The 72,089-nt window shown below is 35.7% G+C and overlaps 3 protein-coding genes across 3 annotated transcripts; all 3 read right to left on the bottom strand.

The window, feature by feature from the left end:
* Positions 1–35,916: 35,916 nt before the first annotated feature.
* Positions 35,917–36,840, bottom strand: LOC308337297 (olfactory receptor 5AC1-like; the record flags this gene model as incomplete). The annotated part of the gene is made up of 1 exon (XM_080795454.1): positions 35,917–36,840. One exon carries the CDS (start codon positions 36,838–36,840, stop codon positions 35,917–35,919), a length of 924 nt encoding a protein of 307 aa, XP_080651580.1.
* A 9,664-nt stretch (positions 36,841–46,504) lies between these two features.
* LOC308353170 (olfactory receptor 5AC1-like) lies at positions 46,505–47,428 on the bottom strand (the record flags this gene model as incomplete). Its single annotated transcript, XM_080819930.1, has 1 exon — positions 46,505–47,428. The coding sequence occupies one exon, from the start codon at positions 47,426–47,428 to the stop codon at positions 46,505–46,507; it is 924 nt and encodes a 307-aa protein (XP_080676056.1).
* A 17,452-nt stretch (positions 47,429–64,880) lies between these two features.
* OR5AC2 (olfactory receptor family 5 subfamily AC member 2) lies at positions 64,881–65,804 on the bottom strand (the record flags this gene model as incomplete). Its single annotated transcript, XM_080819915.1, has 1 exon — positions 64,881–65,804. One exon carries the CDS (start codon positions 65,802–65,804, stop codon positions 64,881–64,883), a length of 924 nt encoding a protein of 307 aa, XP_080676041.1.
* Positions 65,805–72,089: the final 6,285 nt, after the last annotated feature.

Here is a 72,089-nt window from a genome sequence, read left to right as displayed (position 1 = left end):
AATATGTTCTTATAGTTTGTATTTCTTTGGTGGTGGTTATGATCTCTCCTTTTTTGTACATGATTTTATTTATTTGGTCCTTTCTCTTTCTTTTTGATAAGTCTGGCCAGGGGTTTATCAATCTTATTAATTCTTTCAAAGAACCAGTTCCTCATTTTATTGATTTGTTCTATTGTTCTTTTGGTTTCTATTTCATTGATTTCTGCTCTGATCTTTATTATTTCTCTTCTACTGCTGGATTTAGGCTTTCTTTGCTGTTCTTTTTCCAACTCCTTTAGGTGAAGGGTTAGGTTGTATACTTGAGACCTTTCTTGTTTCTTGAGAAAGTCTTGTATTGCTATATATTTTCCTCTCAGGACTGTCTTTGCTGTGTCCCACACATTTTAAACAGTTATGTTTCCATTATCATTTGTTTCCATGATTTTTTTTCAATTCCTCTTTAATTTCCTGGTTGACCTATTCATTCTTTAGTAAGATGCTCTTTAGCTTCCATGTATTTGGGTTCTTCCTAAATTTCCTCTTATGATTGAGTTCTAGCTTCAGAGCATTGTGGACTGAAAATATGCAGAGAATGATCCCAATCTTTTGGTAACAGTTGAGACCTGATTTATGACCCAGGATGTGATCTATTCTGGAGAATGTTCCATGTGCACTGGAGAAGAATGTGTAATCTGTTGCTTTGGGATGGAATGTTCTGAATAGATCTGTGATGTCCACCTGGTCCAGTATGTCATTTAAGGCCTTTATTTCCTTGTTGATCTTTTGCCTGGATGATCTATCCATTCCAGTGAGGGGGGGTATTAAAGTCCCATACTATTATTGTATTGTTGTCAATGGGTTTCGTTGATTTTGTTATTAATTGGTTTATATAGTTAGCTGCTCTCATGTTAGGGGCTGAAATATTTAAAATTGTTAGACCTTCTTTTGGACAGTCCCTTTGAGTATGATACAGTGTCCTTCCTCATCTCTTATTATAGTCTTTGGCCTAAAATCTAATTTATCTGATATAAGGATTGCCACCACAGCTTTCTTTTGATGTCCGTTAGCATGATAAATTGTTTTCCACCCCCTTACTTTAAATCTGGAGGTGTCTTTGGGTCTAAAATGAGTTTCTTGTAGACAGCATATTGATAAGGTTTTTTTGTTTGTTTGTTTTTATCCATTCTGATACCCTGTATCTTTTGATTGGGGCATTTAGCCCATTTACATTCAGGATAACTATTGAGAGATATGAATTTAGTGCCATTGTATTGCCTGTAAGGTGACTGTTACTGTATATTGTCTGTATATTGTCCAATATTGTATACTGTTCCTTTCTGGTCTATTACTTTTGGGCTCTCTCTTTGCTTAGAGGACCCCTTCCATTATTTCCTGTAGGGCTGGTTTGCTGTTTACAAATCTTTTCATTTTTGTTTGTCTTGGAAGATTTTTATCTCTCCTATTTTTTTTTAAGATTTTATTTATTTATTTGACAGAGAGAGAGATCACAAGTAGACAGAGAGGCAGGCGGAGAGAAGGGGAAGCAAGCTCCCTGCTGAGCAGAGAGCCCAATTTGGGACTTGATCCCAGGACCTGAGATCATGACATGAGCTGAACACAGAGGCTTTAACCCACTGAGTCACCCAGGGATCCTCTCCTTCTATTTTCAATGATAGCTTAACTGAATACAGTATTCTTGGCTGCATGTTTTTCTCATTTAGTGCTCTGAATATATCATGCCAGTTCTTTCTAGCCTGCCAGTTCTCTGTGGATAAGTCTCCTGCCAATCTAATATTTTTACCATTGTATGTTACAGACTTCTTGTCCTGGGCTGCTTTCAGGACATTTCTCTTTGTCACTGAGGTTTGTAAGTTTTACTATTAGGTGACAGGGTGTGGACCTATTTTTATTGATTTTGAGGGGGGTTCTCTGTGCCTCCAGGATTTTGATGTTTGTTCCCTTTGCCATATTAGAGAAATTCTCTACAATAATTTGCTCCAATATACCTTCTGCCCCCTCTCTCTTTCTTCTTCTTCTTCTAGGATCCCAATTATTCTAATATTGTTTCATCTTATGGTATCACTTATCTCTTGAATTCTCCCCTCGTGGTCCAGTAGTTGTTTGTCTCTCTTTTGCTCAGTTTCTTTATTCTCCATCATTTGTCTTCTATGTCACTAATTCTTTCTTCTGCCTCATTTATCCTAGCAGTAAGAGCCTCCATTTTTTATTGCACCTCATTAATACCCTTTTTTATTTCAGCTTGGTTAGATTTGAGTTCCTTTATTTCACCAGAAAGGGCTTTTATTTCTCCTAACAGAGTTTCTCTAATATCTTCCATGCCTTTTTTGAGCCCAGCTAACACCTTGAGAATCGTCATTCCAAACTCTAGGTCTAACATATTACCAAAGTCCATATTGATTAGGTCCCTAACCTTCAGTACTGCCTCTTGTGTGTTTGTGGGTTTTGTTTTTTTGTTGTTGTTTGTTTGTTTGTTTGTTTGTTTTGGTGAGTTTTTCCACCTTGTCATTTTATCCAGGTAAGAGTATATGAATGTAAGGAGAAAATACTATAAGGGTGGCAAAGACCCCAGAAAAGTGTACACTAACCAATTCAGAAGACACCCCAAATCAGGGGGAGAAGAAAAGGGGTAAAAAGAAGTTAAATTTTTTTAAATTAAAAAAAATATGATTGGTGAATAAAACAGAGCCACCCACTTGATTTTCGGTGTATTTTGGTCTCTTAGAAGAAACCACCTCCCAAAATTTTAAAGAAAGAAAAACTTCTATATCTACAAAAATAAGGGTGAACGTATTCCAATATGACTGTAAAGACAAAAATTTAAAAAAGAATTCTAAAAAAGGAATTGATAAGATAAGTTGTTGGAAAAAAGAAAGAAAGAAAAAGAAAGTGGAGAGAATTGGAGGTGGAGGTTGGAGACTAGAACAAAACCCTTTGCTAGATTTAGAGTATATTTTGATCTATTAGAAGAAATTGTATCCCAAAAAATTTTTAGAAGAAAAAACCCTATATGTCTACAAAAAATAAAGTTAGATACAATGAAGGATAAAATATGACTATAATAATGAAGGTTTAAAAAGATTTTTTTTAGAAAGTTACTAAGATAAACTAGTTAAAAAACATTAAAAGCAGAAAGAGGAAAAGTTAAAAAAATTAGAAGAAAAAATTAAAATTAAAAAATTTAAGTAACATTGTAAGACTAAAGAATCATGGGGAGAAAGCCATGAATCCCATGCTTTGCTTTTCCCTCCTCTGGAATTCCACTGTTCTCCTTGATCGGTGAGCTTGGTCTTGGCTGGATGCTCTTGCAGATCTTCTTGGGGAGGGGCCTGTTGCAGTGAGTCTCAAATGTCTTTGCCCAAGGCGGAACTGCACCACCTTTGCCAGGGGCTGGGCTAAGTAATTTGCTCGGGTTTGCTCCTGGGAGCTTTTGTTCCTTGAATGCTTTCCATAGAGCTCTGGAAGATGGGAATGAAAATGGAGGCCTCCCCATCTCTGGCTCAGAGGAGCCAAGAGCTTGGGGCCCCAGTCCTCAGTGTGCCATCAGAGAAAAGCGCTAAATCACTCCTGTCTCCCTGGTCTCTTGGCTGCACTCAGGCTCACTCGGCCTGTGACCAAGCATTTCAGTCTCTGGCACACAGCCCCATTTGGAGTCTCCAAAACTAGCAGATTTCTGCCGTGCTGCTCTTCCAGTGGATGAAGGTGGGTCTCCCCGGATCTGCCACCTGTGGGGTCCCTGCTCAAAGAGCAGTGGCCTCACTGTGCCGCAGGTCAGAGTTTAAGGTGACCCTGTGGTGAGAGCTCACTCTTCAGCTCTGTCTCTGTAGCCAGTTTCCCCACTCTGATACCTGCAAGCTCTGCTACACTCAAACACCCCTGATCCTTCTGTGACCCTGTGGGACCTGAGACCACACTGTCCCCCTAAGGGCTCCACCCCCTCTTAGCCTCTGGAGCAATGTCCTTCAGTGGAGCAGACTTTTAAATGTTCAAATTTTGTGCTCCGTTGCTCCACCACTTGCCAGGAGCCAGCCCCTCCCCTCATGATCTATCTTCCTGTCACTTCGGATTCACTTCTCTGCATGTCCTACCTTTCAGAAAGTGGTCGATTTTCTGTTTCTAGAATTGCTGCTCTTCTTCTCTTCGATCTCCTTTTGCGTTTGTAGGTGATCAGGATGGTTTTATAACTATCTAGCTGAACTCCTGTGACCTGATGTCATCTCAGTCTGCTACTCCTCTGCCATCTTGACTCCTCTTTGATCACCAATCTTAATTATGGATACATAGTCTAGAAATAATATACTCATATACAAAACTAAAGCACAACCATTGTACTTAATGTTTAATAAAGCATAGTTCATAAGGGCAAGGACTGGAAACAAGGAAAACTCACAACTATAATATAGTTGAATAAACTATGGTACAATCTTACTTTGGAGAATTGTTCAGTCTTAAATGAAATGTATTTGAACTACACTAGTTAACAATGGGATGTTTTCTCAATGTATTAAGTGAGGGAATCAAAATATAAAGAACTTTAAATTTGATGGTCCCATTTATATAATTTTTTTTATTTATTTATTTGACAGACAGAGATCACAAGTAGGCAGAGAGGCAGGCAGAGAGAGAGAAGGAAGCAGGCTCCCTGCTGAGCAGAGAGCCTGATGCAGGGCTCGATCCCAGAACCCTGGGATCATGACCTGAGCTGAAAGCAGAGGCTTTAACCCACTAAGCCACCCAGGCGCCCCCATTTATATATTTTTTAAAAATTTTATTCATATAGGTAAGTATGATGGTATGAATGTGAATAAAGATGCAGAATAATATACCAACTTGCTAACAGGTTTTCTTGTGCAAGAGTAGATGTAGCTGTAGGAATAGAGAAAGCAGAGGAGAGAGAGAGACTTTATCCACCTCCCCACACAAAGTTCATGATAAAAATATATATACATCATAAGTGCTTCTCTATATAATTTTATGTGTATGTGTTTGCATCTGTGTGTCTGTGTACATGTGTGTACCTAGAAAAATATATAAAAGGATGGTCACAATTACGTTATTAAAAGAAGAAAAAGAAAATCCTATTGATATATTTAAAAAGGAGTACTTGACACTGAAAACTCTAATGTAAAATTAGGAATAAATAGTCTGTAAATTTTTCTATGAAATATTTCTTAATTATCTTTAATTCTAATGATAATTTCCATGTAAATATTTGGTAATAGACTACTAAGAGCAGGAATGATTTTTTGAAATAGTCAAAGGTATTTGGAAATTGTTAATGATGGTGTCCAAGCATGGTAGTCATTTTTATAGTTTTCTTCATATGTTTCAGTACTTTTCTTATCTAATTTATTCCTAAAGGGTTCATATAGGTTTTACTGCTATTATGAAGATATTTTCATGAAGTAACAAGATTTTTTTTCTATGACTTTTAAATGACATCTGAAAGAAATCAAGAATAGAACTTTCCAATATCTCAGAGTGAATGTATAGCCTTCCTTGAAAGAGAAACAAAGACTATATTTACTGTAATATAACACTTGGAATAATAATAATTTACTCATTAAAAATCTGTTTTGTAATTTTATAGCCATACATTTTTAAAATGATTTTTATTAACATATAATGTATTATTTGCCCCAGAGGTACAGGTCTGTGAATCATCAGGATTACACATTCACAGCACTCACCATAGCACATACCCTCCCTATTGTCCATAACCCAACCACCCTATCCCTAGCGCCCCCCCACCCAGCAACCCTCAATTTGTTTTGTGAGATTAAGAGTCCTTTATGGTTTGTCTCCCTCCCAATCCCAACTTGTTTCTTTTTTTCCTTCCCTACCCCCCACACCTCCCGCCCTACCTCTCAAATTCCTCATATCAGGAAGATCATATGATAATTATCTTTCTCTGATTGACTTATTTTGCTCCACATAATACTCTCTAGTTCCATCCACATCATTGCAAATGGCAAGATTTCATTCTTTTGATATATAGCCATACCTCTTAACATTAATCACACAGAGAGATGTTAAATGATAATGCATTTTAAAAACTGGGCTTGTTTAACCAGTGGGGAGGGTGATGAGTTGTTATCTTCCATCTTCATTAAGCTAAAAAGATTAATAAGTTTAAATTACTAAACACTCATCCATGGGGATCCCTATTATAATATATACCCCTAAAAAGATTTACTACAGTGTATTTCCTAAAAATAGACTATGCGAATGTTAATGAAACATTATTTTCTTTCCAAAGTGGAAATTTGGTCCTAAATAAAGTGGCCTTGCTTTATTTATAACCCAAATCACCAAATAATAGATATTTCCTTTTTTTTAAATCATATATATTTTTAATGTCACTACATTAAGTCAGTATAATTAAGCCACGAGGTAGCAAGCTTTTGGGAAAAAAAATTTTTAGGAGTAATGTGAAAGATAGCTCTATTTTTACCTTCTTGAGGAACCCCCCTACTGTTTTCCAGAGCGGCTGCACCAGCTTGCATTCCCACCAACAGTGTAAGATGGTTCCCCTTTCTCTACATCCTGGCAACATCTGTTGTTTCCTGACTTACTAATTTTAGCCATTCTGACTATTGTGAGGTGGTATCTCATTGTAGTTTTGATTTGTATTTCCTTGATACCAAGTGAAGTTGAGCATTTTTTCATGTTTCTGTTGGCCATTTGTATGTCTTCTTTGGAGAAATGGCTGTTCATGTCTCCTGCCCATTTATTGACAGGATTATTTGTTTTTTTGGGTATTGAGTTTGATAAATTCTTTATAGGTCTTGGATACTAGCCCTTTATCTGATATGTCATTTGTAAATATCTTCTCCCATTCCATAGGTTGCCTTTTAGTTTTTTTAACTGGAGGGTATTATGCTGAGTGAAATAAGTCAATTAGAGGAAGACAATTGTCATATTGTTTCACTCAAGTGGAATTTAAGAAATAAAAGAGACGATCATAGGGGAAGGGAGAAAAATAAAATAAGATGAAATCAAAGAGGAAGAAAAACCATAAGAGGCTCTCAACAATAAGAAACAAACTGAGGATTGCTAGAGGGAAAGTGGGTGGGCAAATGGGATAACTATGTGTTGGGCATTAAGGAGGGCACTTGATGTACCTGAGCACTGGGTGTTATATGTAACAGATGAATAACTGAAATCTACATCTGAAACTAATGATACACTATATGTTAATTGAATTTAAATAAAATAAGTTAATAAATTAAAAAAAGAAAAAAAGTAATGTGAAAGAAACATCTCCATGTTGGAATAAAGGAGACAGTGTTAGCTATATATATTATATATTATGTCATATAAGGGCTATATCACAGCCCTTATTCCCTCACAATTCCATGAAATTTTAAGAGCTATGTGTTATAGACAGCCATCAAACTCAAAGTTTAGGATTATCTTCATTCTGCAAAGTTGCAAATAAGGTAAATACAAACTACATGGCTCTCTGAATTCTAAAGTCTCTGAATTATAAAGTAAAATTTAAAGCTATTGAATCATTCTTATGATTAGTTTTTCCTATTTACTTCATTTTTCTATGAATTACTTATGAAATTTTGTAATAAAGGTATCTTCTCTACAATATATCATCCTTTCCAATCCATCACATTTTGATCACTGATTGAGAAAAATCTCAATGCCTCACTGGAATTTCTTACATAGATATCTTACATAGATACTTTGTTATCTAAAGAAAAATGGCAAAACACTAAGTAATAGAAAATGTAGAAATCACTGCACTCTCATCCAGTTCCCAGAAAACACTGGGAAATTAGAAAGTAATGGTTTTCCAGAAGCAATGTCGAAAATGCAGAAATGAGGCAGTGATTGCTGACACACTGATTTTTGTCAGTATCTTTACATGAATGAAGATGATATATATTACTTCTATTTTCAAACTTGTTCTTTAAAAAACAAAAGATAAGGAAGAAAAGATAATCCCTCTATGATTCCAAAGATATCCCTGTAGGATGAAATCATATTCATTCTACAGGGCTTTGTGAGTTAATCATCATTTCACCCCTACAACTAGCTGTAAGAATTAAAAATTGCATTTCTAATCCACAGGGATTACTGTGAGACATCTACAGAATATCAATGAATAGGCTCCACGAAGTAATTGTTTTCCTTTTTCTTGGTTCTCTTAATGATGCCATCATCCAAATACCTACTTTACCTGTTCCTTTGAAAGTCTCAAAGGTACCTTACAGCTACCATGTCTAAGTTTGAAATCAAGATTTTGTGTTATTCCACCTGAGGTCATAGTTGAATTATATCTATTATACCTCTTACCTGTTAATAGTCAAGCCCCAGTTCTCCCTCCTTCAGTCATAACCAACCACTGATCTACTCTCTATCTTTATATATTTATAGATTTTGGACATTTCATATAAATAGTAATATACAGTGTGTGGTTTTACTGACTTCTTTCACTTAGCATAACGTTTTATAAAGGTTTTTATATTGTAGCAAATAACAGCACTTTATCCTTCTACGTTGCTGAATAATTCTCCATCATACAATTTTTTTTTTTACCCATTCATTAGTTGATGGACATGGGTTTTCACTTTCTGGCTTTAATGAATAATGTTACTGTAAACATTCATGTACAAGATTTTTTGTTTGGACATATGTTCTAATTTCTTTTGATGCTATTATAAATAGGATTATTTTTCTTAATTTTATTTTTTGATCGTTAATTGCTAGTACATAGAAATACAATTGATTTGTATATCAATATTGTATCCTGCAACAATGCTGAATTCATTTATAAGTTCTATTTGTTCTTTAGCATATTCCTTAGGATTTTCTATACAAAAGATTGTGTCATCTACAAATATATTGTTTTCTTTCTTTCTTTCTTTTCTAACTAGGTGACTTTGATTTGCCTGATTCTAAGATCATAGGGTGTATTTTTTAGTTTTATTTTCTTGTGATGTCTTCGCATTTGTTATCAGGATAGTGCTAGTTGTCATAGTTCAGGCTTCTATAACAGAATGTCATAGACTGGGTGGATTACAAACAACAGAAATTTATTTCTTACATTTCAGAGAAGTCCAAGATTAGAGTTGAGTCCAAACATGGTTGAGTTCTGGTGAGAACCCTTTCTGGTGAGAGTCAGTGCAGACCACTGACTTCTAGTTGTATCTTCACAAAAGAGCAGGGAGAGGAAGCAAACTGTCTTGTGACTCTTTGAAGGGTACTAATCCCATTTGTGAGGGCCTCACCTTATGGTCTCATCAAATTCTATTTACCTCCAGATAGCCCCATCTCCAAATACCTTCACCTTGAGGATTCAATTTTAATACATGAATGGTGTGGGGAGGGGAACAAACATTTTATCTGTAGCACTGGCCCTAGTGAATGAGTTGGGAAATATTCCCTCCTCTACATTTGGAAGAATTTGTAGAAAATCACTATTAATTTTTCTTCAACTGTACGGTAGAATTCACCAATTAAGCCATCTGAGATTTTCTTTGTGGAAAGTTTTAAAGTTACTGATTCATTCTCTTACTAAGGTTTATTCAGATTTTCTATTTTTTCTGGAGTTAGTTTTGGTAATTTGTTACTTCCTACAAATTTATCCATTTCCTCTAAATTATCTAATTACTGGTATGGGGTTGTTCATACTATTCTTCAATAATTCTTTTCATTTCTATATGGTTAATAGTGATATCCCCTTCTTGATAACTGACCTTAATTGTTTGGTTGTTGTTGCTGTTGTTTTGGTAGAGGGAAGATTTTATTATTTTCATATTTTCATATAAAAAATGATATTACAAAGCCATTGTTATAGGAGAAGAATAACTCGTTTTCTATTGCTGCTGCAAAATTACCACAAACTTGGTAGCTTATACAATACAAAGTATATTATCTTATAGTTCTGGATGTCAGAAGTCCAAAGTCAGTATCACTGGGTTAAAATCAATGTGTTACTGCTAGTGCCTTCTGGAAGTGCTAGGTGAGAATCTGTTTTTTTGGCTTTTTCAGCTTCTGGAGTCTGCTTTCATTCTTTGGCTCATAGCCCCTTCCTCCACCTTCAAAACCAGCAATGTAGCCTATGACCACTTTTCCATTTTCACATCTCTTTCACTGACTAGACCGGAAATTTCCTCTCATTTGAAAGATTTATGTGATTAGATTGGGCTCCCTGAATAATTCTGGATAATCTCCCCATTTCAGAGTCTGTACCATTAATCACATCTGAAAGACCTTTTTGCCATATAGGGAAACATATTCATATGTTACTGAGATTGGGATGTCAGTATCTTTGGGGACCACTATTCTGTCTCCCACAAAGAGATAATATCAATATTTGTAATTCGTATTTTTTCTCACAATACATATTCTCCTTGGTGTATAATTATATATTTGCAATATGTATTTTTTTTCTTTTGTTTAAATTTGAGTATAGGTGACACACAATGTTAAATTAGTTTCAGGTGTGCAACTTAGTGATTTGACAAATTTATACATTATGCTATGTTTACCACAAGTGTAGCTACCATCTGTCTCATTACATTTCTATTACAATATCATTGACTGTATTCTGATCTTAGTTTTTTAAATCATCTCTATTTTATTCTTGGTCAGTCTAACTAAAGAAACGTCCTTTTTTAAAATCTTTTCAAAGAATCAGCTTTTGGTTTTGCTAGTTTTCTCTACTATTTTTCTGTTCTCTTTTTCATTAATACTTGGTCTTCTCTCTATTATTTGTCTTCTATGCTTGTTTTGGATTTATCTTGTTTTTCTTTTTCTAGTTTCTTGAGGTAGACGTTTAGGCTGTTCTTTTCTATTTCTTTCCACTTTTACAGCTATAAATCTCCCTTTAAGTCCTACCTTTAGCTATATCCCATAGTTTTGTTTCCATTCATCCCAAAATATTTTCTAATTTACCTTTTGTCTTGAAGTCTCTTTTGTCTGATATTAGTACAACCACTCCAGCTTTCTTATCGTTGCTATTTGCATCATATATCATTTTATATTTAGAAGAATGGAAGCCATTTGTGGTTTTGAGTCTAAAGTACATTTCCTGTAAACAGCACATGGTTGTATCTTGTTTTTATGGTGATGATAATGATGATGATGTCCAACAATCCTTGCCTTTGGGGGATTGTTTAATCTATTCATATTGAATGTTATATTGATATAGTTGGATTTATTTCTGCCACTTGCTTTTTGTTTTCCATACATCTTGTGTCATTTTTTCCCTCTATTCCTCCTTTGTTATCTTTTTCATATTAAGTAGATATTTCCTAGTGTTTCAATACTTTTAATGATTTTTAATATATTTTGAGTGATTTTCTTAGTGATTGGTCTAGAGCTTATAATATGCATCTTCTCTCATCATAATCTACTTCAGACTTATACTAATTTAAGACCATAGAGATAAGAAAGACATATGCTGATATATCTATATGTTACAGACCCATTGTTACAATGATCGCTTAATATAATGTTTTGACTCTTAAATTAGCTATGACATAAAAAGGAAAGAAAATATATACTTATAAAATTTGTTTTATTAACCTTCTTAATTACCATTTCCGGTTATCTTCAGTTACCATAGAGTATAATTTCCTTATTCTAGTATATGTTTTTTCCCACATGTTACCTTTGGTTCTGGTTGTCAAATATATTACATTTCCATGTCATATATATATATATATATATATATATATATATACACACACACACATACATACACACATATATATAGTAATTCATATATAAACATAATAATTCAATTTCATACATATCATTTAATGCATTGCTTTTTAAATCAGCTCACAGAAGACAGGAAAAGAAAAATGTACTATGCTTTTTTAATTACAACATAGTTACCTTACTGCTACTCTGTTATTTTGTGTGGATATAAGTTACTGTCTGGTATTACTTATTTTTAGCCTAAAGAATTTCCTTAATTAAGGCAGGTATACTACTACTAGGTATGAATTCTCTCATTTTTTGTTTATTCTTGAATATTTCTGTCTTTATTTTTACAAGATAGTTCTGCTGAATAGAAGATACTTGGTTGAGAGTTTTTTTTTCCTCTAAGTGCCTTGAAAATATCATCTGACTTCATTCTAGTCTTTATTGTTTCTGAGGAGAATTGGCTGTTAATCTTTGTGGTTCTCTTATACATTGTGAGGTATTTTTCTCTTTCTACTTTCAATATTTTTTCTTAATTTATGGCTTTCAACATTTTAAATATGTGTCTAGAAATAAATCTCTGCATTTATCCTACTTTGAGTTTGTTGAGCTTCCTCATTGTGCATATTGATCATACACATTTTGACCATGTTTTTCATGATATTTGGAAAGTTGTGCCAGTCTTTGAGGGTTTATCCTATCTCCTATAGGCAGAATCTCTGTCTTAGGGAACTAGAGTAGTGTAGGATAGAAAAGTCACTTTTCACCAACTTCCACCCATATTCTCTCTACAGAGGAGAACCTATAAAGGTTAGGGGTATAATGGCAAAGACTATGCTACCACTTTGCCAACACCACTGCCCTATATAAAATTCTGGAGCATAGACCTGGGGGAGAGGAAATCTTTCAATATTCTCTGAGTACCAGATCCACTCAAAATACCTCTTCAACTCTAATATCTGGAGGAAATACCACTTAGCTGCTAAGTTTGCTGGAATAGCTCTTTGACAACATAGACTTGGATGAGTGCAGTATCCAACTCAAGTTTCCTGGACTTCCATACTTCTTACCAAGTTTTCATATATTTTGTTAAGTAAGTGCTTCTCAATTTATTGTAAGCACTTTGTTCATCTCCAGAGACTTTGAAAGATTGCCCTGCTAATTGAGCCACATTCTTCACATCATTCTGGCAGTCTCCCTCCAAGAAAGATGTTTTGTTTTGTTTTGTTTTGTCATTTACATTTATCATATTTGTCATTCACATCACATCACTGAAGAAATTAAGCATTTGGCCACTTGGATTGACATCAAATACTGTTTTTATTACTTATATCTATGTGTGTAAAAATATAGCTAAGACTAGTGTGATCAACAAAGTCTGTGGAATTTTATTCCTATCATCAAGGCTCAGGAAAAATGACATATTTTATAATTTAAATATTTTGTTCTATCTACTACAATATGCTGCCATATCTAAAAATAGAAATTTCTGGAATAAGCAAGTAAAACTTTCACTATGTGCAGATGACATGATACTATATATAGAAAACCCTAAATACTCCACCAAAAAACCACTAGGCTGATAAATGAATTCAGTAAGTTTGCAGAATACAAAACCAATATACAGAAATCTGTTGCATTTCTATACACTAATAATGAAGCAGCAGAGAGAGAAATTAAGAAAACAATCCCACTTACAATTGCACCAAAAAATAATAAAATACCTGGGAATAAACTTAACCAAGAAGGTTAAAAACCTGTACCCTGAAAACTTTAATGGAAAGCATTGACAAAAGAAATTGAAGATGACACAAACAGAAAGATATTCCATGCTCATTAATTGGAAGAACAAATACTTGTAAAATGTCCATAGTACACAAAGCAATCTACAGATTTATTGTAATCCCTTCAAAATGCCAGCAGAACTAGAACAAATAATCTTAAAGTTTCTATAAAACCACAAATACCCCAAATAGTCAAAGCAGTCTTGAAAAAGAACAAAACTGGAAGTTTTACAATCCCAGATGTCAAGATATACTACAAAGCTGTAATATGGTACACATAAAATAGATACATAGGTTAAAAGAATAGAATAGAGAGCCTAGTAATAAGCCCATGATATACGGTCAGTTAATCTTCAACAAAGGAGGCAAGAATATGCATTGGGAAAATAACAATCTCTTCAACAAATGGTATTGAAAAAACTGGACAGCTACATGCAAAAGAATGAAACTGTATGACTTTCTTATACCATACACAAAAATAAACTCAAAACGGGTTAAGTACTTAAATGTGAGATCTGAAACCACAAAAATCCTAGAAGAGAGCACAAGAAGTAATACCTCTGACATTGGCCATAGCAAAATTTTTCTGGCTGTGTCTCTTGAGGCAAGGAAAAATAAAGCAAAAATAAACTATTGGAACTTCATCAAAATAAAAGGCTTCTGCACAGCAAAAGAATAGTCAACAAAAGTAAAAGACAGCCTACTGAATGAGAGATGATATTTGCAAATGACATATCTAATAAAGGGTTAGTATCCAAAATATATAAAGAACTTCTATAACTCAACACCCAAAAACTAAATAATCCAATTTAAAAATGGGCAAAAGACAAGAACAGCCATTTCTCCAAAGAAGACATACAGATGGCCAACAGACACATGAAAAGATGCTCAACATTACTCATTATCAGGGAAATGCAAATAAAAACCACAATGAGATATCACGTCACACCTGTCAGAATGGCTAAAATAAAAATCACAAGAAACAAGTATTGGCAAGGATGTGGAGGAAAACGAACACTCACTCACTGTTGGTGGGAATGCAAACTGGTGCAACCACTGTGGAAAACAGTGTGGAAATTTCTCAAAAAACTAAAACTAGAACTACCTTATGTGCTACAACATGGATGGAGTTAGAGAGTATAATGCTAAACCAAAAAAGGCAGTGAGAGAAAGATAAATTCCATATAATTTCACTCATTTATGGAATTTAAGAAACAAAACAAATTTAAAAAGAAAAAGAGATAAACAAAAAAAAATAGACCCTTAATTACAGAGAAAAAAAAAAAAGGTTACCAGAGGGGAGGGGGTTAAGGGAATGTAGGAAATAGGTGAAAGGTTTTAAGAGTATACTTAACATAAAGAACACTGAGTAATACATAGAATTGTTTAATCACTATATTGTACAACAGAAACTAATATAACAGTATGTTAACTATACTGGCATTTTTTAAAAGTACAGAGACATATATAATGAGAGAAGTAGATAATGTGAAGAATCTATTTGTGCATTTATCAAGTAATAAAGACACATTTTGAGATTAGAAGATTAGAGAGAAAGAGGAAATGTGCAAAAAAGTCTCATTGGCCAACTGACTACAAATTTAAAGAAAAAGACTTATATCCCAAATTCACAACATTCTTAAAGTCACAATTATTTTTTGAAGAACCATGATTTTCATGTGAAGAATGAATTTTTAAATATGGAATGTCTGAGGAAAGACAAATTCTGAGAACCCAATGGAAACTGCAGGTGCTGGTATGAGATGCCAGATTCTTTTTTTTTTTTTAAAGATTTTGTTTATTTGACAGACAGAGATCACAAGGAGGCAGAGAGGCAGGCAGAGAGAGAGGGGGAAGTAGGGTCCTGCTGAGCAGAGAGCCCGGCAGGGAGCTTAATCCCAGGACCCTGAGATCATGACCTGAGCAGAAGGCAGAGGTTTAACCCACTGAACCACCCAGGCACCCCAAGATGTTGGTTTCTAAACACTGTTCCTCACATGAAGAAATGATGTTCCATAGAACAATCACTACTTTTATGCTTGAGGAACATTAGTATCTAGTGAGTATGGAAAATCTTGTTCATAAAAAAGAGAAAAGTATTTTTCCAAAAATCATTAGACTTTTCAAGAAAATGCAGAGGCCAGCATGAAAGAAATCCTACTGTGAAAATTTGAAACAACTTGAAGAGCCAAGAAGTTTATGGTGCTATAACACGTAAAATGAAAAATATTATTGAATCCTTTTTGATAATTAAAAAAAAGTGTAGGGGGGAGGTAAACTTCTACCTTACTGAGGGATATTAATTACTACAAAGAATGATAGAATCATAGAGTACAATTTAGCAGCTACAGTGTGAGAAACGATTCAATATTGTTTTAACTTTGAAAGAGACATTGTCAGTATTTCTAGTGTACTTGTTTCTGTAAAAGTCTTTTTTTTTTGCCTTACAACATTTGACACATTTAACTTGTAGCAATAAAGTCTGACAGTGAAATAAATAAATAAAATAAAATAAAAATGCAATGAATGCAAGCTGCCTTCCCTTATTTTGAAGACTGATTAATGGAGGAGTTTAAATGCTATTTACTATTATCTAAATATGATTTAAGGATGAAAAACTTATAATTACAGTTATCCTCAGGATTGCTTAAATAATTTGCAGTAGATTATTTCTTAAAGCATAATCCAAAATCCATAAGAATCATAATTACCTAGATGTTTATTACAATGCAGAAACCCTAACTCTATCAAAGATCTGGTGAATCAATTAAGTCTAAATATGTGCATACTAAAATATGAGAATATACTCAAATGAATAAACCCTACCATTTGCAATTTTTCCCTTAAGCTGAAGGTTGCTAATGTTATATAAAAATAATTGCAAATGTTACATAGGTGTATATAAACAGAGTAGAAAATAGACACATTTTAAGAGCTCAACTGATAGTGAATTAATTTATTTCACTGTAATATAAACAAAAATGGAGTACTATTTAACAAAAATGAAACACCTTCTACAATAAGGAACTCTGAAAAGGCATAAGAAATAATCATTCCAGAAAGAACTACACTCACTTTATCTGAATAGTCTATGACTATTTGATGATTGTTGAACAGAAATTAGTGTTAGCCATTTTTATACATATTTCTTTTCAGAAAACTAAATTTTGTGTAAATTTTTACTATTTACAGTCATTTGAAGATTTTTCTCCTCCCCTCAGTAAAAGAATATACTTTTCCTTTTTTAGAAAAAAAAAAAACTCTATGCTTCATTAATCATAAAAACCCAGAACAATGAAGAGAGGTACCATAGAAACTTAGCTAAATCCCCCATGAAATTTCCGTTTTGATGTAAGTGTCACAATAGTCATTAAACAGGAAAAGTTCTGACTTAATTATAATCACCTAATCTTCAGCAACTTGTTTCTCAAGCTTTAAGAAGTAACTATTGTCAAGAACTTGTGTTAGTCTGCTGTATTCATGCTGCCGGAAGGTATGAGCCAACCAGGTTAGAGGCAAAGGATTTTATTACTCACAGCATTACTCAGCTTTTGTGCCAGTTCCTTGAAACTTTAAGACCCACAGAAAACTTTATTCCAACAATCATTATAGATAATTCTCAACCCTGGATGGACATTAGAGCCATCCAGGGAACTTTGAAAAAATACTGAGCCTAACCCTTAACAATTTTGATTGTATTTAACCTGTTGGGTCCTGATGTTACTATTTTTTACAGTTGCTCCAGGTAATTCTTTTTGCAATCAAAAATGAGAACCACCAACTTATATTTTTTAGAGGAAGGTATGGTAAAAGAAAGCAAACAAGACAAAATCCAATACTTTTCATTAATTACATTATTGCTTATCTCCAGGGTCTGATGAGTAAGAGGATTATCTAGCTTTAAAATATTCTGTGAACTGGTAGTACCTGAAATGCTCCTACTCACATTTTCCAGTTTCCACCACAAACTCCAGTTTCCTCATTTGTAAAATGAGAACAAAATAGTTCTACTTTATAAGGTTCTCTGATGATTAAATGAGGTAATACTTATACTTGGAACACTGCTTTAAATGGATGTCATATAAATGTTTGCTAAATAAATAGATCTTTATATGGTATATCCCATATGGTAAAAATGTTTTCAAAATGTGTAAATTTTATGTTTGTACTTTAAAATTACATAAAAACGTATGTATATTCTTAAAAAAAAAAGAACATATGTATTCTTCACCAAATATCTATGTATGAGTCTCCTATATTCTGAGACTTATGGTAAGCTGTGCCACTTGAGAATATTCAACTCAGTCCATTAGTGACTACTGAAAGAAGAAATAGCTCAGTAAATTCTTATAAAGTAGTTCCCTAGAAATTCACTTTAGCACCATATTCCTTCCAAGAAAACATTTTATTCAATCTACGAAAGGAGAGAAAGGAATAGAAAAAGAACATATAAATAGTTTTCCAGACTTCACTGAATAGTTTTATGTCCTTTTATTCACTCTGCTAAAAATCTAGCCAGTACAATCCAAATAACTATGATTAGAGTAACAAAGTACATATGTAACTGGGAAATGTACCTTGTGCCATAAGTAATTTAGAATGAATCTTTTAGTCTACTTCTTCTCAGTGTGCTGGGATATACACCCTCTGGGAAAGGGAGAGGGCTTAAAATGCTGGGTATCAGTAGAACCTAAAAAAATGTTACTTAGGATTTCTGCACTCATGAATGATACAGGAAGCTATTGTCATCATGTAATGTTCTTTAAAGGAATTTAAAATTAATGTGAAGCACAAAGAAAAATAACTTGAATACAATGATGCTCATTTGAGTGGAGAAAAAAATTGTAAAATGCCCAAGATTAAAATTTTCTACAACAAAAAAAGAACATTATGGAAAGCAAAAAATATAGATTGAAGAATTAAAGGATGAAGACAGCAAAATTTATATGGAATTGCAGGAAGTTACTAAGAAGATAAAAAGGGAAGTTTCATGGCAGAATAAATTAACCAAACATCTTTAGATGTAGGAGGGTGGATGCAGGATATTTTGTAAAGGAAGCTAAATAACTACTTACCTAAGCAGAGTTGAGAAAGTTCTGGACAAGATTTTTTGCTTTTCTCTTCGGTATACCTGGAAGAATATATGTGAACTAAAAATGTTACAGAGCAAACAATATATAGGGCAAATAAGGTCAGATAAAGGAACATCATAGGGATCTTTTTTAATGTTCAGCAGTCTAGAATAAGTGTGATGTAATTATTCCATTAATTTTTCTTCTCTCTGTTCTCTGTTGAAAGTTGCAGAAATAAAGAAAAACACATTACAATAGTTCCTCCCTGAATCTGACAAATCAAATTATAGCTATATTCACTTTAAATATTGTTTTGCTTTCTTGCTTCTCAGAAGTATCTTCTGAAGAGGTTCATTTTTGACTGGTGGATCAAAAGGATTGAGAAAGTTTCTGAAGTCAATAATACAAATTTGATAATATGTGCATATTAAAGATTGAGAACTGCTCATTTCCAAATATATTGTAGAAGCCAGTTGACCATAGCTATCAATTTATTCCATAATTGAGTTGTAAAGGGCCAGGAATGCTGACATTGATGGAGCTCAGGAAAGAAGAAGCAAGTGAGAATCCGTAGTTGACAAGGACGTGATTTGAATCAAGATTAATAAGGGTTGATATTAATAACGATTGAATTAATCAATACCCTATGTAATTTGAATCCCAATTTAAAGTCTCTCATTATTAGCCCAGCACTCATTTAGAAGAGATGTTTGGGGATTGGTAATGGAAATGTCTGCTAATAATGCCCATTGCTCCTCACACAAGAATTGGAAAGTTATTTAGTGAAACTGTTATCTAATTTCCTGTCACCAAACTTTTGCAAATTTCCCTTGGGTAGTTCCTCATTATTTCAAATAATTACCATTCTCTTGGCACCCTATTAAACTTTTTTTTTTTCCCCATAGAAGCAAAGATGATCACTCTCAAGTCTAGTATAACAGAAGTCATAACATAAGCTATATTTCAATCATTATAGTTGTTGGCTTCATCCTTACTCTCTAAAAGCCCTAAATAAATTTGCACTGAAAGGAGAGCTCCCTTGTGCCAGTTTCTCCTCAGGTCAAGACCAAGTGACTTTTCCCTGAACTAGTCTCTTCTCACTTAATTACCCACCTTGGATATTGACCTAAGGTTACCTGTTCAGAGGGTAGTTAACTAACCCAAAAGACTGGCTCTGACATTTCCTGAGCCATTTAAAAACAGGCTTAAAAATTCAGTTTTATAGCTCACCAAAGTAAGAGATATAAGGTTTTTTATCTTTTATCCCTAATTTATCTTCATTCCCCTTATTGGATACACGATAATTTATAGTCTTCAATGCTCCAAGAATCCATTAATAAGTTATATACATATTGACAGCTAAATAAGTAACTGTGAAATCTGACAGTAGTAAATTTGTCCTAAAGTATTTACATATGCAAATTTTCAAGTGTTACATGTGCCCTCCCTACCTTTGTTTAACACCCTCTTGAGGTTAACCTAAAGAGAACCAATCTTCTATGGTTACAAAGTGATAACCAAAACAAACATGGTGTCTGACTAGTGATAGCCTTATATGTTGTTTAATGTGAATAAATAGTTGTGGAACTTATAGATGACATGGATCAGTCTTGCTGTAGAATCCAAGTATCATATTGTTTGAGGACTCAACTTTTATGGTCACAGAGAACATTAACATGTTTGACTTCTTTGTCCTTCACATGAATTTTGATATCATATTGATACCAGGTTTTATTAATTACCATTATCCACCCCATTAAGAACAGGATCACCATATTGATTTAGTTCTCTGCTTGTTAACAGTGCCTGATGTATTTAACATTACACTAAGTTTAATTTCTGTGGAATTTAAGACTAGATTGACAAATACTAGTCAAGAGGTGTACAGAATTCTCCTAAGGCAGCACAGAATTTCAACATCTTCTTAATCCAGTTTCCACTGATGAAGATAAAAGCCCTGAAAAGAATAAAGTAAATGTACTATAGCCCAGCTATGGTCTTTGTGAATGGACACCATGGTTGACACAGACTTGGGAAATTATAAACCCAAGACTTGACACTATTTCTGTTTAAACAGTAAAGAATACATGGAGTTCCTTATTTTGCTGTAAAGGACATATAGTAAAATATGGAGATCTGTGAAAGTCAAAATGTCCCTAACATCATTATCATTTAGAAAAATATAGTGGTTTCTATCCTGAACCCTTAAAGTGGATTTGACTCACATTCATACCAGAAAAGTTTTTTTTTAAGGCATACAATAAATTTAGTTGATTTATTTGTGCCCTGTGTCATCTAAACATAATTAATGTTGGCTCCTAAAAATTAATTTAATCCTTTTTATCCATGTGGTTTCCATGAGATACTGGAAACCAGAAGAATACAAATCTCTCCCACACATCCTCAAATTTAAAAAAAAATACTGTTGAAAAAAAGAAAACAAAAATATCCATAAAAAGAAACCTGGGTGGTTCAGTTGGTTAAGTGAAAGACTCTTGGTTCTCTTGGTTTCTGGTCCTGTCATGATCTCATGCATTGTGAGTTGGAGTCCCCTGCAGTGCCCTCCGTGAGGCTCCATGCTCAGCAGGGAGTCTGCTTGAGGATTCTCTCCCTCTGCCCCTTTCCTGACTCACACGGGCATACATGCATGCACTCTAAAATAAATAAACAAATCTCTTAAAAAATAGTCATAAAACACATCTCCCATATACCTAGGAAACAGAGAATACTATGAACTTTAATTTACAGGGAAGCAGTAAATTATACCCAAAAATTCACTCTGGAGCCTGGAGTTGACTACAGAAAAGACAGAAACTCTACAGGGAAAAAGAGAGAAAAAAAAAAAAAAGTAGAACTGATGCCTCAGGATAGCAGAACACAGATAAATTCAATCCCAAAAATATAAATTTCCATCCTGAGTGAAGAAAATACCAAGAATCAGCCTGAAACTTGATTCTATACGTATGTCAACACCTATAAGTGATAGTCCTGGAAAAATAGCTTTTCAAAAGACCAGAAAACAACTGAGAGTATACACAGTAAGCTATGATAATATAAAAATTAATTCATTCCTACATTTTCCCCCTAAAAACACCCAAACAGGACAACATGATTATAACATAGAATCACATGATACAAACTCAAATTAAACATCCTTAAATATGCAAATATATAAGAAAAAGAATTTAAATAAAAAATTCTTAAACTAACAACTGATATGGATCAATATTAAGATCTGAAATAAGGTGACCAGATTCAGGAAAGAATTAAAGAAAAAATATTCTTTGATATAGACTTATCTATAAGGTGCCAAGAAAAGTAGATTTTTTTGCAAAGAATTGAATGTGATAGCCAGTTTCCAAAAAATATGTCCTAGTACTCATGCTCTTGTGTAGTCCCGCCTACATGGAATCTGGGCTGGCCCACTGATTCTATTTAAACAATAGAATACAGCAAAAGTGATGCAGTGCAGATTCAAGCCTAAGGAGTTGCTTTTACTTTTGGATCCTGAGAGATCACATGGAGAGAGAGAGGCCCAAAGACTCCAATATATCAGCTGACCCCAGTGTTCTAGCCATCTTCACCAATGGACCAGATTTATGAATGAGCCATGTTGGAAAATCTAGAACAATTATGCCTACAGATTGCTGCAGATCAGCTGACATTATGTGGAGCAAAATAACAGCCCATTTGAGCCTGGTCAATCCACAGAATTGTGAGAGATAATAATTAGATTGTTGATAGGTCACTAAATTTTGGTGATTTTTTACACATAAATAAATAAGAGAAACATTCAGAAAACTTATGAAAAAAGCCAAGGGAGAAAAACAAAAGTAAAAAGAGGTAAAAATGATTAGAGAAAAAATTATTGATATAGCTGATATGCAAATAAAATCCAACATATAGGTAATGAGTCCCTGAAGAAGAAAAATAAATCAATTAAATAGAATCATGAATATTATAATCTAATAATACTTTTTAGAAATAAGAATATATTTATGCATTATTAATAAGTTCTTTATATGCTTTGGAAAATTAAATAATCTGTTTGAGTCATAGTATATTAAAACTATTAAATTTTAAAGTAAAAGGAATAAATACCCTCTGGGCTTCCAGACAAAAGAAAGAATATCAGGTTGGCATCAGATGCTTTCAATGGCAATATATAAATCCAGACATATGCAGTGGAGCAATATTTCTAGAAATTTGGGAAAAGAAATTTTTAATGATTTGTAACTATAACCTTATTTTTCTCTTTGTGTTTAATCTCACCCTGGTTTCAATCTGTTTTTCATGCTATCACAAGAAATGAACTTCGAAAATGTATTTTTTTTATCTTGCTCATCACCTTTCAGTTGTACCTCCCTTACCTATAATAAACCCAATTCATTAGCATGACATAAGTGCTTTCCATTATTTAATCCCTGCTTACATCTCCAGTATTATTTATGATATCACCATCTTCCATTTCTGTTTCAGCTAGATTTAACCACAAGATTCGAACTTGGAGCATTATTTTTATATATTACGCTCCCTCACTCTGGCATGAGTGCCTTGTGGACTCTTGCTAACTCATATGCTTCTAGTCCTGCATCAATGCCATTTCTTCTAGGAAGTTATTTCTGATCCCCCCTCCCATTATTACCATAAAGTAGACTTGAGCTGTATCTCTTTTATACCAACTCTATTTCTTGTACTTCTTTTTAATTTTTTTAAGATTTTATTTATTTATTTGACAGAGATCACAAGTAGGCAGAGAGGCAGGCAGAGAGGTTGGGGGGGAAGCAGGCTCCCTTCTGAGCAGAGAGCCCAATGTGGGCGATCCTAAGACCCTGGAATCATGACCTGAGCCGAAGCCAGAGGCTTTAACACACTGAGCCACCCAGGCACCCCTCTTTATAATTTTTTAAAAGATTTTATTTTTAAGTGATCTCTGTACCCAACATGGGGACTGAACTCACAACCCTGAGATCAAGAATTATACACTCCACCAAATGAGCCAGCCAGGTGTCCCCCTTGTACTTCTTTTATGGCATTTTCATTCTCTATTACAGTAAAAATTTTTACAAATGCATTTCTTTCTCTAGACTGTAAGTTCTTTGAAAATAATAACTGGTTAAATTTATCTATGAGATGCTTAATAAGTTTTCTTAAATAAATACATGAATGAATGAATGAACTAATTAATTTGGCGTGAGTAATAAAGAATAAAGTTGAAAGAAGCAACTGAACACTTTCAGGATGGTCAAGCTTCTTAGAATTCTACTGGACACACTTTATTATTTATTTATTTGAGAGAGAGAGAGAGCACAAGCAGGGGGAGAGGCAAAGGGAGAGCGAGAAGCAGGCTCCCCGCTGAGCAGGGAGCCGACCTGGGGCTCAATCCCAGGACCCTGAGCTCATGACCTGAGCTGAAAGCACACACACATAACCAATTGAGCCACCCAGGTGCTCCTGAAGGACACACTTTAGAAATGAAAGATGAAGAAGGTTTTCCATTTGAGGAAGAAGGGAGCAATAGGACCACAGAAACATGTAAATTACCTACTTAATGCAAGAATGCAGAATATTTGCTTGTTTCCTTTATGGATTTTCACAGTATGCTAAGGAATGTAGACTTTATTACATAGCCAAAGAAGTACTAGGAGATTTTAGTCAGAGATAAGAAATGATAGAAAACAGTGTCTTATATTTCAGTTTTCCTCAGGGGAAAAAGTAACTGTTGTGAGGCTTGAACTTCCACTACACACAGGTAGAAAGCTGGACAAATATATGAAAAGCTGTTTCAGAAAGCAGACAAGAGGCACATAGAACTGCTGTGACACCTAAGAACATATGAAGTGAGCCTTGTCATGTTCAGTTAAATGCTAGTCTAGATGTTGCTGTGAAAGTATTTTCTAGATCAAATTAACATTTACAGTCAGTTGACTTTTAAGTAAAGGAGATTACTGTCAATAATCTGAGTGAGACTCATCCAGTCAGTAGAAGGTCTTAAGAGCAAAAACTGAAGTTTCCTGGAGATAAAGAAATTCTTCCTCAAGACTATAATAGAGAAATACTGCCTGAGTTTCCAGAATGCCCTGTGAATTTCAGACTTGCCAGTCCCCATGATCATGTGAACCAATTCCTTAAAATAAATATCTTTATTTGTTCTGCTTCTCTGGAGAACTCTAACTGATATATATGGTCAGATGATTTTTTTCAAGAGTACCAGTGTAATTCAATAATAGAAGAGAGAATCTTTTCCAAAAATCAAAAAAAAGATAATCCAAAATCAAAAAAAGATAATCTTTTCCAAAAATCCAAAAAGATAATCTTTTCCAAAAATTAAAAAAAAAGGATTTTTAAAAACTGGATATTTGTTTGAAAATAAATAAACCTCAACACTTATCCCATAAATAAAAAGCAAATTAGAATAATTCTCAGAGCTAAATGTTAAAATTTAAACTCTAAAACCTCTAGAAAAATACAGAGGACAAAACTCCCCTGACCTTGGACTTTAACAAAACGGAAACTTTTGTAGCAACATAATAACTAGAATTAAGTGTTAATTATGGCATCATAATATTAGCTGACATAATACTATTTACCAAACATTATTTTATTTTTTTAAAGATTTATTTATTTTAGAGAGAAAGTGAGCAGGACTAGGGGCAAAGGGAGAGAGAGAGAGAAACAGACTTCACAGCTAAGTACCCAGGTGCCCCTAAACATTATTTTAATCTCAAATCCACACTGATGCTGAAATACAGTATTTGTTGGTTCACATATAAACCTAAATTAATGGTGCCTGGGTGGCTCAGTTGGTTAAGTGACTGCCTTCAGCTCAGGTCATGATCTTGGAGTCCTGAGATTAAGTCCTACATTGGGCTCCCAGCTCCATGGGGAGGGAGTTTGCTTCTCTCTCTGACCTCCTCCCCTCTCATGCTCTCTCTCACTCTCAGTCTCACTCTCTCTCTCTCAAATAAATAAATAATATCTTTTAAAAAATAAACCAAAATTAAAATGTAAATTATCTAGACATTAACCCTCTGGATGAAAAGATACTTTGGGAAATTATCCTTACTCTCTAGTTTGTGTAATACATCTGGAAAAGGTAATCTTAAAATACATCTGGAGGAAAAGGTAAATTTAGCTTTGTGAAAATTACATATACAATTGAATGCTTCTATTCTATATCTACAAGAATTTTAAGTAATAATGAATAATGAGGGAAAAGGATGATATAGTTCCTGCTTTTTCTTGTAGTTTTAGTTTGTTTATTTTTAATCCATCAAATATTTAGAAATTGGGGTATTGAAAAATATAAGAATCGTGGCCCCTGGATGGTTCAGTCAGTTAAGCATCTGACTCTTGATTTCAGCTCAGGTCTTGATCTCAGGGTCATGAGTTCAAGCCCCATATTGGGCCTCCATGCTAGGCACGGACCCTACTTTTAAAAAAGGGGGAGGGTAAAAAAGTATAAGAACCATGTATATATGGTCAATTAATTTACTACAAAAGAGACAAGAATATGCAATAGGGAAAAGACAGTTTCTTCAAGAGTGTTGGGAAAACTGGACAGCCATGTGCAAAAGAATGAAATAGGACCACTATATTGTGTATTGAGGCCATACAATAAAATTAGTTCAACACAGAATAAGGACTTGGATGTAAGACCTGAAGCCATAAAACTCCAGAAGAAAACAGGGAGTAAAGTCCTTGACATCAGTCTTAGCAATGACTTTTTGGAGTTGACTACAATTGCAAAGGCAACAAACAAAAGGAAAGGTATTTGCAAACAATATATCTGATAAGGAATTAGTATCCAAAATATATTACAATCTCATACAACTTAATAGGGGGAAAAAAAACAAACAATCCAGTTTAAAAATAGGCAGAGAGCCTAAAAATAAATGAATGAATGAATGAATGAATGAATTTTCCAAAGAAGACATACAAATGGCCAATACTTACATGAAAAGACTCTCAACATCACTAATCATCAGAGAAATGCAAATCAAATCCACAGTGTAAAATCATCTCAGACCTGTTGGAATGACTATGATCCAATAAACAAGTGTGGGTGAGGATGTGAAGAAGAAAGAACCCTTTGTGCACTGTTGATGTAAATGTAAATTAGTACAGCAACTATGGAAAACAGTAAGAAGGTTCTCTTTTTTTCTTTTTTTTTTTTTTTTTAAATCACAAGTGGAACTACCATATGATCCAAGAATTTCACTTCTGGGTATGTGTCTGAAGGAACTGAAACTCTTATTTTAAAGAGATTGTTTTAACTGGGTTATAAGTTTTTTGACTGCTTAGTTTGAGAAATTCTTTATAGATCTTGGCTATCAGCCCTTTATCTATAATATCATCTGCAAATATCTTCCCCCATTCCGTGGGCTGCCTCTTAGTTTTGTTGACTGTTTCCTTTGCTGTGCAGAAGCTTTTTATCTTAATGAAGTCCCAAAAGTTCATTTTTGCTTTTGTTTCACTTGCCTTTGGAGACGTGTCTTAAAAGAAGTTACTGTAGCCAATGTCGAAAAAGTTACTGCCTATGTTCTCCTCTAGGGTTTTGATGGATTCCTGTCTCACATTGAGGTCTTTCATCCATTTTGAGTTAATCTTTGTGTATGGTGTAAGTTAATCTTTGTGTATGGAATGGTCCAGTTTCATTCTTCTATATGTAGCTGGCCAATTTTCCCAGCACCACTTATTGAAGAGACTGTCTTTTTTTTCCATTGGGTATTTTTTCCTGATTTGTCAAAGATTGGATGATCATAGATTTGAAAGTCCATTTCTGGAGTCTCTATTCTTTTCCACTGGTCTATGGGTCTGTTTTTGTGCCAATACCATGCTATCTTGGTAATCACAGCTTTGTAATATAGTTTGAAGTCAGACAATGTGATGGCCCCAGCTTTGTTTTTCTTTTTCATCATTCCCTTGGTGATTTCTGGTCTTTTCTGGTTCCATACAAATTTTAGGGTTTTTTGTTCCAGCTTCTTGAAAAATGCCGATGGTATTTAAATAGGGATGGCATTGAAAGTGTAAATAGCTCTGGAGAGGATAGACATTCGAACAATGTTTGTTCTTCCAATCCATGAGCATGGGATATTTTTCCATCTTGTGTCTTCCTCAATTTCTTTCACAATTGTTCTGCAGTTTCTAGAGTATAGATCCTTTACCTCTTTAGGTACCTTATGGTTTTTGTTGCTATTGTGAACAGAATTGATTCCTTAATTTCTCTTTCTACAGTTACATCATTAGTGTATAGGAAAGACACTGATTTCTGTGCACTGATTTTGTATCCTGCCACATTGCTGAATTGCTTTATGAGTTCTAGTAATTTAGAAGTGGAGTCTTTTGAGTTTTCCTCATAAAGCATCGTGTCATCTGCAAAGAGGGAGAGATTGACTTCTTCTTTGCCAATTTGCATGCCTTTATTTTTGTTGTTTGATTGCTGAGGCTAGGACTTCTAGCACTATGCTGAACAATAGTGGTGAAAGTGGGCATCTCTGTTGTGTTCCTGACCTCAAGGGAAAAGCTCTCAGATTTTCCCCATTGATAATGATATTCACTGTGAGCTTTTTGTAGATGGTTTTTATGATATTGAGGAATGTTCCTTCTCTATATATACTCTGAAGAGTTTTAATCAAGAACAGATGTTGTATTTTGTCAAATGCTTTGCTGTATTTTAATCAGGAACAGATGTATTTTGTCAAACGCTTTCTCTGCATCAATTGAGAGGATCATATGGTTCTTGTCTTTTCTTTTATTGGTGTGCTCTACCAAGTGGATTGATTTGCAAATGTTGAACTACCCTCACATCACAGGCATAAAACCTACTTGCTCATGGTGAATAATCCTTTTAATGTACTGTTGGATCCTACTAGCTAGGATCTTGTTGAGTATTTTGGCATCCATGTTCATCAGGGAAATTGGTCTGTAATTCTCCTTTTTGATGGGGTCTTTGCCTGGTTTGGGGATTAGAGGAATGCTGGCCTCATAGAGTGAGTTTGGAAATTTTCCTTCTGTTTCTATTTTTTGGAACAGCTTCAAAAGAATAGGTATTATTTCTTCTTTAAATGTTTGGTAGAATTTCCCAAGAAAGCCATCTGGCCCTGTACCTTTTGTTTTCTTGGAAGGTTTTTGGTTATTGCTTCAATTTCAATACTGGCTGTTGGTCTATTCAGATTGCCTATTTCTTCCTGTTTCAGTCTTGGTAGGTTGTAAGTTTCCAGGAAGGCATCTGTTTCTTCCAGGTTGCTTAATTTGTTGGCATACAGTTGTTGTTATACTTAACTAATGAATCACCAAACATGATATCAAAAATAATACATAATAAAAAAACATAATAAAACATAATAAAAACATAATTTAAAAAGTCAAAAATTCACAGGCTAAAATGTGTAATTATAATTGAGTAGAAAATATTCTCTATCTGTTGGTAATAAGGGATTGTGTTAGTTACTAAAAGTTTATGAATAAATGACTGAATAAGAACAAAAAAATTTAAAAATAGATAGTTTTACCCTCATGTCTATTGTAGCACTATTTCAATAGCCAAGACATGGAAACAACCTAAGTGTCTGTCAACAGAAAAATGCATAAAGAAATTGTGATACACACACACACACACACACACACACACACATTGTTCAGCCATATGAAGAAGCAGGAAATCTTGCCATTTGTGGCAACATGGATGGACCTTGAGGGCATTATGCTAGGATGAAATAAGTAAGAGGAAAAGAAGATATCATATGATCTCACTTATATATGGAATCTAAATAAACAAAACAAATCTTCATAGATAGAGAGAACAGATTGGCCATCACTAGAGGCAGAGGCTGAGGGATGGACAGAATGAGTGAAGTGGGTCAAACATATTAACTTCTGGTTATAAAATGATAGCATTCTGGGGCTGTGGTTTAAACATGTGACTATAGTTAACAATACTGTATTGTGTATTTGAAAGTTACTAAAAGAGTATAGCTTAAAAATTGTCATCACAAGAAAAAAATGTAACTATATGTGGTGATGGGTGTTAACTAACTTATTGTGGTAATCATTTCCCAATATATTGATATATCAAATCATTAGGTTATACATCTAAAACTAACACAATGTTGTATGTCTGTTACACTTCTGTAAAAAAATATAAGATAAGTTTCAAATGAATTTTAAGTGTAGAAAAGCTTCACTCCCTCATTCCTATCTTTATATCTCAGCAACCTGACAAAGGTGTCCCCCACTTCACTAAACCATTGTCAATAAGCATTCCTATATACACTTTTCAATTAATTAGTGAGCTATCTTGAATTGTCTTATTTTGGAAGACATTTCTCTGGCATTTCTCATACACAGTAGTTATCTCAAGTTTTAAAATTATCTGCTGTCTTTCTATTTCCACCAGAGCCTAATAACAGACTGCCTTTAGCTTTCAAAAGGGCTGTTCCTTGTTGTGCAACAAGTAATTTGTAATCTCTTTCAATGGATGCCATGTGTGTGGTAGTATTGATGTTTGCCAGAGACTCCAATCTTCAAGTAACTGGGTAACAAATACCCTCGAAATCATTTGTGACTTGGGAGGATGTGATTCCAGAGAGACTGTCTGGGTTCAGTGTGATTCTCTAAGAGTTTTTTTTTTCCCCCAACTCCAATAAAATTCAGATTTATTTGAATACCTAAATACAGGGCTTAATAAAATGCTCAAGTGCAGTATATACACTTACCAACATGTAAATAGACCTCTTCTTATCTTGAGGTTCTGAAAAGACAGTAATTTATTCTGTATTATCTGTAAAATGTCTATTGTGGTTCCAGTTCAAATTATTCTGCCAAATTTTACAGCTAAGCCAAGGCCCTATATTTTAGCTGGATAGATCAACCATTTTGGATTAGTCATGTGTCACCACAATTCTTAGTTCCTAGGTGTCTTCCTCTTCTCAGAGATAAATTATGATAGAATATATTTTCAATGTAATGAGCTAGTATTCTCTTTATAAGGATTGAATCTATATCTTATCTAACCAGGGTGTAAGGCTATACTGGAGTGATTAACATATCTCAAACATGTATGGAAGGCCTTGTCAAATGATAGAAAATTGTTTCATTTTCAAAATTCTTCTGAAATTGGAATAAAAACATGAATCTTTGACCAAATCTGTAGTAGCGTACCAGTCACCTTTAGTTCGCTGGCCTTCTTCTTAAATGGCTTTTACCAGACTTAGTGGAGAGAAGCTTAACAGTGAAACTATTTTATTTAGTCCTCAGTAGTCATAGTAAATCTTCATTAACTCTTTTTTCCTAAGTACCAGACAGGGTCTTTATATAGTTAGTCAATAAGGGATTAATATCCCTATTTCCACCATATCTTAACGCAGGAATGGGTTATTGTCCTCCAAGGATTTCGTATTGTTTAATATTCACTACAGAGGAGAGTGTGCGCAATTCTACAGGTTCTATTTGTGTGTAGAATTAGAAATGGGTGGAGGCAGTCTTGACCAGATTAGATATTGGCAGGCAATGGCCAAAACCTCCAGTCTCTCTTGTATGACCCTGCAATTGCACTACTGGGTATTTACTCCAAAGATATAGATGTAGTGAAAAGAAGAGCCATATACACCCAATGTTCATAGCAGCAATGGCCACAATCACCAAACTGTGGAAAGAGCCTTGATACCCTTCAACAGATGAGTGGATAAGGAAGATATGGTCCATTATACAATGGAGTACTATGCCTCCATCAGAAAGGATGAATACCCAACTTTTGTATCAACATGGACAAGACTGGAGGAAATCATACTGAGTGAAATAAGTCAAGCAGAGAGAGTCAATTATCATATGGTTTCTTTTACTTGTGGAGCATAAGGAATAACATGGACGATATTAGGAGAAGGGAAGTAAAAATGAATTAGGGGAAATTGGAGGGGGAGATGAATGATGAGAGATTGTGGACTCTGAGAAACAAACTGAAGGTTTTGGAGGGGAGGGGGTGGGAGGTTAAGTGAGCCTGGTGGTGGGTATTGTGGAGGGCATGTATTGCATGGAACACTGGGTGTGATGCATAAACAATGAATCTTGGAACACTGAAAAAATAAGATGAAATTAAAAAAAAAAAAACCTCCAGTCTCACAACATATCAAATCCAATAAAACACTCAGATAAAGGTGACATTTCTACAGGTTATTCTTACACTCACGTATTCCAATTTACAATTTACTGTAACCCTGGTACTTTCTCCTACAGCATCACATTATCCTCAGAGTTTTATCTTTGGCTCTCAAATGCTGTACTCCCTGCCTCTTGCTGATATCATCATGTACCATGTTCTAGTTTCTGGTAATCCCAGAAAACTCTGTTCACCACCTCAAAGCCATTCAGCTTAGACCAATCATTCATGTTTGGATTTCCCTGCTGATATTTTGTAAGTAGAGCTCAATCTTCTTATTCTATTGCCTTAACAAATGGAAAATCCCCACACCCATGCTCATTCACTTTATTTTACCTCATACATTTTGACATATCCCAAACAACATATCCCATACAACAAATCTGTCTTGTTCTTTTTAGCAAGGCAAGTGCAGTTGCCCAAACTATCAGGTATTTTCTACCTCCCAACCAGTAATCACCATCAGGTATTATATAGTACCTTCACCAATTTATTTCTTTTTGATCCAACTTTCATGAGGCACCAAAATAAATCCATGTGACTATGCTATCATTGGTTATTCCTTTTCTTTTGAAAAGCACAGAACTTTCTTCTGTCACTGAGATCCAGGAAAAAGAGATTGCTAACAAGTTTTCTATAGCTGTCTTTATATTTTGTTTTCCTACAAGATTGTATAAGGGTTCCAAGCATAATGAACTGTCCTTATCACTGAATTCTCAAAGTTTGCATGGAGGCATTTTTCATTAGGAGTGATATTATTGTTATCTATATACAATCTAAGGTATCTCCAGTTAGAACATTTCCACTACCATTTCTGCAGGGATATTTTATGTACCATTAGGTAAAAAAAAAAAAAAAAAAAATGGGGAGATAAACCATGAGAGACTGTGGACTCTGAGAAACAAACTGAGGGTTTTTGAAAGAGAGGGGGTGGGGGAATGGGTGAACCTGGTGGTGGGTATTAAGGAGGGCACATACCACATGGAGCACTAGGTGTGGTGCATAAACAATGAATCTTGGAACACTGAAAAAATAAAATAAATTTTTTTAAAAAAGCATTAATCATTAAAAAAAAATGGGCAGTTACCCTTTCCAATGGAAGCTTGTTAGATTTCTACATTAACCATGGTAGTATCATTATTTAGAAAGAAAATGTATACTGAAGTCCACATTTGTCAGGCCATTCAGACTCCATGGATTTTCTACCATTGAAATACAATGCCCTTGATCATGTGGTTTGAGTGTCTGGACTAACAAAAAATCCTCAGGTTTCTAGTGTTTATTTATTGGAAAAATGTCTCAATTATTTAACAATGTCCCCCATCTCTATGGTAACCTGGTTTTGTCCTTCATTCTCAAGGACAGTGAATATGTTGGCTTCCAGGTGAATATAATATCAGCCACGCAAAAAACTTATTTTATATATTTGTCTCATCTCTCCTAAGTCAGTCTACTCCTTTGTGTTCTTCTGATAGAATTACCATTTTGTTCATGCTATTGATAACCAACAAGCAATGTTTTTAGCCATTATCCCTATTTGTCTTTGTTTATTGTCCATTAGTCCATCGAAGGGCATCTTGGTTCTTTCCACGGTTTGGCAACTGTGGCCATTGCCGCTATGAACATTGGGGTAAAGGTGGCCCTTCTTTTCATTACATCTGTATCTTTGGGGTAAATACCCAGTAGTGCAATTGCAGGGTCATAGGGTAGCTCTATTTTTAATTTCTTAAGGAATCGCCACACTGTTTTCCAAAGTGGTTTATTAACCAAACCATTTTGCTAAATCCTAGATGTTTGAAACTATGTAACTTAAATTCCATTGATAAGATATATACTGTAATTTGCCTCAAAAAAAAAAAAAATTTCCACTATCGTGAACCAGGGATTAGTTTCAGCTATCTCAGCACCAAAGTCTCAAAAGAGTTTTCCCCCCTACCCATCCTTCTTCACAAGGGCCATTTAAGTAAATTTCAAGTGTAGAATGACTTCAAATTCACAAGATAAAATAGGTTTATTCACTGTTTATTTACCCAAGTTTATTACCCAAGTTCATGTAGCTTAAGCAAGAATACAGAACAAGTAAAACAGCAGCATGCATAACAGTAACATGACAGAAGCTTTGAATACTCTGATAGTTTCCAAAGCCTCAGTCATTGAATACAAACTCTTGTATGCACAGATCACTCAGCACAGGAAAGGTACCATGTTGGGGGTCTCCCAGCTTAGGTAACTTGCTTATAACCAAGCACTTAGAGGGATGTTTGCCTCACATCCAATTTTAGTGCAGCTGCGTACCATAAAAACAGGCACTACAATGAACAATCTTGGTAAACTTGACACACTTGATGTACAACATACTTAAGAGCATTTTGGATCATTAATAAGTTCATACTAACCTCATGAGGAATCTAATTTATGCCAAGTTAATGTGTCTATTGGGTTGGCTTTGGAAGACTGTATAAATATGAGTTTCTTAGAGGGTCCTCAAACTGGCATAAAATATTACAGTTCAACTCTTAAACCTTTACTTTCAAAGTAATATAATACCCAGAATATTACTGAAAATAATCCTGATAAAAATCATACATTACTTGTGCAATTATGAAGCTAGTAAAAGAGTGTAAATATCATAGCATATGATTGTTTTTTAAGACATTTCAAGTAAAATGTGTTCCATGTACATTAAAAAACAAATATACTTACATTTATGTAAATAATAAAAAGTATTTTAGAATCACTTTTAAAAGACCAATCATAATTATAGAAAAAATGGTTTAATCAAAAAGAAAATTAAAATGTTAAAGAAAGATGTAGTTTATAGTCCTTGTAAAATGAGTGACAAATACTGTGAAATTGCTGAAAATCACCCTACAACTAGAGATGGTTTTTAAAAAGAATAAACTTAATCATGTGGAATATTTTTAAAAGAAATTTTGTTATTGGGGACCAACCGAAATTAATTTTAAGACCATACAAACAAGTTGACTTTTTCCAATAATGTTTATATGAGAGATAAATAACTTTAAGTGATAAGAGATATTTATCATATGCCTATAATACTTTTAGTATATTTGTTGGAACTATTGGCAAGATCTAAAGTGTTTTAAAAATACTAGAACAACAGGCATATTTTCATTCCTCCACAACTTAAACTTAATTCTCATTTTGTATAATTGTTTTTCCTAAGTGAGTGTGTTCAAAAAATAAAAAAAAAACAGACTGTTCAAGGAATGTAATTGTTTTGCCAAAAGAAGACTTAAAACATCTATGCCTATATAATTCTAAAGTAAATTAGAATATATATATATAGAAATATATATATGTATATATATCTTTTAAGTGATCACATCCCTGAATTGGAAGTAAATTTGTGAAATAAAATTCACTGATAATTGTATATCTCTACATGCAAAGTCAGGTTCTTATCTCTGATATAACCTCCTTGCCTTTCCCTTAGTTAGCTCTAACTAAAACTGATAGGAATAGTAATGCGACCATGAGGCTGATCAAAATTGCTTTATATTGCACTCAAATATTCCTAAATTTATAAATCATTGAATGTCATGCTGCATGCAGTATCCCTGATTAAAAAAAAAATAAAAACAGTGCATGAAATTACAGCTCTGAGCTGTGGTTAATTTTGATATTTCATTCTTTAATTCATGCCAACTTTCATTTTCTTCCTAACATCCACAATTTTCTTTAGAAATTTTCATTTTTTTTCTTAATTTTATCACCAAACAGTACATTTCTTCTTAAGAAATATTTTTCCAAGAAGCAGAATTTTATTTTATTAGTCAACTGAAGTAAATATATGTGGCAGAAAACAACAAAGCCTTATTGATTTGCAAGTCCAGAGCAATGGGCTAGGCTCATTCATGAACTAAAAGACTAACTCTATATGCCAGCCTCTATTATAGCTATTTCTCTCCATAATTGTATCTATCTGGAATTTTGGAAAGTCCTAGAAAATAACTAATTTGCAAAAGCTAAATGCTTCAGATAAAAATAAAGCACAATATTTCTAATTAAGCAAGTTCTAGCGGTAATGTTCCCAAACTTTCACTGGACCCATTCCAAGAAAGCTTATTGGGAAGCTGGGATGCTTCACACACACTTTATTAACTCCTCTCACCATTAGCCTTCTGGTGGAATGGCAGTCATGGCTTATCTATAGGACTTGGGGTGTTTTTTCAGCAGATGATAAAAAAGAAACATTTTGAAAATTGGAAACTATTTATTTCTTCATTATTCTTCTCAAGGCACCTATAACTTCTTTGTTCCTCAAGCTGTAAATAAAAGGATTTAGCAGAGGAATTATTATTGTGTAAAATAAAGAATACATTTTGTCATGATCATCAGTGTGGTCAGAACCAGGACGCACATACATGAAGAAGAGAGTGCCATAGAACAACGAAACAGAGAGCAGGTGGGCACTGCATGTGGAGAAGGCTTTGCTCCTGCCCTTTTCAGACTTCTTTTTCATGATGGCAAAGAGGATACGGATATAAGAAACCATGATGGTCATAAAAGTAAAGACTTGTATAAAGGCCGAAAAGATTAAAACCAGAAGTGTATTTACTGTAGGATCAGTGCAAGAAATTTTGAAAAGTTGTAAAATTTCGCAGTAGAAATAATGTATTTCATTGGACCTGCAGAAAGTTAATCTAAATAACAAACCCACATGAATTGCTGAATGTAGAAAACCCATGAAATATGAAACACCAATGAACTGAGTACAGAGGTTCCTGGACATTAAGACTGGATAAAGCAAAGGGTTGCATATGGCTATGTAGCGGTCATAAGCCATTACTACCAGCAGAAAACACTCTGTGGTGGCACTAGAACCAAAAATATAAAATTGAGCCATACAGTCAAAAAGTGATATCACATGATTCTTGGATAAAAAATGTGTAAGCATCCTGGGAGTTACAGAGGATGAAGTACAAGCATCTGCAAAGGCTAAACTGCTGAGGAATAAGTACATGGGGGTGTGAAGATGGCGATGCTTCCAGATGAGAAAAATCAGTCCAAGGTTGCCAACCATGGTGGTGAGATAGATGACCAAGAACACCAGGAATAGGGGGACCTGCAGCCCTTGAAGATCTGTAAGTCCTGTGAGAACAAACTCAGCCACGAGTGTCTTATTTTCTTCTGCCATATCCAACCTGTCCTGATGGTAAAGTAAAAGAAAAATATTGTTGAAACAGTCACAAAATAATCATAAAAACCGTGTATTTTTTGTGTAACTGATGTAAAATGTGCTTCTCATATGATTACCAATTTTTAAATTTTTACCTTTATATGTGTCCTTTAATATACATTCAAAATTTACATAATAAAAAGTTTTAAATGATAATTCACCTAAAGTAACAAGTAAATTAAATACAAATCCTTCTTAATCCAACAGAGGTTTTAAGAACTGTATATGCTCATCTAAACATTATATGAAAGAAAGAAATTTCCCATTCTACCCAAGAAAAATGTAAATAGTTAAGAACAGTCAAGAGTACCTTAATTTCTACTGAACTACAACATAAAGATATAATAATCAGAACATTAAGATAGTGGAATAAGAATACACAAGAGGGTCAATGCAATAATAGGCAGCCAGCTCAGAAATAGATTCCATTATATACAGAAGTGTGGCATAAGACAATACAATGTTTCAGTTCAGTAGGAGAAAGATGATGGATTTAACGGATTGTGCTGCCATTCTTGGCTATCTGTCTGGATATGAACAAGGTTAGGCTCCTAACTCACAGCATAGATATTTTCTAAGAAATTTGGGAGACAACAATATAACATAGTGATTAGAGAAATTCTTATCCAGAAAAGAGTATTGGACAGAGTCAGAGGGCATATAATAGGTTGGGAAATACATTTTACAGTGTATATGAAAGATACAGATTTATAAATAACATAATATGTAATATAAGAATAACATAAAAATAGATAAGAAAAAGGCAAACAATCTAAAAGAAGAATTAATAAAGGATATGAACAAGCAAGTTTACAGATGAATGGCCAACAAATAAAGTGAAAATATGCTAGTTTTCTATGTGTCACACATAAACACACATGTGCAAGTGCAGGCATGCACACACAAACACATGCACAGATACTTCCTTTCTCACATATCAGATTAGCAGAAATTAAAGTGAATAGATACTGCTGACTGAGGTGCGAAAAGTGCTCCTTTCATGTTAATTGTGGATCTATGAATTGCAACAGTCTTCTAGAAAAAGCAATTTTATATGATACCATTTAAATTGTTAATAAATACATATACCCTTTGACTTACCATTTTGCCTTACATATACCCTAGAAATAAAAGCACAACTATATAAAGACAGATATACAAAGAATATCCAATGCATTATTTTTCAAGGTGGCAAAGACCAGACGCATCCACAGTGAGATGGCTAAATAAATCATATTTATGTACACTTATGTTTTGTAATACAATTCAACCATGAAAAAGGAGTCATTCCACTTGAACTGGGAATTTTCACGATGTATTTTTACCTGAGAAGAATATGATACAGAGAAGTGTAAATAAGATTTCATTATTGTAAGATGAGCAATGCATTTTTAAATCTTCTACCTGGAAAAAATGTGGATATTAGAAATTAAGTTGATAGCATTGGGCTTTCTAGAATAGAAGTAGAGGTAGAAATGAAGGAAAAGGAGAAGAGGAAAAGAGAAAAGTCAAAATAAAAGTTCTATGAGAACAGCAGCATATATATTATGATCTCTTTCACATAAAATTATGTAATTGATTTATTTGTGTGTATGTCTATGTAGGCCTTTATACATACATAAAGAGATGTGCAAAAGAGTCTCCAACATGTTAATAATGGGGGAAAGAAACAAGAATGATGAAATCCTATTGTTTTCTTTTTCAAGATTTTTCACTGAAAAGTGCATTATAAAATTAGGATGCAATCATCTGTTAATTTTTGCATGTATATATCAGTTAAGGACAGAAATAGTCTTCAGAGAAATTAACATTTTCTTTTGGAAATTGTCAATGGGAGACAACTTTTAACCATTAAGTGTAGATACAATTTTTTAATACCCCAAAATTACCTGTAATTGTATAAAATAAGGATTCAAATAGAACAAGAGTTTTTAGAGGGTTTTTTTTTCAATTTTAATAATTTTTTTATTAATCTTATTTCTCCATACTTACTTTTTAGTCACTGTTGTGAATTTAACGCGTGGTGTTTGTATGAAGTAATGACATTGATTTTTTTTCATGATTTATAAATAGTCTCTGAAAGAAGTCTAAAAAGGAGTTTTCCAGTGAATACAGTTTCTTTTATATTACCATAAAAAGAAAAAGGAAAACATTCAGATATACAGATTGTTATGGTATTTCCTGGGATGAGAAAAACATTTTTATAATTTTATAGTCATATCTCTCAGTACTGATAGAACACACAAAAAAATTTTTACCATTAGAATATATTTGAAAAATTGAGTTTGTTTAATGTAGAAATAGGAACAAAGGCTCTTTTTCAATGAATCAGTGATCAGCGTAAGAGAAGGCTGTGAGATATTATTCTACCCCCACTAAAAATAAAGGAAGAATTTATGAGCTTTAGAATTTTTTTTGAGCTTTAGAATTTTTACTTTTGAATGTATACCCACCAGGAACCCCAATATATACAACACAGACAAAATATTAATTGAAAATTTAGAACATAGGAGATTTTTGCTCTGCATAAACTGGTCCAATTTTATAGTCTCAAATAACCAAATGTTGATTTTCCTAGTTTTAGTTCCTACAGCATGTAACTTGGCCAATTAGTAATCTCTGTGAAATTTTTTTCTCAAGTTATGTGATAAATGAGACAAGGAGCAATTTTGAAGTTACCACCAGTAACTTTAGCCTATATTCTCATGATTTCATGAAATTAAAGAATTTGTGTTGTACTCAGCAACAAACCTTGGGCCAGAAGTTCCCAGTCTGAAAAAGTTACAAATAAGTTAGATTTGAGCTGCTTAGCTTATATCTCAATTAAGCAAACTTCACCTTATGAAATGAACTCTGAATTTTTCTTACCACAATTATTGAATTTGTCTATTTTTCTTTCTTCTGTTAACCAAAGTTTATTATTTAAAAACTCCCTCCAGGGTTGCCTGGGTGACTCCGTGGGTTAAGCCTCTGCTTTCAGCTCAGGTCATGGTCTCAGGGTCCTGCGATCAAGACCCACATCAGGCTCTCTGCTCAGCAGGGAGCCTGCTTCCCCCTCTCTCTCTGCCTGCCTCTCTGCCTACTTGTGATCTCTTTCTCTCTCTCTCTCTCTCTGTCAAATAAATAAATAAAATCTTTAAAAAAATAAAATAAAACAAAAAATGAAAAATAAAAACTCCCTCCAAAATGTGTTACCTATAGAGTAAAAATTCTAACTAAAATATACATATTCAGACAGACATTTGCTTCTGTCTATCTAGATTTTGGTTGCTCATTTAAAAAGAAAAAAGTCCTTTCCAGGATGTTAATTTCTTACTTAGGTGTTTGTTATCATACAGACAAATTGCAACACTATATAAACGAAAATTATGAAAATCTCTGCTCTCTCACCCACTTCCTGTAAATCATGGGAAATTGGAAATGTTTTCTTGAAGTAACGTGAAAGGTACAGAAATGAAGCAGTATTATTTGTGCATTGATTTTCCTTAGAAACTCCAAACTGGAGATAGATAGCATTTCTTCCTGCTATCTGCAAATCTATTCTTTAAAAAATTCTGAAATTCCCTTAATGCTTCAGAAGGATTCCCAATAGGATGGAAGTCAAAGTTGTTCTACTGGGCCTTGTGAGCTAATCCTCAAATCATCTACACACCAATAGTTATAACAATTAAAACTGTACATTCTGTCCTCAGGGTTTACCATAGGGGCATGTTTATAAAATGTCACCGAATAGAGTTTAGAATAAGCTTGTTTTCCTTCCTCTTGTCTCTTTTAATGGTCCCACTACCCAAATACATTCTTGTCCACTTGGAAATCCCAAAGGTACATTAGAATTAACATATCCAAATCTGAAATTAAGATCTTCCTCCATTCCATCCCCAAACCTGGTATTCTTCCAATGTTCCCTGTCTCAGGGAATAGGGTCTGCAAACAAGTATTTATGCACACACCATAAATCAGGAACTTATTCATGAAACTAACTTCTTCCTCAATTCCATTTTTTTGACTACTTCCTCTAGATGTTATGTACCAAAGATGTCTTAAGTCCAACTATTTGTACAGTTAATCCTAAAATCCATAATGCATTCATCTACTGCCTGGACCTACTAAATAAATTCCTAGCAACACTATCTGTATCTGCTCACACAGTCATCCACTTCATTTTCCATTTTCCACACTGATGCCAGACTGATTTTTATAAAATGCGCACCATTTCACCATCATCCCCTACACACTCTCCCCACTCGACATGTATAAATAACTTCTCATTCCACATAGAATAACAACTAAAATTGGTAATCCTAAATATCCATTTCTGGATATTTCTGAGAAATAGACCCAGTAATTAACTGTACACAGTTGAAGAAGGTTTTTTGTATTACATGTATATATTATTAATATTAACACTAATTGAATTCACAAATAATAGCCAATATTTTACTGGATTGACATAATCGACATAATAGAAGTTTAGTTCTCCTTTATGTAAGTATGAAGTACATGTTCTTAACTGAACAGCTGTTCCTTCCATTTGATGATTCAGAGTAGCAAACTCTTTCCAACTTGTCACTCAAGCATTTTCCACACATGATTTCCTTCAGGGTTTGTGTTTTCATTTGAATCAAGCTAAAAAGGGAAATTTCATAGGGGATTCCAAATGTGAGGTTCTCGTGACCCAGAAATGTAAGTGATATACATCACTTTCAATCCTAAACTCAATCATATCACTACAGTTAACTGAAAAGGGGGTCTGTGTGTCTAGGATGAAAAGAATATAGATTTGGAGGTCACCTAACAGTTTCTTCTCCTGATTTGACTATAGTTTCTGATTCTCATTTACCTGTTTTACCCTCCTTCCCCTGTAGACAATACTTTCAACATCTTCCCAAGGGAGTCAAATCCAATTCCCATCTAGCCTGTAATCCAAGAAAAAGCTAGGATCTCCAGTTGATACTCTGGTCTCTCCATCAAATCCAGGTGTAGCTGTTCTGTGTCTGGAAACCAAGAAATTTTTTAGTATTTTGGCACATGTTATAATTACACATTGACAATATGCAATCTTTGTAGGATTTATCTGTCATTCTCTGGAGAACATGAACCTTGCACAATATCCAGTCTTTATCAACATAATATCGTCAATATAAATAAACCAGCCTGTGCTCTACAAGATGTCCCCCAAATAAATATTCCTTCTGTCCTCTTAATCCATTACATTCTCTTCTTAGTAAACTCAAGGCCACTCAAAAGACTTACTCTTTTTGAGGGATCTATCCACCACAAGAAGACCTCTGTCCTTAATCTGATTTTCTGACTATGTTACAGATTAACAACATTTTGCTAAGTTAAACTGGATATTGATGTTCAGAAGCTGTCCCCAACCCCAGTGTTTAGCCTGTCTCTATTCCAGGGATCTCACTATGTGGCCAGCAAGGCTACCCTTGTGTAAGCATAGATGTAGTGTGGGTCTGAAATATCTGGATATTTGGCAGTTGTCTCTGATAAGGTGTCAGAAAGTGTAGAATGTCACCCCAACCCCAATTTCTCTGTGAGTTCTCCTCTCCTACATTGCTCATTCCTACTCCCAATTTGTAGCCCCATCTCTGCCTTACCTGTCTGACTTGAGTGAAAACAGGTACTGGATGAGATGATTGTTGGAAGACTAGTATGACTTCACTTGCTAATTTCACAGGATTTCCCACACTGGCTTTGGCTGCTGCCTGACAAGCTTCAGGTTCTTTTTCAGACTTGACTAGAGACTCTGGTCATGTCCTCCCACATCTGGTCTTCACAAATATATCCCAGGCTACCTCTCCGAACTGAGTATTCACTGTTGGAATTGGTCTGTTCTCAGGAAAAACTGAGTCTCAAAAATTCAGAGTCCAAGAAGGGGATTTAATTCCTTGTCCCTTGTCTTGCTACCTCCCATTCTTTGTCATGAGGTGATGTCTTCAACCTGGAGATGACCTAGGTCTATGATTCTAGTCAATGATTTGTTGAGCAATCCATGGAATAGGTACAGCAATATCCACTGTATTCTACATGGCAGAAAAGAAACTAATTTAAATCTTTTCCATCTTTGTCTCTGAGATGGTATTTGAAAATATGGGCATGGGGAAGTAACATGTGAAATGTTGGAAGTAGAAAGACAGTCCCTAAAATATTTTGTCCTATTAATATCTTCACACTCTTATGGACTGTTCGTGTTTTCAACTTTTGCGCCAAAGTCTGTTGGAACTTGTGATCTGGTCCCTTAAATGGAATAGGGCTTGGCTATCCTGAAAGGCTTTCTGCCTTTCCCGGCTTTCTTTGGTCTGGTAACCCCTTGGCCCCTCTTTTATACCCTCTCTCTACATGCCCCAGCCCATCCTCTAACTCACTTTTGAGGAGTAAGTCTCTCAGCCACTCTCAGACACTGCAGGAATTTCCAGGTGTTGGCCATGCGATGCAGTAATGGGAAGCATCCTCCAAAACTAAACATCAAGTCTGCCCTGCCTGCACACTCTGCAGGACAAAGTTCATTGTGATGTAGCCAAATATGGAAGGAACACAGTGAGAAATAGTTTTTTTTTTTTTTCCAGTGTCTGAAATGGGAATCTAGGCAAAAGTTCTTCTCTTCTGAGGCTACTTATGATAGGCAAAATAACGGCCATCAATGACATGAACCTGAAAATATGTTAGGTTGCATGAAAAGGAAGAATGGGGGCGCCTGTGTGGTTCAGTGGGTTAGGCCTCTGCCTTCAGCTTGGGTCATGATCTCAGGGTCCTGGGGTCAGGCCCTGCATCAGGCTCTCTGCTCAGCGCGGAGCCTGCTTCCCTCTCTCTCTCTGCCTGCCTCTCTGCCTACTTGTGATCTTTCTCTCTCTCTCTCTCTCTCTCTGCGTCAAATAAATAAATAAAATCTTTAAAAAAAAAAAAAGGAAGAATGAAGGCCATAGATAGAATGACAGTTGCTTATCAGCTGACCTTGAAATAAAGAGATTTTCCTGAATTATCTGGAAAGGTCTAATGTAATCACAAGGGTCCTTAAAGTGGAAGAGGGAGGGGGAAGAATCAGGGTCTAAGGAAACTGTGACAACAAAAGGCAGGCACCAAGAGATGCAGCCCTGTTGGCTTTGAAGCTGCAAGAAGGGGCGCATGAGCCAAATGATGTAGACAAATTCTCAAAGTTGGCAAAGAGGAAGAAATAAAGTCTTACCCAAACCTTCCAGAAAGGAATTCACCCTGCTAACACTTTGATTTTAGTCTAGTGAAATTCATGTCGGACTTCTGCACTATGGAACTAATATAATAAGTGTATGTATTTTTAAAGCCACTATTCATGGTTATTTGTTAACAGCAATAGAGAACACAATACCTCATACTATTAATTTGCCTCCCTGCCTTCCAAATACCAGTCCTCTCTAGAGGGGGAAATTAAAAACGACATGTCTCATTCCTCCTCTATTGTTGCCATCCTCTGTCTCCTTCATAACCTCCCAGGGCCAAAAGAGGTATACTTGTCCCCTTTTAGGATATGTCATCCTTGTAACAGGGTAGCAAGTATAAGATCCTCTAATCATAGAAAAAAACAAGAAGAGGTGAGTTCACCAAACCTGGTATATCCCTAGTGAAAAGAAGGAAATAAATAAATTTAGAAAGTTTCCACTTAAAGAATCCCTAAAAAGTCAAGAACTAGCTTTTTCCAACCTTAAATACCATGAAAAGAAACATAAAATGGGATCTTTATGTATTTATTTTAAAGACTCTATTTATTTATTTGTCAGAGAGAGCAAGCACAAGCAGGGGGAACAGCAAAGGGAGAGGGAGAAGCAGGCTCCCTGCGGGGCAGGGAGCCTGCTGTGGGACTCAATCCCAGGACCCTGGGATCATGACCCAAGCTGAAGGCAGTTGCTTAACCGACTGAGCCACCCAAGTGTCCCTAAAATGGGATATTTAAATTGCATGGTTTAATATTTGCAAGAAATTTATCCCCAAGGACTATGGAACTTCTGTGGTTGTTTCTCCAGGGTAACTGTGAAGATGGCATTTCAGCTGTATATCACCTGTGCTGACAAAAACATAGGGAATGCAACAATTTGCTACTGGATTACACCCCACCTTAGTAACAGTGTTGTTTGAAAAAATAAAGAAGACATTGACATATACTGACATATATAGACAGATAACAATTATACACAGCCAATACCTAAAAGAGTCTGCATCGCACATAAAGGGAGAAAAAGAGAAAATTTTGCCACTGCTCTGGAGTGTAACGAGGTGATGACAGAAAGTTAACAGAGACTTGGCACTCACAGAGAGCAACATTGTTCGAATGAGCCCACACAGCAGAAGCAGGGTTTGGATGCAGTGAGAAGAGCAGAGTCTGAGGAAACTGAGCCCCAAACACACAGTGCTGAAGCCAGTCAGCCCCACCGCAGGCTTTGCTGTTCCATGACACAACAAATTGTGTCTATCCTCAAATCAAAATAATAGGGATGTGTCATGAATATGGGGATATCTTTTCTTATTTTTCACTACAATATTCACAAGTCTATATGTAATAAAGTCAGAGAGCCAGACAGAAAACACAAAAGACTTTTGTAAGGAAAAAAAATTGATTTAAGTTACATAATTATGAGATGATCAAGCACACCTGTTGTTGTCAATTCCGGGGGCAGGAGGGGTGGGGAGGAATGTATTCAACTGGTATATTTGTGCTGGAAAGAAGGTGCCTGGTGAGATTATTCAATAAATTAAAAAGTAGAAATTTTTAAAGAGCTCAGAATTATTCATTATATTGCAGAAAGTAATTATTTTAAGTATTTAATTGCTAAAGTGTTGTATCTTTTAATGAATACAATGCAAATATAAGTTAATTTTCAAAATTACTTATAAACCTCCTAGATATATTCATATTAAATGAGGAATATATGTTGTCATATTTAGTCTAACAATATTACTTTGGCATATATAGTGTTTGCATCATTATAAACATCTATCAAAGATATTTGTATCTACAAACTCTTGAAAATTACTTGTTCAAGAATTATCTAGGAGGGTATGAGTAGTTTCTAAACAGAGGATTTACACAAGCTAATTCTTCCTATAAAAGAATATAAGTTCAGGGCCACCTGGGTAGCTCAGTTGGCTTGGTGTCCAACTCTTGATCTTTTCTCAGTTCATGATCCCAGCATCATGGTATTAAGCCCTGCTTTGAACCCCATGCTCAGCAAAGAGTCATCTCTCCTCTTGCTCTGCCTGTCTCCCCACTCATGTTCTTTCTCCCTCTCAAATAAAAAAAAAAGAATATAAATTCAAAAAGTTTTAAAATGTGTGTATCTGGAAACACAAAGCTCATTAAAGTTACAAAGATACAATAATTTGGATATTCTGTTTCATTTTTATCCTTGAGGATGGATTATAAACAACAAGAGCACAAAGTAAATGGAACCTATCTTTCCCATGCTCATTAATTATTTTGATGATCACAAGAACTTAGCATAAAAACAAGTCTATCTACTCTGAATTTTTTATTCATTCATTAAACAAGTATATCAAGGCCCTACTATGTGCTAAACCCAAGGACCCATGCTTTATAACAGAGTAAAATCTAAGGAATAATGAAAGTTTTCCTGAGAAATATTTATTTCTTTATAATTTTTCTCAGTGCCCCCAAAACTTCCTTATTTCTTAGGCTATAAATAAAGGGGTTGAGCAGAGGGATGATAATCGTGTAGAACAGTGAATACATTTTATCCTGATATTGATCTGGGCCGGACCCAGGACGCACATACATGAAGAAGAGAGTGCCATAGAACAAGGAAACAGAGAGCAGGTGGGCGCTGCACGTGGAGAAGGCTTTACTCCTGCCCTTTTTGGACATCTTTTTCAGGATGGCAAAGAGGACACAGGTATAAGACACTATGATGGTCATAAAAGTAAAAGCTTGTATAAAAGCAGCAAAAATGAAAACCACCAGTGCATTAATAGATGGGTCAGTGCAAGAAATTGTGTATAGCAGCAAAATTTCACAGTAGAAATGAGGTATTATATTGGACCTGCAAAAGGTTAATCTAAATAATAACCCTACATGAATTGTGGGATGCAGAAAACCAATTACATAAGACAAACTTATCAACCAAGTACAGAATCTGTTGGACATCACCACTGGATAAAGTAAGGGGTTGCATATGGCTACGTAGCGGTCATAGGCCATCACTACCAGGAGGAAACATTCCGTGGTGGCACTGGAACCAAAAAAATAATATTGGGCCAGGCACTCAAAGAAGGATATCATCTGACTTTTGTCTAAGATGTTGACAAGCATCCTGGGAGTCACAGAGGACGAGGAACAAGCATCTGCAAAGGCCAAACTGCCAAGGAGTAAGTACATGGGTGTGTGAAGATAGGGATGCTTCCAGATGAGAATAATCAGTCCGAGGTTGCCCACCATGGTGGTGAGGTAGATGACCAAGAACACCAGGAACAGGGGGGCCTGCAGCCCTGGAAGATCTGTAAGTCCTGTGAGAACAAACCCGGTCACCTGCGTCTTGTTTTCCTCCATCATATGCACTCAGACTGATCACTACCAGGAGAGAATATGTAAAGGAAAAACTTTTTTTTATTTTCTTTTATTTTTTCAGTGTTCCAAGATTCATTGTTTATGTACCACAGCCAGTGCTCCATGCAATACATGCCCTCCTTAATACCCATCACCAGGCTCACCCAATCCCCCAAACCCCTCCCCTCCAAAACCCTTAGTTTGTTTCTCAGAGTCCACAGTCTCTCATGGTTTATCTCCCTCTCCAATTTCCACCAATTTACTTTTCCATTCCTTCTCCTAATTTCCTCCATGCTATTCCTTATGCTCCACAAGTAAGTGAAACCATATGATAATTGACTCTGTCCTCTTGACTTATTTCACTCAGCACAATCTCCTCCAGTCCTATCCAGGTAAAGGAAGAACTTAATCAAGGATCAGGAAAACTTGTATTATGTGTCAATATCATATCCCTCTATCTGATGGCCCTTACTCAACAAATACTAAAGTTTAGAGTTACTCTTTTTTAAAACACACTAATGATGTTAAATATAGGTAGTTTCAGGAAGTAAAATTCATTAAAAAGACTTTTTAAATGTGTGTATATACTAATTTATGTGTGTCTATGTGTGTGTGTGTAAAATACTTGAAGAGACACTGGTTCAGGTTCAAATGTATTTTCACCATTTTTCAGGCACTCTTTCATATCTTTTCTATTGAACAAAAACTGGACTATATATTTGGTATTGATATATATCATTCTCTCTCTCTAAGACATTACTGTATAGAATAATGAGAGTAACTTAAAATCCCATTTCAGCTATTTTCCGTCTATTACCATTATGTTATTTGAGTCTATATTCAACAAATTCTCCTCAGATTCCTAAAAGACCCTTTTGACTTTACATTCTTCAAAATCACTTCAAATTTCTAATAGAATCTTTAATTTTCCCAATAAATTGTCATATGTGAACATAATCATTCATTCAGTTAACAAATATTTATTTAGTGCCTCCTGCATTATCATTCTTAGCTCCATCACACATAGATCTTCTAATTCTGGTGTCATACTTGAGAAACTAAAATAACCACTCTTTCAAGACTAGAGAAGAAACAAAAACACTAGCCAGATTATTTGCACATTTGGAATGGATCTGAGAGCTCCCATTAAACATGCCCATGTATACAATTATCATGTGGTTAACCAAAAATGTTTTTAAGATTTTACAGGCTCATAATTCTTTTTTTTAGAGGCTCATAATTCTAAAATGATTAATAGGATTTTTTTTCCTGCTCTTTCTGAGATTGCAAGTGGGACTATCAAAGTCAGGGTGAATGAAACATTACAAATGGAACCACAGTTGAAAAAATAACCAGTGTGTTGAAAAGGTGGATTTAATGTAAGTAGTAAAAATTATAAAATCTGTTTAAAGCTTAAATCAAATGAGAAAAGATGAACCACAGTAATAGGCAATGACTAACAGAAAGACAGTCAAGGCAGATAACAGCCCCTAACTACAAATGGATCCATGAGGTTTATAGCCTGGGAAGCAAGTGAGAAGGCTGGGTCCTGTGGAGACCCAAGAGAAAAAAACTCAGTCCTCATCATCACAATGTATTTCATCAATGACAAATTATGTACAAGTCTGAACATAAAATGTTTTATGGCCTCCTTTAGTATCTAAAGCAAGGTCTACCCATTTACAAACAGCTGATCTAAATATATAACCATTCAAGGGACTATTTACCAGTCTTGGATTCACAGTTTCCAGGCTTTGATGACAAGATCATCCAAGTGGGTGTCATTCCAACACATATGTTCACTTCTACACCAATTCCACATAGCTGAAGATTCCCTCCCTGTATGTGCTGGCCTAAAATATATCAAACCTCCCATTTGGTAATTCAAAAGAAAGAATAACAGTATTTGAAAAATTCAGTTCTGATGAAAATAATCCTTGAACAGTAAAAATATAGAGAAGAATTGGGGTATTTTCTATAAAAAGGCACCTGGAGTTTTTCTCTTTAAAAAGAAGGCTATATTGAGGAACAGAGTTCTTCATCTCCAGTGGAAAAAAAGAAAATTTGGGATTGATTTTAGACACAAAGAAACACCAGCAGAGAGTCTGATCACATTGTCAGTAATCATCGAATAAGCATGTTTGCTGTCAAGTCACTGCAAGTACCAGATTATCCTTATTCACACTCTTCTAAGAATACAACAGTAAGGTGTGGCTCTTGGCAAATACAGTGAATTCTTTTCTGCAGATTTCCTGACAAGAACTATGTAAAAAAGAGCCAAACTGAAGGGGAAAGCATAGACTCTCTTTAAAAGTCTATAACTCTCTAATTCTTATCTATTTGAAAATTTCCCTACTTCTATGAGGTTTCCATAATAAAGTGAAAGAATGAATTTTACTTTCAAAGGCAAATTATTAGATTTATTCTATAATTCATTGTCCTGGCAAAGAAAATGTTAACAGAAATGTAATAATGTTTCAAAAGCTGGAGTCTCAATTCTGCCTCTAAATTACTAAGTGAGGTGTCTAAACCATTTTATGACCTTCATTTTAAGGTTCTCTTCTGTAAAGCACTAGATTTTCTGAGGTGCATTTCTGCTCACAGTCTGTGAGATTCTAATTTCTCTTGTTATTCAGTAGGTAACATAGCATGGTGGTGAAGCACACAGATGCTATAACAGTTTGAACCCTCATTCTACAATTATATAGTCTCGTAGCCACAAGGGGTTAAAGTAATCAAACATAATTTTTATTTAGCTGTTCAGTTAGGATTCCTTTCTGTTCCATTTGATAGATAAAACATCTCAAAAAACTTTTCCGATATTTTGACAGCTCATGAGAAACTCTTGGTATTGAAATGATATGTTCTGTCATTTTTGGTGGAAAGAATAATGACAATAAAATAAAGCACTGTATTCTCACCCAATTTTTATAAGAAGATGCAGAGATGTCATAAGAAATAAATTTTCATGAAGAAATAAGATACAAGAAGAAAGACGTTAAAGACAGCTAATTGTCTCATGTTAGTTTTCTTTGAAAAATGCAGTTTGGAAGGAAAGACATTTATTTCTTACCATCTTCAAACCTGTTTGCAAAGAGAATATTGAAATTCCCTCAATGCCACCAAAAGATTCCCTGTAGAATGAAGTCAGCCTACTGGGCATTATAGTCTAGTCAACAAATCATTTTTAAAGTACTTTTTTTTAACTATTATTTTTATAGCTTGTTTCTTCTGCAAACAAAATCAGATTAATTGGAGCAAAAAATTAAAATGTGGAAAAGCACAAAGAAACCAACCTGTTGTAATGTCACTAAACACTGATGGATACAGTTAACTTTTTGGTGTATTTTTCTCCTATCATTTACCCATGCATGTAGTTAATATTTATATGTATATATTATATTTATAGATAGAGAGATACATAATTTTATTTGAACATTTTAAAATAAAATAATGGCTCTGCTATACATGGTTTTTCATAAACTATGTTTAACTTAATAATACACCATTTATAATTTTATTTTCTTAACTTTATTTATTTACTTATTTGAGAGAGACAGTGAGCATACACATGCATGACAGAGAGAGAGCACACAAGCTGGAGGAGAGACAGAAGGAGAGGGATAAAAGATTCCTCACTGATCAGGGAGCCCAACCTAGGCCTTGATCCCAGGACCCTAGAATCATGACCTGAGCCAAAGGCAGATGCTTAACCAACTAAGCCACCCAGGTGCCCCCATTTATAGTCTTCTATGTCATTACTCTAGACTCTTTCTTTTTAAATTCATTTATTTATTTATTTATTCAAATTTTATTTTATTTATTTCAGTGTTCCAAGATTCATTGTTTATGCACCACACCCAGTGCTCCATGCAATATGTGCCCTCCTTAATACCCACCACGAGGCTCACCTAACCCCTCACCCCCCTCCCCTCCAAAACTCTTGTTTGTTTCTCAGAGTGCACAGTCTCTCATGCTTTCTCTCCCCCTCCGATTTCCTCCAACTCCCTTCTCCTCTCCATCTCCCTATGTCCTCCATGTTATTTGTTATGCTCCACAAATAAGTGAAACCATATGATAATTGACTCTCTCTGCTTGACTTATTTCACTCAGCATAATCTCTTCCAGTCCCAGCCATGTTGATACAAAAGTTGGGTATTCATCCTTTCTGATGGAGGCATAATATTCCATTGTATATATGGGCCATATCTTCTTTATCCATTCTTCTGTTGAAGGACATCTTGGCTCTTTCCACAATTTGGTGACTGTGGCCATTGCTGCTATGAACATTGGTGTACAAATGGCCCTTCTTTTCACTATGTCTGTATCTTTAGGGTAAATACCCAATAGTACAATTGCAGGGTCACAGGATAGCTCTATTTTTAATTTCTTAAGGAATTGCCACACTGTTTTCTAAAGTGGCTGCACCAACTTGCATTCCCACCAACAGTGTATGAGGGTTCCCCTTTCTCCACATCCTATCCAACACTTGTTGTTTACTGTCTTGCTAATTTTGGCTATTCTAACTGGATTGAAAGGATAAACATTGTTAAAATGTCTATACTGCCTAGAGCAATCTATACTTTCAATGCCATCCTGATGGAAATCTCACCGGCATTTTTCAAAGAGCTGAAACAAACAATCCTAAAATTTGTATGGAACTAGAAGAGACCCCGAATTGCTAAGGAAATGTTGAAAAAAAAAATTATGAAAGAGAAAGAGACATATTATATGATAATGTAATTCTTTGAAAGCAAAGCTATAAAACTAACAAGTTATTAATTTTATATTAAATATCACTTACCTTATTCCTATGTAAGGATAAGCTGTCTTCTTCCACACAGGACTTGCACATGATGTTCTACAGGATGAGTACATAGATGATGATGATGACAGGAAAATATCTCACACAATTCTTGCTGTACAGTTATTAAGCTTTTCAGACAAAGACACATAAAAAAATGGGTTTTTTAACTGTTTGGCATGATGATTATTTACTATCCATGAAGTAGAGGTTGATGATCATACAGGTATTCATCCTCATCTTCATGTTGAGTAGGCTGAAGAGAAGTAGGAAGAGGGGGTTGGTCTTGCTGTCCCAAGGTTACAGAGGTGGAAGAGGTGGAGGAAGTAGAGGAGGTGGCAGGAGAGGCAGGCCCACTCTCATCAGATCTCTAAAAAGAATGTATAGTAAGATATCAATGGGCTGTGCAATGTCTCTTTCATTTTATTTCCCTTACTTTCCCCTTTATAGTGATTCCCCCCACTCCCTCCCTACCTAGTCCACCCTCTGGCACCCACTGATGTTGTCTGGTTTATCTTTTTAAATTTGTATATGTCTTTACAAATTGTACAGGGTTGCTTTGTGTATATGGTTTTGAAATTTGTGCTTTTTAATTAAAAAATAGCATTGTGTTATAGAAAAAAATTTATAATACCTTGTAATTTCTTTCTCATTTTTTTGCTTTTTCATTCCTCTAAAAGTGTTTCTACCCAGTATCAATCCTCCTTATACCAGTTGCTTTATTTTCAGTCCCCATATCATGGAAGGGTGCAGATCATTAAAGCCAAAAGCAGTCTTGAGTAACTTGAACCCTTCTGCCAGAGGGTCTAGTTTGTTTTCTGGCATTGTTTCTTCTGTATCTTCTTCCTCATCATCTGGAGCTGATTCAGCAACACTCATCTCCATCAAGTTGTCTTCTATTAATTCCTCTGGTATGGTGTCTATCAGCTCTTGAATTTCTCTAAGAGCCATATCTTGAGACCCTTTACCCACCATTTTTTTTTTTTTTTTTTTTTTGCTATACACAGAATTTCTTTCATGATTTTCATTGGCTAGCTCTGTTATAAATCCTGTTGTGCAAAATAGCTGAAGTTTTTTCCAGCAGATATTGTTTAGGGCTGGATAGCTTTCATGGCTTTTTCTATCACAATGGTGGCATCTTCCATGGTATAATTGTTCCAGACTTTCATCATATTTTCTCTTTAGGGGTTCTCTTCCAAACTGTTGATAATCCTTTCCATAGATTATTGTGTATAACAAGCCTTAAAGGTTTTTATGAACCCCTGATCTAGAGGGTGAGTTAGAAGCATTGTGTTTGTGGGTATTTACCCCAAAGATACAGATGTAGTAAAAAGAAGGGCCATCTGTACCCCAATGTTTATAGCAGCAATGGCCACGGTCGCCAAACTGTGGAAAGAACCAAGATGCCCCTCAACAGATGAATGGATAAGGAAGATGTGGTCCATATACACTATGCAGTATTAAGCCTCCATCAGAAAGGATGAATACCCAACTTTTGTAGCAACATGGATGGGACTGGAAGAGATTATGCTGAAGGAAATAAGTCAAGCAGAGAGAGTCAATTATCATATGGTTTCACTTATTTGTGGAGCATAACAAATAACATGGAGGACATAGGGAGATGGAGAGGAGAAGGGAGTTGAGGGAAATTGGAAGGGGAGGTGAACCATGAGAGACTATGGACTCTGAAAAACAATCTGAGGGTTTTGAAGGGGCGGCGGGGGCAGGGGGCAGTCGGAGGTTGGGGGAGTCAGGTGGTGGGTATTAGGGAGGGCACGTATTGCATGGAGCACTGGGTGTGGTGCAAAAACAATGAATTCTGTTATGCTGAAAAGAAATTTCAAAAAAAGAAGAAGAAGAAGCAGCATTGTGTTTGGGAGCAAGTACACAATTCAGTGCCTTTGGTGTTGAACTCACGGAGTTCCGGGTGGCCAGGGGCATTGTCCATATCAAAAGAACTTTAAATGCAATCCTTACTAGCAAGGTACTTTCTGCCTTCAGGAACAAAGCAAGGATGGAACCAATTCAGAAAAACTCTTCTCTTTGTCCAGGCTTTCTTCTACAACCAGAAGACGGGAAGCTGGTGTTTCTCTTTTCCCTTCAAGAGTCAGGAGTTAGCAGCTTTATAGATAAGGGCAATCCTGACCATAAACCCAACTGCATTTGTGCAAAACAGTAGATTTGGCCCATCCTTTGTTGCCTTAAATCACAGTGCTCACTTCTCTTCCTTACTAATAGATATCCTTATCCTCTGTGGCATTTTGTTTCCAGAATAGGACACTTTGATCTGCATTAAAAACCTATTCAGGCAAATATCTTTTTTCCTCAATGATTTTTTTTAATGGCATCTGGGAACTCATCTGCTGCCTTTTAGTTGGCAGAGCTGCTTCTCCTGTTATCCTGACATCTTTTAAGCCAAACCTCTTTCTAAAATTATCAAACCATCTTTTGCTGGCATTAAATTCTCCAACTTTAGATCTTTCACCTTCCTTTTGCTTTAAGTTGTCATATGACTTCGTTTTTTCTGAAATCAAATTAGAGTATACAGGCATGCCTTTCTTATAGCACTTCTGCACCGACATAAAAGCTGCACTTTTAATATGACATAAAAAGGTATTTTGGCTCTTTGTTTTGTTGACTGTTTCCTTTGCTGTGCAGAAGCTTTTGATCTTGATGAAGTCCAAAAAGTTCATTTTGGCTTTTGTTTCCTTTGTCTTTGAAGACATATCTTGAAATAAGTTGCTGTGGCTGATGTCAAAGAGGTTACTGCCTATGTTCTCCTCTAGGATTTTGACAGGTTCCTGCCTCACATGTAGGTCTTTTATCCATTTTGAGTTTGTATTTGTGTACTGTGTAAGAGACGGTCAAGTTTCATTCTTCTATACATAGCTGTCCAATTTTCCCAGCACCATTCATTGAAGAGACCCTCTTTCTTCCACTGTATATTTTTCCTGTTTTGTCAAAGATTACTTGACTTGTCCAAAGATGATGTATAAGAGGCTATCAGACACATGAAAAAATGTTCCTCATCACTAGCCATCAGGGAGATTCAAATCAAAACCACATTGAGATACCACCTTACACCAGTGAGAATGACCAAAATAACAAAAGAGTAAACAGCAAGTGTTGGAGAGGATGTGGAGAAAGGGGAACCCTCTTACACTGTTGTTCGAATGCACGTTGGTGCAGCCACTTTGGAAAACAGTGTGGAGATTCCTTAAGAAATTAAAAATAGAGCTTTTCTATGACCCTGAAATTGCACTACTGGTATTTACCCCAAGGATACTGATGTAGTGAAAAGAAGGGGCATCTGTACCCCAATGTTCACAGCAGCAATGGCCACAGTGGTCAATCTGTGGAAAGAACCATGATGCCCTTCAATGGAAGAATGGATAAAGAAGATATGGTCCATATATACAATGCAGTATTATGCCTCCATCAGAAAGAATGAATACCCAACTTTTGTATGCAACATGGATGGGACTGGAAGAAATAAGTCAAGCAGAGAGAGTCAATTATCATATGGTTTCACTTTCTTGTGGAGCAAAAGGAATAACACGGAGGACATTGGGAGATGGAGCTGAGAAGTGAGTTGGGGGAAATTGGAGGGGGAGAAAAAACATGAGAAACTGTGGACTCTGAGAAAAGAAACTGAGGGTTTGGGGGTGTGGGGGTTGGATGAGTGTGGTGGTGGGTATTATGGAGGGCATGTATTGCATGGAGCACTGGGTGTGGTGCATAAAGAATGATTTCTGGAACACTGAAAATAAATAAAATAAAATAAAAAAAAAGGTATTTTGGAAAAAAATGCAAGTTTTTTGTGTCTGCTGGCATAGCTGTATTGATGATTTCAAGAATTTTCTTTTGGGGGTCTCCTGAGTGACTCAGTCAGTTGAGCAACCAATTTCAGCTCAGGTCATGATCTCAGGGTCATGAGATCAAACCCCAGGTCATCAAGCCTCATGCTAGGTGTGGAGCCTGCTTAGAATTCTCTCTTTCCCTCTGCCCCTCCCACCTTTCACTCTTTCTCAGTCTCTCTCTCAAAAAAAAAAAAAAAACTTTTTCTTTCTTTCCTTCTTTTTTTTTTTTTTTCCTGACAATGGTCCTTACACTGCTTTAAATGGTGGCAATCACAGCTGCAAACCTCAATCTACTGTACATTTTAAGCAATTCAACGTCGTGTTGTAGTGTCATGATTCTTCTCTGCCTCTTTGGGGCACTAACAGCATCACTACTGGTACTTCATAGGAAGTACCCATAGTGTTAGTCAAGGTTTGTGGTGATTGCACTAAACACGAAAAATACATGAGAACCAAGAGATCAGTTTGTACTGCGATATGCAATATTCTAGAGAAAACAATTGCTCATGTAAAGATTAGCATGGTAGGTTGTTTTAAGCAAGTACTCAACACTTGAGCTCACTGCAACAGCAAAAGAAGGTGACTATGAAATTACAGTAGTGCAGTATGTACTACAGTTAATTTCATGCAGTTATGATTTAATGCTGCTTTCTCTCAACTGCCATTCGTTCCATGTACAGTCTCTAAGTGTTGATTTGGATAAACTTTAATTTTTTATAGTAGATTTTTGTACATTTTATGGTAGTAAGTGATAAAATAGGCTAGTATCACATATATTTTATGCATCTGTAACATATCTTTTTCTTAAATTTTTTTGACATTTCCAGACTATGAAGTTCATCTGAGAGTTTTTTCAAATTATCACAAATCTACAAAAAATTTTCCAACACATTTCTTGGAAAAAAATATATGTATATACATATACACATACATGTGTATATATGTATATGATTAAACTTGGTAAGAAATATGCCTGACCTGTATATATTTGGTAGAAATGAAAAAACTACTGAGGGGTATAAAAATGTGTTTACTATGTGAAAATTCATCATTTTATCAAACAGAAAGACTTGGCTAGAAAAGACATTAATTTTTCTAAATTAATTTATAAATTTAATGAAATATTAAATAAAATCATAGAGAAATAGTTGAAATAGAAAATTAATTCATCTGTAAGAGTGAAGAGATTTTTTAATGCCCTAAGAATTCTTCTAAAAAAATAAAGAAGGGAGATGTCCCATGCCAGGTTTGCAATATATCATAAAGTTAACTGTAATAATTGAAACTATGCTTGATGTTACCAAGATTCACTATGGATACAAATTCACTGAAATTTGAATATCTACTTCCAAACATGGGGAAGAAGAGTAGCAACGTTGACTAAAAGTATAGACTTTGGAAAGAGACAGATTTGGGTTCACTGGGCTTTGCCTCTATGACTTTGATCAATAACAAACTTTCTAAGCTTTGACGTCCTCATTTGCCAGATGATGTTAATAATGTGCCCTTATGAATCCTCTCACACTGTTGGTGGGATTTCAAGTTGGTGCAGCCACTTTGGAAAACAGTGTGGAGGTTCCTCAAAAAATTAAAAATAGAGCTACCCTATGATCGTGCAATTACACTACTGGGTATTTACCCTGAAGATACAGATAAAGTGAAAAGAAGGGCCATATGCACCCCAGTGTTCATAGCAGCAATGTCCACAATAGCCAAACTGTGTAAGGAGTTGAGATGCCCTTCAACAGACAAATGGATAAAGAAGATGTGGTCTATATACACAATGGAATATTACTCAGCCATCAGAAAGGATGAATACCCAAACTTTGTATCAACATGGATGGGACTGGAGGAGATTATGCTAAGTGAAATAAGTCAAGCAAAGAAAGTTAATTATCATATGGTTTGACTTATTTGTAGAACATAAGGAATAACATGGAGGACATTAGGAGAAGGAAAGGAAAATGAAGGGGGGGATATCAGAGGTAGAGACGAACCATGAGAAACCGTGGACTCTGAGAAACAAACTGAGGGTTGTGGAGGGGGGAATGGTGATGGGTATTAAGGAGGGCACATATTACATGGAGCGCTGGGTGTTATACATAAACAATGAATCTTGGAACACTATATCAAAAATCAATGATGTACTGTATGATGACTAACATAACATAACAAAAAATAATAATAAATAAATAAATAAGTGCCCTTACAAGGTTTTTGCAAGAATCAAATGAGAGGGTTAATGCCAAGCCCTTAGCACTATACTTGACAGATAAAAAAAAAGGCTTATTAATTGGTAATTTTATCTATTTGTGATAATTATTTTAATTATGCAGAAGTAAAGCGGTTAAGCTCTTTTGTTAAGGAATGGTTTTGGAGAGAGCAAATTGAGATGTGTTTATAATAATTTATAACAATGGCAGTTTATTTTTGTACGTAAAATACTTTTACAATTAGCTCAATCCATCTGCAGGTTGGCACACAGACCAGTAAGTAGTATGATTTATGTGGAGTCACAACTTCTAGAAGAAAGAACTTATAGGCATAACACATTTTAAAGAGAAACCTTTATTTTGATGAAAATTACAGATACATTTCATAATTAAACATTTCACACTGCATCATGAAGAAAGGACATTTTTTTTCCTAACCATGATTCCACTTGGCCATCAGATAAAATGAATACTATTCTTCCAATACCATCAAATAACCAGTCTATATTCAAATTTCTTCAATTGTTACCACTTTTTTACAGCATTGTATTTGTTTGTTCTACCTATCAAGATTCTTTTAATCCGAAACAGTGTCATTTCTTTCCCCTTTCTTTACTTTTTGGTTGTTGTTATTAGTCATAATGGCTTTCTTATTTTTCCCCCTAATGAAATGACATGGAGAGAGTGGGCCAGTTGTTTAATTGTATTATGAAATTTCCCACATTCTGGATTTTTCTGGCTGCTTATTTGACTTGTTCTCCTACTCTTTGCATTTTTCCATTCTCGGTGGAATTTATAACTAAAGGTTTGATTAAACATTTTGGCATGGATTCTTTATAAATGATTCTAATAAATTTCATATGGCATAATATCAGGAAGTGCAGGGAGCCTGTTAGTTTCACTATTGGTAGAGTTCAGTGTGATCCCTGGGTTAAGGTATTAATAGTCACATCTCTCCACTATAAAGTTTACCTGTTTTCCCTTACATCTGGCAAGTAACTCATGATATGATACTTTCACACCTTCCAGTTATCCAGGTTCCCATCCACTTATTTAGCTAAAGTTTTTGGCATTCTTTGATGGCTCTTGCCAGAACCAATTATATTATTAGGGATTTTTAAATGGTAATTTTTTAATTCTGTCATTTGTTCTACATTTTCTTAAAAATATTTTATTTATTTGATGAGAGAGAGAGAGCGAGAGAGCAAGCACAAGCGGGAATGAGCAACAGAGAGAGAGGGAGAAGCAGGCTCTCCACTGAGCAGGAAGCCTGATGTGGGCCTCGATCCCAGGACCCTGGGATCATGACCTGAGCCAAAAGCAGACGTTTAAACAACTGAGCCACCCACGCGCACCCTGTTCTACATTTTATTAGATGAAATACTTAACACAACTATAAAAAAAGAGGAAAGTAGGACAAAATGTTTTGACATTTATCATGAAAAAAATTAAACAAATGTCTAAGCATTTGTTTAGTTTTATTTGACCTAGCCAGAAGTTCATAGTTTCATAAGCCCACCTTCTTTCTTGGAGGCAAATTGTTGGTGATTTTAAAAGGCTTACTTTGAAAAAAAAAAAAAAAAAGGCTTACTTTGAATAGCTTAGTAATTCATTCCAAAAATATATTTAAGTGTCTGGTATAGTAAACCCTAGTCAGAAGTTTTCTTTGAAAGGAAAAAAGTGAGTCAATAAAAATGCATGTTGGGTCAAATTCTGTCTCATCAATGTTTCTTGTTTCTCACTTTGTAAGAAACTGCCTTTTCTCTCTCATGAGTGATCAAATTATTTTTTGCCAGAAATAGTCCATTTGGGGCAATGTTACTTTTCAAAGTCTTCCTCCCAAAGAGGGATTTTACAGACACTTGCTTTTTAAGGTCTCCTAAGACTAATTTTTTAATGTACATATTTAATAAAAATATAATAATCATTATCATAAGAACATATTTTTTGTACTTTACTTTCAACAAAAACATATTCATACAAACTTTCTTAATTTTTCAACAGTATTGGAGCACCTGACATTTCTCACATTACCTTACATAATGAAAAGAATTCTGGTGTGGACACATTGGCTACCTGTGACAGTGCAGTTTTAACAGTGTTCTTCTCTTAGCTTAGCCTCTTATTATTTATATAACTTTAGAAAAGTAGGACCTTAACTTTCTCATAAAAACAAAACCTATATTTGTGCAGTGATTTGTGCTCTGTAATGTACCTTCACATATACTATCTCTCCCAATCAGCTAAATAGGGACACAAGTGCATATTATTATCTCCATTATCTAAATGAAGAAATTGAGGCAGTGCCCATTTAAATATCATCAAACACTCATTGTTTTCTCCTCTGTATGACCCAGAAGATTTAACAAAGGCTCTTGTAGTCACTTTTAGCTTCACCTAAGACTCAGGAATAAAAGAACAAATCATCTTGATTTGACACACTCTGCTTTTCTGTTACTCCTGGTGGCCTCACCTGTAAAAGGGAGAAATACCACCTCCCTTCCATTTTTCCAAAGTGACTGAAAGGATCAATTAAGATGATTCCTATGAACAAACTCTAAGAGTCCTGAAGTAATATTTAAATAAGAGGTAGTGCCTTAGTCCATTCAGGCTGCCATAAAACATACCACAGACTGGCTGGCTTATAAACAACAGAAACTGATTTCTCATGGTTCTGGAGGCTGAAAGTCCAAGGTCAAGCTGTTAACATCATGACGTTCTGATGAAGGTCCTCATCCTGATTCATATTAGTGCCTTTTCACTGTGTCCTCACATGGAGGAAGAGGTTGGGGGTCTGTTCAGAGCCTCTTTTATAAGGCACTGATCCCATCATGATCCCCCACATGACTTCAGCAACTTCCACAGGGCCTACCTTTTCATATCATCATCTTTGGGGATTGGGATTTTAAAATACAAATTTGGGGAGTACACAAATATTCAGATGAGAACAGGTAGGCTTTCCCACTAAGAAATCAAATTTCAAAGTCTAAAGTGATCAACATGTATGTTTGAACAATTTTACTACTTTATCTTTCAAAATGTAGTCCAGGCCCACCTGCCTCGAGGTATCTGGACTGCTTGTGAATAGTAAAGAATCTCACACCAACCAATGATCTACTGCAACCAATATCTGTGGGCTCATGCACACAAAAGTTTAAGAATGAAAACCTCAAGTGAAAAATCTTCACATCGTTGGCTCTTCTTTTGCTTCACTAAACCAGTTATGAATGTTATATAGAAGCTATAGTCTCCAACCAAATAAAGTATGTAGACACTTTGTAATAGCTCCACTAACATTCAGTGGGTTGATTATACTATGTGACAGTATGGACAAGAATGGAGAACTGTCCAATATAAATAAAATATCTGCTGAAATATGAAACTCTAATAATGCAAGAGAAACATTTGTTAGGAAAGAATTGCAAGTAACTTTTTGTGAGCTGTCTGGCTATGCATAGCCTGTCTCCCCAAACTGATTATCTGGTAGGAATTTGAAAGAAATTAGTGCTATCTACAACTTTTTTATGAATGAATTTGTTTTCAGACAGCAAACTGAAGATCACTGTTCACTAGCCCATAGATAATTGTGTCAGACTTCCAAAACCAACTAAAGAATCAAGAACCATACGAAGATTCTTTTTTCCCCTTACACCAGTAGTTTTCAACCTGGGCTATACTTTTATCACCTGGAGGGATAAAGGTCGACAAATAGCTGGGTCACATTTCCAGAATAGCTGAATTCACTGGTCTGAAATTGGATCAGAGAATTTTAATTTATAAGGACCTTAGATGATTCCAGGAAGGATTGAGAATCACTGCCTTAAATTTTAAAAAGCACACTGTTGGGGTACCTGGGTGGCTCAGTGGGTTGAGGCCTCTGCCTTCGGCTCAGGTCATGATCCCAGGGTCCTGGGATCGAGCCCCGTATCGGGGCTCAGCAGGGAACCTGCTTCCTCCTCTCTCTCTGCCTGCTTCTCTGCCTACTTGTGATCTCTATCTGTCAAATAAATAAATAAAAATCTTTTTAAAAAAAGCACACTATGCAATAAACCTATCATTTATGCATCATTATTCCCTTTGTTCCATCAAAATGGGGGGAATAAAGATAAAAACGTGATCAAAAATTGCATAAACTATGATAAAGTAGCCATTTGGCAAAACAGTCATTCTAATAGTCATACAGGGAAGTTTCTATACTCAATTATCACCTAATCTTCATTGGAAGCTTGCCAAGTTTCACATGAGGATTTTCCCTAGTGACTGTCAACACTGGCTGAATATTAGAATCACTCAGAGTGGTTTAGAAAACTATCCTCTTCTTAAAGATCCTAGTTTGTTTGGTTTGAGGTGGGAACCAAGAGTGAGAACCATGGATCCATACCATCAGGGTGAGGAAGAAGATATACAAGACTTGATTGGTGACATTTAGTCATTAATTCTGCTACTTGTTATCAACAGGGTGTGATGTATTCAGTTTTACAATATGTTATAAACCTAAGAATCACCTGAAACACTGTAATTCTCATGGATTATGCAGCTAGTAGTTGGATTCCAAACCATCTTTTACATAAAATATAAAACTATGAAAAATAAAAGTTTCTGCAAAGAACTCACAGTACCCTATAAAAACCTAGCACCATGACCAGAGCTTTAGAGGAAAAGAAGAAACCAGGAAGCACATCTAGGGGCTTACTTCCATTCTCTTAGCCACAGGGCACACTGGTGGAGCAAAGGGACATCTGGATTTGGCCAGTACCATCTCCTTCCAAGTGCCTCTTCAGCCAGTGTTGGGTTTCACATAAGACGTTATGATCTAATAGAAGCACCATAGGGTAGTGGTTAAAAGCACGGACTCTGGCACCATGCTGCCTGAAATAATAAAGGTGTAAAGAAGACAGAGAACATCTATATATTGACAGACAGCAATTCTATGCAGCCAATACCTAAAATAGACTGCATGGCACATAAGGAAAAAAAAAGAGAGAGAGTTTTGCCACTGGCCTTGACTGTGGAGAGGTGGAGGTAAGGACTTCCACAGAGATTGTGCACCCACAGGGAGTAACCTGCTTCCAACAAGCCCACACAGCACAAACAGAGCCAGATGCAGTGAGAGGAGCAGGGGTCTGAGGAAACAGCCCCAAACACAGTGCAGAAGCCAACTGGCCCCACCTCAGGCTTTGCCATTTCACGACTCAGCAAATTGTCTCTATCCTCATATCAAAATAATAGGCTAGGTGTTAGAGGAATGGCCATGTATACATAAATACTTTTTTCTTTTCTTTTTCTTTCTTTCTTTTTTTTTTTTCCTACAGCGCACCAAGGTCACTACCCGTGGTTTATATATATTTTCCCTTCGATGGCCTATAAGAGACATCTAAGTGTTATGAGAATTGGCTCCATCAATAACATACTATGGATCCAACTATGTACTTTTTCTTTATTTTTGACCAAAATATTCACAGAGCCATATATAATAAAGTCAGGAGCTCAAAAAAGGCAAAAGGGCCAGAAAGAATACATATATAGTTTCTATAAAGAAAAAAATCAGTTAAGTTGCATAATTACAATTTTACCAAGCACATCTACATGGGTAGATGTCCATTCAAGGAGAAAAAATATTCAATTTGTATATGTGGGTCAGACACAAGATGTTTAGGAAGATTGCTTATAAATTAAAAAGTAGAAGTTTTTAAAGAACTCAGAACTTTTCATTACATTGCAGGAAAACTACTTTCTCTTAAATATGTAATTGTTAATTTTTTATACCTTTCAATGATTGCAATGCAAATATAATTTTCAAAATTACTTTTAAACCTTGAAGAGAATGCCTCATGAAGTTATATACTGTCACAATCAGTCTAACAATATTACTTTGATGTACATATTTTTTGGATAATTATAAATCCTCAAGAGAAGGTTTTGAAAAATTCCTTGCTCAAGAATTATTTAACAAGCATGAGAACTTTTTAAAAAGAAGGTTTACAGAGATTGAGTCTTCCCTTAAAAAAATATAAGTACAAAAGGGTTTTAAAATGTGTTTATCTGGAGGGGCGACTGGGTGGCTCAGTCAGTTGACCTTCTGCCTTTGGTACAGGTCATGATCCCAGGGCCCTAGGATTGAACCCCACTTTGGGTTCCCTGCTCAGTGGAGAGTCTTCTTCCTCTTCCTCTGCCCCTCCCTCTGCTTGTGCTTTCTCTCTCACTATCTATTTATTTATTTATTAAATAAATAATATTTATTAAATAAATAAACTATTTCTCCTAAAAAGTGTGGGTATCTGGAAACACAAAGCTCATTAAAGTTACAAAAATATATCAATTTGAAGATTTCATTCTAGTTTCATCCTTGAGAATGGATTTAAAACAACACAAGGTAAGTGGAGTCCATCCTTATAATGTTCATTAATTATTTTGATGATCACAAGAACTTAGGATGAAAGCAAGTCTATCTACTCTGAATTTTTTATTCATTAACTTAATAAATACATATTAAAGCCCTACTATGTGCAAAACCCAGGGACACATGTTTTATTTAAACAGAGTAAAATCTAAGGAATAATGAAAGTTTTCCTGAGAAATATTTATTTCTTTATAATTTTTCTCAGTGCCCCCAAAACTTCCTTGTTTCTTAGGCTATAAATAAAGGGGTTGAGCAGAGGGATGATAATCGTGTAGAACAGTGAATACACTTTATCCTGATATTGATCTGGGCCAGACCCAGGACGCACATACATGAAGAAGAGAGTGCCATAGAACAAGGAAACAGAGAGCAGGTGGGCGCTGCACGTGGAGAAGGCTTTACTCTTGCCCTTTTCAGACTTCTTTGTCAGGACGGCAAAGAGGACACAGGTATAAGACACTATGATGGTCATGAAAGTAAAAGCTTGTATAAAAGCAGCAAAAATAAAAAGTACTAATGCATTAATAGATGGGTCAGTGCAAGAAATTGTGTATAGTGGCAAAATTTCACAGTAGAAATGAGGTATTATATTGGACCTGCAAAAGGTTAATCTAAATAATAACCCTACATGAATTGTGGGATGCAGAAAACCAATGACATAAGACAAACTTATCAACGAAGTACAGAGCCTGTTGGACATCACCACTGGATAAAGTAAGGGGTTGCATATGGCTACGTAGCGGTCATAGGCCATCACTACCAGGAGGAAACATTCCGTAGTGGCACTGGAAGCAAAATTATAAAATTGGGTGATGCACTCAAAGAGGGATATCATTTGACTTTTGTCTAAGATGTTGACAAGCATCCTGGGAGTCACAGAGGACGAAGAACAAGCATCTGCAAAGGCCAAACTGCCAAGGAGTAAGTACATGGGAGTGTGAAGATGGGGATGCTTCCAGATGAGAAAAATCAGTCCAAGGTTGCCCACCATGGTGGTGAGGTAGATGAGCAAGAACACCAGGAACAGGGGGGCCTGCAGCCCTGGAAGATCTGTAAGTCCTGTGAGAACAAACTCAGTCACCTGCGTCTTGTTTTCCTCCATCATATGCACTCAGACTGATCACTACCAGGAGAGAATATGTAAAGGAAAAACTTAATCAAGAATCAGGAAAACTGGCTTGGGATGGTAATGTCTGTTCCCTATTTCAGCTGTCAATTTCTCAACAGATACGGAGGTACAGGTTTCTCTCTTTTAAAAACACACTTAAGACTATGAAGTATATACAAATAATTTTGAGAAAGATTTTTAAAAGAAGGCCTTTAAGTATATATATTTAAAATTGAATATATTAACAGTGAACTGTTTTCCAGAATTAAGAATAAAAAATATATTTTATAAGAAAATCTGTAGAAGCAGCAGTGGTTCAGTTTCAAAAGTGTCATCACCCTTTCTCAGAAAATCTTTTGCCTCTTTTCTATTGAACAAAAAATGGGCTCTATCTCTGCTATCAGCAATATACATCATTTAGTCCTTTTAAGACATTAATAGGTTGAGGTATAAGATAGTAAATCAATATCCCATTACTGTTTTATTGTCCATCATTATTATTTGATTATATATTCATCAAAATCACCCCAAATTCCTAATCAAGTCTTTTGATTACACACACTACAAACTCCTCCAAATTTTTAATTAATTATTTTTAAATACCCCCAGCAAACTCTCATATGTGAACATAATCATTCATTCAGTCACCAACTCTTTATGGAGTACCTCCTAAGTTAAAGCACTGTCATTCTGAGCTCATAGAACCTCTGTCATTAAACCCAGGATGATAAAGTACCCCTCTTTTTTTTTTAAATTTTTTTTTTATTTATTGGACAGACAGAGATCACAAGTAGGCAGAGAGACAGAGGAGGAAGCAGGCTCTCTGCTGAGCAGAGAGCCCCATGCGGGGCTCAATCCCAGGACCCTAGGACCATGACCCGAGCTGAAGGCAGAGGCTTTAACCCACTGAGCCACCCAGGCGCCCCAAATACCCCTCTTTTAAGAGGAGTGAAGAAACAAAGATACTACTGTCTTATTTGCTGGTGTGGGAAGGATCTAAGGGCTGTCATTTTCAGGCCAAACAAGACATTTACCACCCAGTTAACTGAGAGTGTGTTAACATTTCAGAGGCACAAATTTTAAAATGATTAAAAAGCTTTTTTTTTTTCCTGCTCTTTTTGAGATTGCAAGTGGGACTATCAAAATCAGGGTGAGGGGCGCCTGGGTGGCTCAGTGGGTTAAAGCCTCTGCCTTCAGCTCAGGTCATGATCCCAGGGTCCTGGGATCGAGCCCCACATCAGGCTCCCTGCTCAGCTGGGAAACTGCTTTCCCCTCTCACTCTCTGCCTGCCTCTCTGCCTACTTGTGATGTCTGTCAAATAAATAAATAAAGGGGGGGAGGAGTCAAGATGGCGGAGAAGTAGCAGGCTGAGACGACATCGGGTAGCAGGAGATCAGCTAGATAGCTTATCTAACCATTGTGAACACCTATAAATCCAACGGGAAATCGAAGAGAAGAAGAGCAACAATCCCAGAAACAGAAAATCGATCACTTTCTGAAAGGTAGGACCTGCGGAGAAGTGAATCCAAAGCGACGGGAAGATAGACCCCGGGGGGAGGGGCCGGCACCCGGCAAGCGGCGGAGCGACGGAGCACAAAACCGGGACTTTTAAAAGTCGGCTCCACTGGGAGACATCGCTCCAGAGGTTAAACTGGGGGGAAACCCAGGCGGGGTCAGCATAACCCCAGGACCCGCGGGGTCACAGAAGGACTGGGGGTGTCTGAGTGCCGCAGAGCTCGCAGGTATTAGAGCGGGGAAGCCGGCTATAGCGACAAAGCCGAGGAGTGAGCTCTAAGCCCGGGGTTACCTTGTGCCGGTCGCAGGCTGGGTGGGCTCGGAGCGCGGCCGGAGGCCACGGAGACAAAAGCGACCCGGCGCTTTTCTCCAGCTCCAACAATTGACTGCTTTCCTCGAGGCGCGACCGCAAGCCAGGGAGGCGAAGCTATTGGGCGCTTTGCTCTGAGAGCGCACTGAGGAGCGGAACCCCAAGCTCTCGGCTCCTCTGGGCCGAGAGATTGGGAGGCCGCCATCTTCATTCCCGTCCTCCGGAACTCTACGGAAAGCGCTCAGGGAACAAAAGCTCCCGAAAGCGAACCCGAGCGGATTACTTAGCCCGGCCCCTGGCAAGGGCGGTGCAATTCCGCCTGCGGCAAAGACACTTGAGAATCACTACAACAGGCCCCTCCCCCAGAAGATCAACAAGAAACCATCCAAAACCAACTTCAGTCACCAAGAACAGCGGAATTCCACAGCAGGAGAAAGCAAATCCTACCTGGACAAAATGACAAGGCGGAAAAACTCACCTCAAAAAAAAGAACAAGAGGCCGTACCGAAGGCTGGAGACCTAATCAATACAGACATAGGTAGCATGACAGATCTAGAGTTCAGAATGACAATTCTCAAGGTTCTAGCCGGGCTCGAAAAAGGCATAGAAGATATTAGAGAAACCCTCTCCGGAGAGATAAAAGCCCTTTCTGGAGAAATAAAAGAACTAAAATCTAACCAAGTTGAAATCAAAAAAGCTATTCATGAGGTGCAATCAAAAATGGAAGCTCTCACTGCCAGGATAAATGAGGCAGAAGAAAGAATTAGTGACATAGAAGACCAAATGACAGAGAATAAAGAAGCTGAGCAAAAGAGAGACAAACAACTACTGGAACACGAGGAGAGAATTCGAGAGATAAGTGACACCATAAGACGACACAACATTAGAATAATTGGGATTCCAGAAGAAGAAGAAAGAGAGAGGGGAGCAGAAGGTATATTGGAGACAATTATTGGAGAGAATTTCCCTAATATGGCAAAGGGAACAAACATCAAAATCCAGGAGATGCTAAGAACGCCCCTCAAAATCAATAAAAATAGGTCCACACCTCGTCACCTGATAGTAAAATTTACAAGTCTTAGCGACAAAGAGAAAATCCTGAAAGCAGCCCGGGAAAAGAAGTCTGTAACATACAAGGGTAAAAACATTAGATTGGCAGCGGACCTATCCACAGAGACCTGGCAGGCCAGAAAGAACTGGCATGATATATTCAGAGCACTAAACGAGAAAAACATGCAGCCAAGAATACTATATCCGGCTAGGCTATCATTGAAAATAGAAGGAGAGATAAAGAGCTTCCAGGACAAACAAAAGCTGAAAGAATTTGCAAACACCAAACCAGCTCTACAGGAAATATTGAAAGGGGTCCTCTAAGCAAAGAGAGACCCTAAAAGTAGTAGATCAGAAAGAAACAGAAACAATATACAGTAACAATCATCTTACAGGCAATACAATGGCACTAAATTCATATCTCTCAATAGTTACCCTGAATGTTAATGGGCTAAATGCCCCAATCAAAAGACACAGGGTATCAGAATGGATAAAAAAACAAAACCCATCCATATGCTGCCTACAAGAAACTCATTTTAGACCCGAAGACACCTCCAGATTTAAAGTGAGGGGGTGGAAAACAATGTACCATGCTAATGGACATCAGAAGAAAGCTGGGGTGGCAATCCTTATATCAGATCAATTAGATTTTAAGCCAAAGACTATAATAAGAGATGAGGAAGGACACTATATCATACTCAAAGGGTCTGTCCAACAAGAAGATCTAACAATCTTAAATATCTATGCCCCTAACATGGGAGCAGCCAACTATATAAACCAATTAATAACAAAATCAAAGAAATACATCGACAGTAATACAATAATAGCAGGGGACTGTAACACTCCCCTCACTGAAATGGACAGATCATCTAAGCAAAAGATCAACAAGGAAATAAAGGCCTTAAATGACACACTGGACCAGATGGACATCACAGATATATTCAGAACATTCCATCCCAAAGCAACAGAATATACATTCTTCTCTAGTGCACATGGAACATTCTCCAGAATAGACCACATCCTGGGTCATAAATCAGGTCTCAATCGGTACCAAAAGATCGAGATCATTCCCTGCATATTTTCAGACCACAATGCTCTGAAGCTCGAACTCAATCACAAGAGGAAATTTGGAAAGAACGCAAATACATGGAGACTAAACAGCATCCTTCTAAAAAATGAATGGGTCAACCAGGAAATTAAAGAAGAATTGAAAAAATTCATGGAAACAAATGATAATGAAAACACAACAGTTCAAAATCTGTGGGACACAACAAAGGCAGTCCTGAGAGGAAAATATATAGCAGTGCAAGCCTTTCTCAAGAAACAAGAAAGGTCTCAAATACACAACCTAACCCTACACCTAAAGGAGCTGGAGAGAGAACAACAAAGAAAGCCTAAACCCAGCAGGAGAAGAGAAATCATAAAGATCAGAGCAGAAATCAATGAAATAGAAACTAAAAAAACAATAGAACAAATCAACAAAACTAGGAGCTGGTTCTTTGAAAGAATTAATAAGATTGATAAGCCCCTGGCCAGACTTATCAAAAAGAAAAGAGAAAGGACGCAAATAAATAAAATCATGAATGAAAGAGGAGAGATCACAACCAACACCAAAGAAATACAAACAATTATAAGAACATACTACGAGCAACTCTATGGCAACAAATTTGACAACCTGGAAGAAATGGATACATTTCTAGAGATGTATAAACTACCACAACTGAACCAGGAAGAAATAGATAACCTGAACAGACCCATAACCAGTAAGGAGATTGAAACAGTCATCAAAAATCTCCAAACAAACAAAAGTCCAGGACCAGACGGCTTCCCAGGGGAATTCTACCAAACATTTAAAGAAGAATTAATTCCTATTCTCCTGAAACTGTTCCAAAAAATAGAAATGGAAGGAAAACTTCCAAACTCATTCTATGAGGCCAGCATCACCTTGATCCCAAAACCAGACAAGGATCCCACCAAAAAAGAGAATTACAGACCAATATCCTTGATGAACACAGATGCGAAAATTCTCACCAAAATACTGGCCAATAGGATCCAACAGTACATTAAAAGGATTATTCACCACGACCAAGTGGGATTTATTCCAGGGCTGCAAGGTTGGTTCAACATCCGCAAATCCATCAATGTGATACAATACATTAATAAAAGAAAGAGTAAGAACCATATGATACTCTCAATAGATGCTGAAAAAGCGTTTGACAAAGTGCAGCATCCCTTCCTGATTAAAACTCTTCAAAGTGTAGGGATAGAAGGCACATACCTCAACATTATCAAAGCCATCTATGAAAAACCCACCGCAAATATCATTCTCAATGGAGAAAAACTGAAAGCTTTTCCGCTAAGGTCAGGAACACGGCAGGGATGTCCGTTATCACCACTGCTGTTCAATATAGTACTAGAAGTCCTAGCCTCAGCAATCAGACAACAAAAAGAAATTAAAGGCATCCAAATCGGCAAAGAAGAAGTCAAACTATCACTCTTTGCAGATGATATGATACTATATGTGGAAAACCCAAAAGGCTCCACTCCAAAACTGCTAGAACTTATACAGGAATTCAGTAAAGTGTCAGGATATAAAGTCAATGCACAGAAATCAGTCGCATTTCTTTACACTAACAACAAGACAGAAGAAAGAGAAATTGAGGAGTCAGTCCCATTTACAATCGTACCCAAAACCATAAGATACCTAGGAATAAATCTAACCAAAGAGGTAAAGAATCTATACTCAGAAAACTATAAAGTACTCATGAAAGAAATTGAGGAAGACACAAAGAAATGGAAAAATATTCCATGCTCATGGATTGGAAGAACAAATATTGTGAAAATGTCTATTTTACCTAAAGCAATCTACACATTTAATGCAATCCCTATCAAAATCCCATCCATTTTTTTTAAAGAAATAGAACAAATAATCCTAAAATTTATATGGAACCAGAAAAGACCTCGAATAGCCAAAGGAATATTGAAAAAGAAAGCCAAAGTCGGTGGTATCACAATTCCAGACTTCAAGCTCTATTACAAAGCTGTCATCATCAAGACAGTATGGTACTGGCACAAAAACAGACATATAGACCAATGGAACAGAATAGAGAGCCCAGAAATAGACCCTCAACTCTATGGTCAACTAATCTTCGACAAAGCAGGAAAGAATATCCAATGGAAAAAAGACAGCCTCTTCAACAAATGGTGCTGGGAAAATTGGACAGCCACATGCAGAAAAATGAAATTGGACTATTTCCTTACACCACACACGAAAATAGACTCAAAGTGGATGAAGGACCTCAATGTGCGAAAGGAATCTATCAAAATCCTTGAGGACAATGCAGGCAGCAACCTCTTTGACCTCCACCGCAGCAACTTCTTCCTAGGAACATCGCCAAAGGCAACAG

The sequence above is a fragment of the Martes martes genome, assembly GCF_963455335.1.
Source record: "Martes martes genome assembly, chromosome: 1".
Classification (NCBI taxonomy): Eukaryota; Metazoa; Chordata; class Mammalia; order Carnivora; family Mustelidae; genus Martes; species Martes martes.
Note: the sequence above shows the minus strand (reverse complement) of the source record. Positions and strands in the feature narration are given on the sequence as shown.